This window comes from Arachis hypogaea, chromosome 14 (assembly GCF_003086295.3).
Source record: "Arachis hypogaea cultivar Tifrunner chromosome 14, arahy.Tifrunner.gnm2.J5K5, whole genome shotgun sequence".
In the NCBI taxonomy this organism is placed as follows: domain Eukaryota; kingdom Viridiplantae; phylum Streptophyta; class Magnoliopsida; order Fabales; family Fabaceae; genus Arachis; species Arachis hypogaea.
This window is the reverse complement of record NC_092049.1, coordinates 136,155,517-136,215,918: the sequence shown is the minus strand read 5'-3', so window position 1 is coordinate 136,215,918 and position 60,402 is coordinate 136,155,517. Positions and strand designations below refer to the sequence as shown.

At 33.6% G+C, this 60,402-nt stretch overlaps 3 protein-coding genes and 1 pseudogene across 4 annotated transcripts; 2 read left to right on the top strand and 2 right to left on the bottom strand.

Annotated features, from left to right (window-relative positions):
* Positions 1 to 6,816: 6,816 nt before the first annotated feature.
* LOC112744428 (homeobox-leucine zipper protein HAT2) lies at positions 6,817 to 10,319 on the top strand. Of its 2 annotated transcripts, none has more exons than XM_025794048.3 (4): positions 6,817 to 7,465; positions 7,971 to 8,302; positions 8,387 to 8,466; positions 9,678 to 10,319. In XM_025794048.3, exons 1-4 carry the CDS (start codon positions 7,297 to 7,299, stop codon positions 10,018 to 10,020), a joined length of 924 nt encoding a protein of 307 aa, XP_025649833.1. In that variant the 5' UTR covers positions 6,817 to 7,296; the 3' UTR covers positions 10,021 to 10,319. The 2 variants fall into 2 exon arrangements, with proteins under 2 accessions (XP_025649833.1, XP_025649832.1); XM_025794047.2 differs by having other exon boundaries at positions 6,850 to 7,465; positions 7,968 to 8,302.
* Positions 10,320 to 13,162: 2,843 nt separating this feature from the next.
* LOC112743304 (uncharacterized mitochondrial protein AtMg00810-like) lies at positions 13,163 to 14,377 on the bottom strand. Its single transcript, XM_025792521.1, has 2 exons — positions 13,574 to 14,377; positions 13,163 to 13,471 (listed from the first exon to the last, which is right to left on the bottom strand). The coding sequence occupies exons 1-2, from the start codon at positions 14,375 to 14,377 to the stop codon at positions 13,163 to 13,165; spliced, it is 1,113 nt and encodes a 370-aa protein (XP_025648306.1).
* An 11,778-nt stretch (positions 14,378 to 26,155) lies between these two features.
* LOC112744427 (uncharacterized) lies at positions 26,156 to 29,242 on the top strand. Its single transcript, XM_025794046.2, has 2 exons — positions 26,156 to 26,373; positions 26,671 to 29,242. Exons 1-2 carry the CDS (start codon positions 26,271 to 26,273, stop codon positions 29,073 to 29,075), a joined length of 2,508 nt encoding a protein of 835 aa, XP_025649831.1. The 5' UTR covers positions 26,156 to 26,270; the 3' UTR covers positions 29,076 to 29,242.
* A 1,328-nt stretch (positions 29,243 to 30,570) lies between these two features.
* LOC112744426 (putative UDP-rhamnose:rhamnosyltransferase 1) lies at positions 30,571 to 32,357 on the bottom strand (annotated as a pseudogene).
* Positions 32,358 to 60,402: the final 28,045 nt, after the last annotated feature.

Here is a 60,402-nt window from a genome sequence, read left to right as displayed (position 1 = left end):
TTGAGTCTTCCTAAAATTTGATCAGAGTCTCGTATTGATAATGTGTTATAGAATAAATAAATAAGGAAGAAAAAATAGATATAAAATAAAGAAGCATAAATAAATAACTTTAATATTAATATTGACCAATATAATTATCTCAATATAATAGAGATGATTTATATATATCTACTAATATATGTAGCTAGCAACTTATTTATAAAAGAGAAAAAGAGAAGAACGGTATATGAAGAATGAGAGAAGTGGTTTTATTGTTTCGATTGTACGTAGTTTTGGTATCAATTTATGCCTATTTATATACGTACAATAGTATTACTTTTTTGTTTCATTAATTTCAATCTGTATTAAGAAAATGAATTCTCATTCTAAAAAGAGTGAACCGTCCATTAAATAAACATCCACATACTTATCTCAACAGCAGAGGATTTATATTTAGCATGGATTTAGAGTTAAGCGTTCAAAAGTGATTATTGAATTTTCACTTTAGTCTTGAATTAGTTTTTAAAAGTAGTGGTTAGGAATATAATTGTTTTGAAATTATATCAATTTTGTCGTTCTGAAATTGTAGATTATGATAAAAGAATTATAGAGTTAAAAAATTATAAAGAGGATAAAAATTTCTACCGGTTAAAGAACTAATATCTATAAAAAAAATTAAATAAAAAAAATAAAGTGGGTGAAAAAAATATCATGTTGTATATTTTAGTTGTCACTAATTAGTTATTAAATTATATAAAAGAGATTGAATAGATAAAGAAAAAAGAAAAATAAAAAAAGAAAAAATATCCTTTAAATACAATGAGAAAATAATATTACTATTTTAGTAATAAAATTAATAAATAATAAATTTTAATTATCTTAATTTAAATGTGAATAATTTTTTGTTTTCTAACCCATATAACTAACATGCTATCTTATGCTAATATTATATCATAAAATTATTCCTCCAAAAAATTATAACGTATGTCAATAAAATTGGACACAATTTAATATATATGCTAAAGTTTGTCAATTCTTTTCCAATTTTCCATAGATGTGCTATCAAACGCAAACAAATTCAAAGGATTTTTTTTTTTTTTTACCGCATTTGGATTTTGAATCCTTTTAAGTTTTAATATGTACGTAGTTTGTGTTTTTATGCTCAAAAATTAAAAGAATTGAAACCAAGCTGAACACAGCCATCAACCTCATATATACGCCTTTTTCTTTTTCCTTTTTGGGTGTACAAGCAAGCAGTAGATGAGACTCATAAGTCATAACTATGTGATTAATAATGTTTTTTTCTTAAAATGTATATATACATATACAGGGTTGTTCTTATCCATATCCATATCCAAATCCAAATATCCAGATATAAACCTGAAGTGGAATACTTTCTACTTAGTAACCATGGACCTCGTTCATGGGTACAATCTCTATAGACTTGCATCACTTTCACTCTTATATAAATTAGTTTAGTAGTCACTAATTTATTAAATAAATATCAAACATTTAAATTCTGTATTTTATATAAATAATAATTTATTGACTAATAATAAATTTTATCGTACCCAAAAATATCGTGTGGAATCACAAGATATATACATCACTTTCTCTCCTATAATTTTTCACCTTTATTTTATTGACTTAATGCAAAATAGGAAAAAATTGCTACGGATTATTCGGGTCCAATAATTATTTAATGGAGTTGAATTAGGAGTAGTTCACATCATGCATGATGAAGAGGCAATGATTGGGACTTTGCATATTAACTTTTTATTATATACAAGAGAGAGTTATTTTATTTTTCTCTTTTGCCATAAGGTCCTCTCACTCTCATGTCTCTTACCCACCAAATCTTTCACAGATCTTTTGAAAGTGTTTATTCACGTGCTTCTGGCCACGCCCATCTTTTCAATCTACATGCTTTTTTTTTTTTTTATTTATAATAATATTATAATTATCGAAATCCTGAGATTTCTTTTGCCTGTCCCTTTCCTTATCTCCAACTTCTGGCAATCTTTTTCTTGTTTTTCAACATTTTTTTAAATTAAATTTCAAGCAAATTCTAAAACGGGTTGAAACTTGAAAGTGCACAGTGCTATCCCTGTTATATATTAATAAAAAAAAAAAAAACAGGTATTTTTATATTCCTACGCGTACAGTTATGATGTCGTGTATGGAATTAGTCAAAATAAAATTTATTTTAAAATAAAAAATTTAGTTAATATCTATTGACATATTAAAATTACAATTAATAAAAATTGTTGTTTCTGTCGACTTGAATAATTATAGTCTAAAAAAATAATCATTAAAATAGAGCAAAACATTTAATTTTTTATATTATTAATATAATATAGTTTTATACATATATTTAATTATATATATTTTTATATTAATTGTATAAATAATAATTATTTAATAATTGAATGAATATATACAATATTTTATATTATCAATATATAATAATTATTTTTTTAAGAAAAAAAGACAAAATACATTTAACAAGCATGTTTGAGAGATTATATAAGTGACTACCGTAAGAATAAGCCATGTTAGAGGAATGAATCTTTTGCTTAAGATAAAGGAGAAAAAAGTTGCTAAAATCAACATATGCATCTTTTTAAAAGGTCAAAATAATCCTTTTTAATTTGTACTACTAAAAGATAAGATGCTATCTAATATACTTCATTCCCATCTCAAATCTCTAGTAACCAAACATGCATGTTCCAAGTATGCATTTAATACTTTCAGACAATTGTTATTTTGCATGTTATGCATTCTTAAATTGTAATAAAATCAGACCGTTATCACTGACTCTATTTATGAAATTAGATTTCTATTGACTTCAATCACAAAGTTAAAACAGTAGTAACGTTTACCTATCATCCACCTAAACCACATCGTAAGATTATTATTAGTAAAAATTTTTAAATATTTTTTAATAAATATATTAAAAATTTAATTTATTTGTATTTTTAATTAAAAATTTTAATTTATAATTTTATCATATGTATTTTAACTGCACAGGTTAATTAAATCATAATAAAAGTAGAAATAATTATTAAAATAATATTCAAAAAATTTATATTACTGACAAAAATAATTTCAAAATATATTAATAATAAATAAATTCTCAAAAAAATAAAAAATGCGATAAAATAAATCACATAAAAAATAGATATTCTAAAAAAATTTGAAAATCTGATTTTAATGTAATTTTTAACAAATATTATTAGAAAATATAATATTTTTATTATTAAAATTTAGTAATTTATGACAAATAAATTTTATTTTTTTTTGTGAATGACTAATTTTTTTTAAAATAAAAAATTAGAGATTAAATTTTATTATGAATTTTTGTGTACTTTTTAAATATTTATTCAAATATTACCACAAAAATTCGAATCAAATAAATAAATTGTTTGTTAGATATTTTTTATTTATAAAAAATATAATATTTATTAATTATTTTTATTATATTTTTAAATAATTTAAAAATTATTTTGTTGATAATATCTTTTAAGAATCTCTTAATTTAGTAACTAAATTTTTTTATTGTCGAATTATTAGTGTGTAAAAAATGTTAAACATTTACCGCTTAACCAATCAACCTCATTGAGAGTTGGTTTTGAAATTTTGACCCTCATCATTTAATTTCGAAGAATTTAGATTCATTGAGGATAATGATAACAGAAAACTTTAACATCTCGAAAATTTCAAAATATTAATAAGTCATGGTGGCACAAAACCAGCATTGAATTGTGGACAATTGACATCAATTAATCGTCGTTAGCTACTTGTAACTTGATAAACATGTTTTCATTTTCAATAACAGTAGAAAAAGAGTTAAGGTAATCAAATCATTTTATCTCGATCACTAATATGTATGCAAAATGCGAGACATTTATTAATTTTTGTGTGCATAAGGTATAAGACCAATAAACAGCGTTGAATAATTAAGTTACTCAATAAAAATGGTGAATTTTAAATAAAAATTATTAGAATCAATTATTTGAAGAATTGAAAGACGACAATGCAACCAAGGGAGAATAATTTTAATTTTAATAAACACATAATAAATATATTAAAATATCAATTTTATATCTTTTTTATAACTTTTAAATTAATAATTTTATTTTATATTCTTAGAACACATATTAGTTAAATCCAAAAAAAAAAAAAAAAGATTGTCATATAAAGGATTGATATTTTATGAGAAACATTTCAACTTTATGTGATGTGTATTTATCAAAATTAAATTACAACTATTTTTATAATTAATTATGAATATAATCATATTTTTCCAATTGATTGACTAATCAATTTTTATGTTTGAGTGAATTACTCGAGTTATTTAAAAGTACTACACAAAAAAATTTAAATAATAAAGTACAAACATCTAATTTTTCATAGAAAAATTTGTACAATAATAATAGCATATTTAACAAGTCATATTTATAAATATTTTTCTATATATAGAAAATGCCTTAAATCTAAAGAAGGTAAGCAAAGTTAAATATATGTATGTGTTTATCTATATAATTTGAGCTATTTTTATCACGAAAAGTCTTACCTTCTAATAAATATTTAAAGTTTTGAGCGAAAATTAGTGTGTGATTTATAAATATAATAACAAGTATATTTTATTGTTATGATGATCTAAGTTTATATTGTTGAACATGATAATTAATTTTTTTGACGAAGTAAATATAAATATAAATATATTGCATAAAACAAATAAAGCTAACTTGTAACTTATTAGACTATCTAAAAATAAAATGTAAAATTGTTTATATAAAACTAATATGAGAATAGTTGATGGTCCATGAGAGAGTGAAGCACACGCGCTGCCTAACACCATTGATATGGAGTTCTTAAGGGTCTGGTTGAATCCATACAAAAGAGAGCCCCACAGCTTCGCAAAATCAGGTATCTTACAACTTTTCCATAATAATAATATGCCACCCCATTGTCTATCTTTCAACTCAATTGTCTCCTTCCAATTCTATTGCATATAATTCTTAAATTTGGAGTGCTACAAGACTATGCTAAAGGAATAAGGATATATACAATTATTCTAGTCATCGTTTATATAAACTACAAAATTAACCATTATCAACAATAATAAGATATATTCAATAATTATAAAAATGAGACATATTGTTGTATTTTGATTCTTGATGGGAATACTGAAGATTAGGTATATATGATGTTGAGTAATTAAACCATGAAAGTATGCTGATTTCGCCTATTATTTTGTGGATTGAGCAATGAACAAAAATTTTTGAAAAAAAAAAAAAAAAACCTCAATTATTGTCTCCTGTAAATCCCTTCTCATACATTTTATAAATTTTATTATTTTCTTTTATATAATCAAACATTAATTTATAGAAATTGATATTAATAGTTGAAGTAATGGTATTCATGTAATATTATTTTTGAATGTAAGATATAAATCAAATGTATTTTTAATCTTAAAAATATAAAAATATATCTGTTTTATTTTTAGAGAAAAAGACAAATAAATTATTGACCTTTTGGGCACGGACATTTAAGTCGTCGACTTTCTGAAAATCTGGACATATCCCTAAATCTAATTTCTCTCATTTTAAAATTCTCCCACTTGTGTATCCGTATATCGGCCACGTCAGTACAATGGAAGTTATGTTTAATTTTTTCGTTGGGTCTGACAGATCTAAGTGAACAAAAGAATCGATGTGTCAAGATTTTAAAAATATCAAAAACTTAAATGTATTTTCAAATCCATAAACTAAAAAGTCAAAGACCTATTTATCCGTTCTTCTTATTTTTAATTAAAAGGTTAAGAATATTCTTTCGAGGGTGAATTTTCTATTTTATAAACAAATTATTGAAATAAAACAAGAAATATCCTACACTTATGTCATCCATGACATCCAAATTCCTACACTTCGTCTTTAGCAATCCAGTTACTTATAAAACCTAAGTTATGAGAAACTTATAAATATGAATTAGCTAGGATCACTTACAAAAAAAAAAAAATTAATGGTATTTGCTTTTTTTATTATCTTTTTTTATTTAAATTGTTATTCTGATGATGAGTTAATGTTTACTCGTACATGGTATTATTATTATTAAAAATAATAATACAAGAGAGACAATAACTCAAAATAATTTTATTTAATTTAATATATATAATTTTATGTATGTAATATATAATTACATATTTCTTATATCTCATAATTTTATTTGATTATTTTAGTGATAATTAAAAAATATAAAATAAGATAACTTTTATTATTCTGGCCAATTTTTATTATATTCAAATATGTTTGCATTGAAAAGGTGTTAATATGATAGTAATACTCAATTTATTTTTATCCCCAAAAAATAATCTTAAAATTTAAATAAATTACCAAATCATCTTTGATATAAATCCTTATTTAGCTATAAACAATAAAACAAGTATATATAAAAAACTATTAGTCATAAACACTGATAATTTATCTTTCAAAAAGAATTGATAATTTATAATTAAGTGTAAGAGGAAATATATATTTATCTAAATTTTAATAACAGACATGTCATATTTATTTCATGATTGAGAAATTAAAGTCATTTTCTAAATGATGATTTTATTATTATTGTGGGAGTAAACTAGAATCCAAAAAATGTTGTCCCTCGTCATAACCATGATAAGGTGATGATGATGATTCCAAGCATGTCGTGTCATATCTCGTGACACAAACGTGACTATATAAACATATATTTTTCCTTTTTCCTTAATTTTCTGGTCAAAATTCCACTACCGAAAATGCAGCTGCTTTATATGCAACAAGTCCAACAGAACTAGTTAGTAAAAGCCAATTAAGCTCCGTTACAATCTATCAATTTTCACATCATATAATATAACTATAACTATTTCTATTAACTTAACCATGGTTAAAATTGGACTAGAGTGGTAGTGAAAAGAAAGAATCCAAAAGCATATATAGAGCTCAAAAGCCTAGGATAACCATTTAAGTCATCATTGAACCAATTTGTCACTCTGACCAAAGTCATACATAACTCTTATACCCCTCTTAATTATTTTTTCATTTTCTTCTTCTCTTTTCTCATGTATATATACATATAGTACAACCCATCATCTATCCTTCAATTCACTGCAAAAAAAATTGGAAAAAAGAAAAAGAAAAAAATCACAACCACCACCCATTTTGTTCCATTTTGCTCTTTCCCCAAACAAAGAATCCAGTAACCAAAACTCTTTCAAGCAGAAAACCACACATTGGTTAATTAATTTTCTTTGTTTCTTTTTTCTTTCTCATATAAAAAATGGGTGAGAAAGATATTGGTAATGAAGATGTGGGGTTGAGTTTGAGTTTGAGTTTGGGAAGAGGATGTTCTTCATCTCCGCCACCTTTGAAGCCACAAAGATCGGTTCCTATGAATAACATCAACGAGAAGAGTTCATGGAATGAGTTGTTTCAGTTATTACCACAAGGTACGAGGTTCTTGTGTTGTTTCTCATCTTTTCTAAATTTTTTTATTATTATTTTTTGGTTTCTAGATTCCTCCGGAACTCTCTTTTCTATTTTTAAAAAGAATTTAAAGCTCTTTTTTTTAGAAGAAATTTAACTTGATTTTTCTTCCTTTAAGTCCAATTTTTTTTAAAACACTATTATATATGTTTCTTCTTTTCATGAGTAAAGATACCACTTTTATTTGGTGAGTATGCAAATCATGCAGTCCAGAACTAAAGATATTCTATTTAATTTTCTCTGTGCTTTTATTTCTTAATTTTTTGCTTCACAAAATAACAAATAATCCATGCATTAGAAATAATATTATTTTATTTAGTTGAATTTATTTAATTATTTTTCTCTATAGATTTATTCATGTATTCAATTTCCACACAAAACAATATATAATATATAAATGCCATCTGTTATTCATTTTAATTACACCAATGCCACTGACTGAAAAACTAAACATGCAAAACGCAGTAGATAGGAGCACAGATATGAGGCCGTTATTTGGTGGAGGAATCAACATGAATTCGATGCCGTCAATGGCGGAGACTCCGCCGGATTGCAACCAGGACAACCATGATTCATCGCCAAACAACAGTAGTTTATCAAGTGGCAGTGGCTGCAAGCGAAGCGAGAGAGAAGAGGACAATGGCACGGCGGTTGCCGGCATCGAATTGGTGTCGTGCTCGCGGGGAAGTGATGACGAGGATGGCGGCGGCGGAGAGGCGGCGAGGAAGAAGCTGAGGCTGACGAAGGAGCAGTCAATGTTATTGGAAGAAACGTTCAAGCAGCATAACACGCTGAACCCGGTTAGTGTCCAGTGGCATATATTTGAGGGTAGTTTTGGGATTTCCTGAAATTAATTAATTACTTTTTTTTGTTTCAATTTTCAGAAACAAAAGCAGACATTGGCAAAGGAATTGAATCTGAGAGCCAGACAGGTGGAGGTGTGGTTCCAGAATAGGAGAGCAAGGTAAGGTTATCACTTAATGCTTTTTGGGGGCATTCTTGGTATTTCATATATGATGAATTGATGATCATAATTTCTATTTTAAAAATGCAACTTGACTTTTAAAATTCAGTTTTTGGTCCACTTTTTAAAATTTTATTATTATTTAATTAATTTAAATATTATTTTTACGTATGAGTTGTTTAAAAAATAAAAAAAATTGTTTGCTTTTTATTTTCTCTCTTCTCTGTAAGCCATCTAGTTGGATTGTTTTCATTTCATACACTAAGTTGAAATAAAAAATACAAAATATAATTAGTGTTCAAATAAGGTGTGGTGTTATATTATTTTTATTGACATAATATTATCTATAATTAAATATTTTTATTTTTAACTAATAAATGGTACCGTTTGAATTGGCAAATGTGTTTTAATATGCTGAAATCAAATTGATGTGTATATATATATGGTATAATGATAAATATGATGAGTAATGTCAACCAATCTATACTATATAGTATACACGATGATTTTTAATGAAATTTTTTTGTGAACTAAATACTTTTAGATTTACATACCAATATAGTGATATAGAATTCGATCACATAAAAAAGATTACACTAATAACACATTTAAGTCCTAATAACATATATATTATTTCATTATTAGTACTAAGAACATGACAATATATCATCTGAAAATAAAAGAAAAAAGCACTGATAACGCATTTAAATTAAGTCCTAACATATATTTCATTATGTGTACTAAAGGAACTGTTATCTTTTTTTTTCCCCACTAATTCCGCGTGTGAAGTTTTAATGAGATACACATAGACTCGGAGAAATGTTTTGTTCTTCCTCTTTAATTTGTAATTACACTTTTAACTGTCGATTGTAATCAAAGCAACTTTGAGTATATATAACTTAAAAATTAATAATGGGTTTTGACTTTTGACTCGCATCTTTGGTGAGAGTGATCAATGACGCAATTATTATTGACATAAAGCTAAACTTATAGTTGATTATGTGACATTTAAAAAAAAAAAACAGCATTGTCAAATATGGAACACATGTAATGAAAATATGATTAATGAGGCGAATTGTACAATGATTGACATGTTAGTATTGTGGATTTGTGTTTTTTTTTTATATTCAATTTATTTGGGTATAATTTGTATCTATATTAGAAAAAAGAGTAACAAACAAACTCAAATTATTTTGATCCAATAAATACAGGACCAAGTTGAAGCAAACCGAAGTGGATTGTGAATACTTGAAGAGATATTGTGAGAATCTAAGTGAAGAGAATAGGAGGTTGCAAAAAGAAGTGCAAGAGCTTAGGACATTGAAGCTATCTCCACAGCTCTACATGCATATGAACCCTCCAACAACTCTTACAATGTGTCCTTCTTGCGAGCGTGTCGCCGTCTCATCCGCCTCGTCCTCTAACTCTGCCGCCGCCTCCACCACTCACGTGCCGGCACTACAAAGTAATTGCAACAACTCGTTGGGTACACACATCCAGCGGCCGGTGCGCGTCAACACTTGGCCATTTGACAGCCCAATTTCGCGGCCGTAGTGATCAATCTTCATCACTTCTCTTAAGATTCAGCATTGTGTCAAGGAAAATTTTAGTTGCTAGACAGAAATGCATCAAATGTGAAGTAAGAGAAAGATAGCACACTTAATTATTGTGGTTATTAGGATCAAGAATGGTTCTATTTTGGCATTGACATAAGTTTTAGTTAACTTTTCAGGATCACACTAGTGGTTTCATATGCTGATGAATAGTGATTTTTAGCTTTTATTAGTTTGAACCTGTTTTGTTGAAAAAAATATTGAGGAAAACAATTACAATATACGGTGCTTTTCTCATCATAGTATTTTGTTGTTCCTAGCACTTGCTAAAGAAAAAAAAAGGTGGGGATTATGTGAATATTGGAGAGGGTGGAATGGTTGGTAAAGTATTTTAACATGATAATCAATAATTTTAATATCTCAATTAGAAATCATTATTTTCTAGTTTTGCTTAGCTAGCACTGCAATTATATTGTAGTTTAAGATTTTTATTCTTTTAAATTTTTGTGTTATGTTTCCCTTTCTTATTGTATGGAGGCAGGGTGAGACATACTGTGATATTTTTATTGGCTACTTTTGGTGATTGATTCTGTTATTAGAGTTGGAATTATGATTAAACAAGAATTGATGATGAAGGGTATGTGGTTACCCACTAATAACAATGGTTACATGACATGTGAATCTGAAAATTCCAAGTTTCCGTTGGAAGCTAAACAAAGCAGAGTAGAAAGGTACCATGTGCTAAGGTTGCAGATTTTGGATCAATTGTTACTTTTTATAATTGATTGATTTCTTAACGGTGAAAATTCAGGTGCAGTTGACTTCACGTGAAGTTGATAGTTGAGAGCCGTTAGAAGAAAATTTAGTCAAATTAGTCAAATAATCTAACGGCTCTCAGTTATCAACTTCACGTGAAGTCGACTGCACCCGAGTTTTCACCTTTCTTAACACTAAGGATAAAAGAGTGCAGAATCTAATGGAGAACTAGTAATAATAAGCTAAAAAAAGAAAAATAAAAGAGAGTACCATTTCTAACCTTAAGTTAATAAATTAATGGATCTCTCATTTTATACTCTTCACTCTTTTTTGTTTTCTTTGATGTGGTACTAATTTCATACACTCTTCACACTTACAAGTTACAACATTATCATAATACACAGAAAATTTTAGATTGTATCCATAACAAGCATATTGATGAATGATTTCCAAGTTGACACCTCAAAATTTTAGATTGTATCCCCCATAACAAGTAACAAAAATGTTTCAATTTCGACATTAAAAAAAAAAGGGTTTCAATTTATTGCCATACTTCTCTTAGATCTCAATAATGAATCGAAAACCATACATATTATTGCTGAAGCATCCACATATTTCAACTATTTCTATGATCACTAAGAGAGGGACAAGTCTTTTGATGAGACTGTGACAGTGGTTGCTTTTCTGTAAATACTTGGACTTGGCCAGTTGGACATGATCAATTGTTGCCAGTACATTATTTTTGTTTGGTAAGACATCATTATTTTCCTCTCCACATGTTTGTATCTGTTGTTGTTAGATGATGCATCAAACCCTTTTACTTAGTCATTATCGGTAGTGACTATGTCTCCAGTGGTTGGTAACTTTCATGTGGTTTTTGTCTTCTTAGTGTATAGCCACTTTGTGGTACTAAAATTCATAGAATAAATAGACAAAAATATATATGAAAAAATTTGCAGTGGAGAAAAGTATACATAAAATATCATAAATATTAAATTATATTCAAAAGATTATTTTTGATAGACAAAAGTGTCATGCCATTAACATGTTTATAAGATTTGAGGTGTATTTTTGTCTGTCGAAATGAAGCTTTCGACTGTACTTTTATCCACCACAAATATTTTTATGTGTATTTTTGTTTATTTATTCAAATTCATATGTATACTATAACACTCATTATTTTGAGACAACATCTATTCTCAAAAATTAATTTGGGTTGAAATTTAGAATTTGAGTGAAATTTATGTAATTTCCTTCATTTATCCAATTTATACTCTGTATATTTTTATTTTCAATCATGTTATAGGTTCATGTATAGAAAATTAGTTGTTAAATTAGTTATTTATATAAAATATATGTTAAGTATAAAATACAGATTAAAAATAAGTTAAACAATATATATATTTATAGACAATAATATAGTAGCTGATTTTTAAAGTACATATAGTATTTTTGTATTTTTTGCATATATTATTAATAAAGAACAGATAATTATCATGGTTATTTATGACAATAGAACATGATAGTTTACGGGAAATTACTAATCTAATTAATTATTAATAACATATTTTGTTTGGTTAATTAATTAACAAATAAAAATTCCATACATAGTTATTATTGCATTATTTGAGAGCTACATGTCATGCCAACTGTGATCTATAGGATACCCTGCTGGATCATCAATTCAATTTGTCTTAGTTCTCTTTTGCTTTGGTGATATTCGATATGCAAAGTTCCTATACCAAAATTATTGTACCTTTGGGGAGATTAATGATATGAGATGTGCTTCTATGTTCCTAGATATGTCTCCATCCTAAAATTCACAGCATTACTTCTATGATAAGTGCAGCCATAATGTTATGCCTCTTATGGTCTGGGCTTACAATGGCCCAAGTTCTATAAACTTCTTAAAGTTTCAAAGAATAATGCAAAGTACCAAAACCTATAGTATAATAAAGCCCAAACCCAAATAAAGGAAAGCAGAGCTAATGTTGGTCCAAAAAATACTTTGAGGCTTTGAGGCTTTGAGCCTTGAGGTGAAGGACATAAAAACCTTTATAAAGTGTGCTTCTAATCCATGATGTTACATTAAGAAAAATCATACTATTTCAGCTTTTTCCATAAAATAGAAATTAACTAAAAATAACACAAACTTTTTTAAAAAAAAGCGAAGGTAATTACTAAAGAATGCAGCAAGAAGCTATGTAGCAAGTGTTGGTTTCTTGACAGAGAAAATTGAAAGTAGAAATAAAGGGTAATGGAAAGATATTTGTTATTACTTTTTCCCACACCAAAATCAAATACACGCATCACATATATATACATACTAACTCTACACTAGAAATGCTAACTAACTAAATTATGTTATCCCTTGAATATTTACATATTTATCCTGACTCCAACTCACTCTTCTCACTCTTATCCCTTATACCCCTCCTCAAACTGAGGTATGGACATAAGAATACCCTCAGTTTGTGTCTGAATCTGTCAAATAAGTGCTGGGATAATGGCTTAGTCAGGCAATCGGCAACTTGATCAGGGGATGGAATATGTGCCACAAAAAGAGATTTCTGATTGACTAGATCTCTAAGAAAATGAAGATCCAACTCTAGGTGCTTGCATCTACTATGCAGTATGGGATTAGCAGCTAGAAGATAAGCACTTTGATTATCACAGTAGATGGTAGGCGGTGTAGGCTGTGGTATATGTAATTCACTCAAGAGTTGCTGGACTGAGATGATTTCAGTTTGGGCTGCACACATAGCTCAGTATTCGGCTTCTGTACTACTTCTACTGACCTTTGTCTGCTTGCTACTCTTCCATGATATCAGGTTATTGTCCAAGTAAACACAAAATCCAGTGATGGACTTTCGATCCTCCAAGTCACCTCCCCAATCAGAATCTGCAAATGCAAGAATCCTGAAATTAGTGGATTTGGTAAAAACAATTCCATGTTCTACTGTACCTTGCACATAACGAAGTATCCTCTTCACACTTTTCCAATGTTTAAGGGTTGGTTCATGAGCAAACTGAGATACCCGGTTCACTGCAAAAGTAATATCTGGTCTGGTCATTGTTAAGTACTGTAAGGCTCCAACTATAGATCTGTACTTTGTTGGATTTTCAAATGGTTCTGAATCAGAGGAGTAGAGTTTCAAATCTGTCGACATTGGCGTTGGCAAAGGCTTTGAATTATTCATTCCAGCCTTGAGTAATAGTTCCTTGGCATACTTCATTTGAGATATCAAAAGATCTCCATGGGGAAGATAGGTAGCTTCAAGACCTAAAAAATAGTTGAATCTGCCAAGATCTTTTAAAGAAAATTTTTCATGTAATTGAGATATTAAAGTTTCAATTTCCTGTGAATTGTTCCCTGTGACTATAATGTCATCCACATACACTAACAAATAAGTCACATTAGAAGAATTGTGTCTAACAAATAATGACACATCTGATTTAGTACTTTTAAACCCAAACTTGTAGAGAGTATCTGCTAAGGTCTTGAACCAAGCTCTAGGTGCTTGTTTCAAGCCATATATAGCTTTATTTAGCTTACAAACTAATGAACTATTATGATGAACATACCCTTGAGGCTGAACCATGTAGACATTCTCTTCTAGTGTGCCATTTAAGAAGGCATTGTCAAAATCAAATTGCCTTAATGGCCACCCCAGAGAAACTGCAATGGTTAACACAACTCTTACTGTGGTTGGTCGAATTACTGGTGAGTAGATCTATTCATAGTCCACACCTTCCTTTTGATGAAAACCCTTGCCTACCAGCCTAGCTTTATACCTAAGAATCTCTCCATTTTGATTTTTCTTGATTGCAAAAACCCATTTGCTTCCTATTACTGTTGCATTAGCTGGTGGTTCTGTAAGAGTCCAGGTATTACACCTCTCTAAAGCCTGAATTTCTGCGTCCATTGCTCTCTTCCAATGACGGCAGTTAAGGGCCTGTTTAACTGTAAGTGGTATACTGTAAACAAGATCAACCACTTGTGTGTTGAAGGTTTTTGGCTTGTGTATTCCAGATTTGGCCCTTGTCATCATGGAATGGGTGTTTGTAGGTGTAATGGAGGGTAAACCTCTCTTTAAGCCACTAACAGGGATAGGTGAATGGGGTTGAGGCAGAGGTAGGGGGTCTGATATTTGTGAAATTGGAGGTCTGATGTGAATAGGAGAATCATTAGAGGTGGTGTTTGGTGGTTCTGGCAGAACAAAGGATGCTGGGAGAGAGGGATTTTCTGTAGAAGAGGGTGAGGATGACGGTATGTGTATTTCAAACTTAGTGGATTCAGGAATATAATCTTGTGTATCTACAGTAGACTTGATTGCAGAATTAGAAAACATAGAATGATAGGGGAATAAAGTTTCAATAAACCTAACATGCCTTGCAAGGTAAACCTTACCATTCTTTGTCATGCACTTATAACCTTTATGATTAGGATCATAGCCAAGAAAAAGACAAATCTCAAATTTATAGTCAAATTTAACATTCTTATATGGTCTTAAGAAAGGAAAGCATGCACATCCAAATACTTTAAAGAAAGTGAAATCTGGTGTATGGTGAAATAGAGTTTCATAAGGACTTTTATTTTGCAACACACTAGTGGGTAATCGATTAATGATGTAAATAGATGTAATAAACGCATCTTCCCAAAATTCCATAGGAAGAGATGCTGTAGCTAATAGGGAAAGCCCCATTTCTGTAATATGTCTATGCTTCCTTTCGACACTACCTTGTTGGTGATGTGTGTAAGGGCATGACATTCTATGTTGAATACCCTCAGTAACAAGAAAGCTAGTAAAGGGTTTAGAAAGAAACTCACCTCCCTTGTCAGTTTGTAGGGATTTAATGTTGTGACCAGTTTGTTTTTCCATCAGTTTCTTGTAATTTTGAAAGGCTAATAAAGTTTGAGATTTATTCTGTAAAAGAAAAATAACAGTAAATTTTGAAAAACCATCTACAAAGCAAGCATAATATTTATAACCATTTCGGGAAGTCACAGGAGATGGTCCCCATAGATCAGCAAAAATACACTGCAATGGTGCACTATACACAGTTTCAGTTTGATCAAAATGCAATCTATGCATCTTTGCCAGAGGACAAATTTCACACTTATATTGTAAAGAAGATGCAGAATTTGTAATAGGAATGGAGCATTTATTCATGATGGTAAGCACAGTTTTCATGGCACAATGGCCAAGTCTTTTGTGCCATAGAACAATATTACTATTCACATTACATTGAGTATTGAAAGCAGTGAAATTAGAATTGTTGATGACATTAGAATTACAAAGAGCTGAATTGAAGTTGTCTAAACCAGGAACAACATCATGATGAAAATTAGAATTACAGCTTAAAGCAGTGTCCTGAGTATTAGGCTTAGGAACTCTGAGAGTGTCAAAGGAGTAAACTCCATTTCTAACTATGCCCTGTAAGAGAAAGTCCCTGGTAGCCTGATCACGGATAACACAAAAATCAGGCCAAAATTCAAAGAAAACCCCATTTTCAGCTGCAAACTTGGACACACTTAGCAAATTCTGGGTAATTTGAGGGACATGAAGCAAATTCTTTAAACAGAAAGAGATATTAGCATATTTATCATAAAGGATAGAGGAGCCAAAATTCTTGATGGCAATACCTGTACCATTACCTACAAAGACTTGATTTGCGTCTGTGTTGCTCACAGAAGAAGAAAGAAGATTTGAAGGGTCTGGTGTGAGATGGTGGCTGGCACCAGAATCTACAAGCCAGGATGCATCACTCAATGATGAGGATGGGGCAGTAAGAAAGGCTGTTGGTTGGTGAAAATTCGCGGGGGGAGGTGGTGGGTGTGCATTGATGTATGGAATTTGAGGTGTCGTAGAGGGATTTCCAGAATTGGGATTGAACGAATGGTCGAATCTGTGGTAGCAGTTCCACACCACATGCCCTAATCTTCCACATAGTTGACACTGCACTCTTGAATTATTGTTATTGAAGCCAAAACGTCCACCACCACGGCCATTTCTGCCTCCACGGCCGCGTCGATTGGCGGTGGCACGGTTGTAATCAAAGCCTGATGGAGAATTTTGAACATAATGAGCAGTTGGCATACCAATGTCAGGTTTTTTGAAGCGCTCGAGCATCTCTTCATGCGAAAGGAGAAATGCTTCAGCCTCAACAACTCGGAAAGATCCTCTCTTTGCTGTGACGGAAGAGATGTATACGGCATAATCTTCAGAAAGCCTATCAATGATAGCTTGAAGGTGATCATCCTCTGGTACTTCATATCTCACAGCAAACAAGGAATCCACAATTTTGCGAATTTTGGCAAGGTACTCAGTTGCTGGACCAGTCTTCTTGCAGGATCGTAGTTGACTCTTGAGGCTTTGTACACGCGCAGAGGAGGCAGCTTGGAAGTATTCATCTATTTGATTCCAAACATCAGAAAATTTGAATAGATGAATGATTTTATTCTTGAAGGGGTTTGTCATCGAAGCTACCAGCCAGGTTGTGAGGGTTCTATCACGCTTTCGCCAATTCTTGAACTCTTCTGATTCAGTGAGTGTTTTCTTGGTGGCATCTGATGTGAATTGTTCTGGAGCCTTTGATGGATCAAGGTGGGTTTCGAGACCCAAACTTTCAATGGTAAGAAGTGCAAGATATCTCCAAGTTGAGTAATTGTCTTCATTGAGTTTTTCAGCAATGGGTGAGAAGGTCTTTTTTGTTGAATCTGATAGCGTGATTTCCATTGTGGATCTAATGATGAAATGGTGGCTCTTGATACCATAAAGAATGCAGCAAGAAGCTATGTAGCAAGTGTTGGTTTCTTGACAGAGAAAATTGAAAGTAGAAATAAAGGGTAATGGAAAGATATTTGTTATTACTTTTTCCCACACCAAAATCAAATACACGCATCACATATATATACATACTAACTCTACACTAGAAATGCTAACTAACTAAATTATGTTATTCCTTGAATATTTACATATTTATCCTGACTCCAACTCACTCTTCTCACTCTTATCCCTTATAATTACATCAATAAAAGTTAAATCTAAGATAACAGCTGAATAGAAAAATTTAAAAATTTACATGAAATTGGAATAATAAATCAAATCCTTAAACCATGAAATTTAGCATAATTTAAATATTGAAATCTTATAATTTAGTAGAATTTTGAGTTGTTAGGAAGGTTTTAGAAAATAAGTTAAATAAGCTACGTAATAATTTATGATTATGTTCGGTGTACGTCAAAATCAGTTATTAAAATCAGTTATTAGTATAAAATATATATTAAAATAAATTAAATAAATATATAATGACTGATTTTAGTTATTAATTTTGATATAAAAATAGTATTTTTAAATAATTTATGTGGACTTTATAATGTCCTTCTAGAATGCGTCTTTTGTAGAATTTTTTTCAGAAATAAAATAAAAAAAATTCATATTTCTCTAAATATTATTTTTGAATTTTAGTTTCTCAAATACAATTTTTTTTTTGTTTAGAGAGTTTGAAAATTATAGAGTTTGCCTTATCCGACGAACTCTTTTCAAATATTTTAAATCCCACGTTTTTTAATTCATTTTAATCCATTATCATCATCTTCAAATAGTATATAGATCTACAAACAGTATATAGGAGTACACAAAAATATTGGAGACAATGATAATGGTTGCCATTGTTAAATATGGCTTATTTTTTTAATTTATAATTAAAAAAGAGTAAGCTAGGAAGACAATGGACTATTGAGTTACAAAATGAACATCCCTTGTACTATCTAAAATAACCATCCGAGTACTAGGGATAATAAACATCTTCCGAAAAAATTAAACTAATTTTTGGATTCACCAAAATTATACTTGTTGTCCGTGTATTTTTGTGTATTTCTATGGACTGTTTGTAGATCTATATACTATTTGGAGATGATGATAATGAATTAAAAATGAATTAAAAAACTTAGGATTTAAAATATTTGAAAAGACTTCGCCAGATAAGGCAAACTCTATAATTTTTATAGAGTTTGCTGGGTGCGGCAAACTTGCTCTAAAAAAAAATTGTATTTAAAGAATTAAAATTCAAAAATGGCGTTTGAAGAAATATAAATTTTTTTATTTTATTTTTGAAAAAAATCGGTCTTTTGTATTTCGGTTCCGTTACGTTACCAACAGCATATCTGCTAACTTCTGCCAACTCTTATTTATAATTGTGTTTCATGGAAGTGTGTTCGTGGATGTGTCTAATAAAAATATCTTTTTTATAGCTATATTTAATAGAAGTGTCTTTATAGATATATTTTCTGAATGTGTCTCTTTATATATGTATTTAAAATATATTAATTATTAGACACATTCACGAACACACTTCCATGAAATACAATTATAAATAAGAGTTGGCAGAAGTTGGCAAATAATATATAGAAAATTATATGGTACAGATCTAAATCTGTACAGATTTAAAGATTTGCTTACTTAAACCACACTTTTTAAAGCCACACTTTTCACTTAAAACCGTAGCTCTTCACAAAGAAAAGCGTCACCTAATGGAAAAAAGTAAATTAGAAGATTTAAGAGAAGAAATAATTAAGTTATCAAAATTAATAGATCAAAAATTAATGATTTTAACTAATGTTAACTGTAATGACACCGAATTCTTAAAATCAATACAAAATGATTTTTCTCAAAATCTTTATTTTACTATAAGCTTTATTGAAGGACTTCAAAAACCTGAAAAAACTTATTTTTCACACGGAATTTCCAAGAAATGTTATCATGGAAATGATTCCCCACATCTTTATCATACTTTTAACCCACAATTAAATTCTATAGTAGATATGCTTGAAGAAATACTAGTATCCATAAAATTTCAAAGAAATAAGGAAAAAGAAAATCCAAAAGAAGAAAAATTTCAAAATATAATCAACATAACAGATTTAAAAGTAAAACCACCACTAAAATTATGAATATTGAAGAAAAATTAGAAGAAGTTACAATGCTTTTTAAACAATTAAAAATGGCTCAAGAAAATAATATTATGGAACAGGGATTTCAGATAGAAGAAGAAATAGTAAATTCTGAAAATATAGAAAATGAAGAACACATCCTAGATTATTCAAGTGACGAAGAACCAGCAATTCCAATACAAGTAAAAAATGAAGCTGGAACATCTAGGGATAATCAATCTCAATTTAAATGGGAAACATGATTCAAAATATACAAAAATACCATCAAAATACGTTCCTAAAATCCAGGAAATGGAAGGAGAAAGAATGCTCGATTTAGACTGTAAAACGAATGAAAAAGAAATTTTCGAAAACTGGTTGAATTCCTTCTTATTAGAAGCCTTTACTAATCCAAAACTTAATGAATTATCTGGAAGAGACATTTGGAATTACATAGGGTTTCATACTAAAGGAGCTATAAGAGATTATATGACATCAATAGAAAACCAAATAATAGAAGAATTAGCAATAAAAATAACAGCTTATGATAAGATATTATATATAATGATGATTCTATATAAAGAATTTTTTGGAAAAAATATTATAGATCATAAACAAGAAGTCTATAATAAAGAATATCAAGAAGCAAAAAATCATTTAGCTAACATTCACATATATGATCTATGTAATGTGGAGTCTTATATATGTGAATATAGAATACATTATTACAAATTAAAAGAAGAAGATAAAAATCATTATCTTAATATGTATATAACAAAACTTCCATATCCTGCTAACGAATTTATTATGGGAAGATTTATAAGAGAAATAAATAGAGGAACAATTGAAAATAATTTTGGTGGAGCAACCTCTGCAATAAGAGAGGAAATAAAAGAACGTTGTATGCAAGAAGCAACTCAAAAAAGATTTGCAAATATAATTAGAATTTGCTGTCAGGATAATGAAGAGATACCTCAAAAATATGGTCTTAATAAAAATTTTCAAAGAAAAAGAAAATATCAATTTAGAAAAAGAAAATACTATCCAAACTGGAGAAAAAAAAGGTATTTTAGAAAAAGAAATAACAATAAATATAAGAGACAAAAAAGTGATTATTGCCCAAATAAAAAAGAAAATTGTAAGTGTTGGTATTGCCAAGAAGAAGGACACTATGCAAATGAATGTCCGAAAAAGAAGGATAAAAAGGATCTTACTAAACAAATAGAAATCGCTAAGTCTTGTTTCATGGAACCTTTAGAAGAATCTGATGATAACTTAGACTATATTTTTGAATATGTCTCGGAAACAGACTCAGAGACTGAGTAATAATGCTACATTTATTACTATAAAAATAACAGAAAAATTTATAAATGCTTTCATAGATTCTGGAGCAACACAATGCTTTGCTAGTTCAAATACAAAACTTGATTGGAAAAAATTAAAGAAACCATTAAGAGTTAGAATAGCTGACAAATCAATACATAAAATTGACCAAAAAGCAGAGATGGTTGAAATTTTTATTCAAAATTATAGGTTCATTGTTCCATCTATATACATGTTAGATTCTGGAATGGATTTTATCATAGGAAATAACTTTTTAAAGTTATATCATCCATTCATTCAAGAACTAACATATATAGTTTTAAAAGCTCCACACGATTCTTCAATAAATCAAAAATCAAAACGTATAAAAATACCGACTACTACTATAGATAAGATCTTAAAATTTAAAATATTTTCTATATTGGAGACATGTTATTTAAATTTATACTTTCAAATAAATATCCCAAAAAATAATCTTGAAATAAAGATAGAAGAACTTTTGAACGAAATTTGTGCTGAAAATCCTTTAGATATTAAAAATACAAACAACGAATTAGTAAGCATTAAATTAAAAGATCCGACAAAAGAGATAAATGTTCCAAATAAAATCCCTTATTCCGCAAGAGATAGAGAAGAGTTTTCATTAGAATGTAGAGATCTTTTGGAAAAAGGAATTATAAGATTAAGTAAAAGTCCTCATGCGGCTCCAGCCTTTTATGTCGAAAACAATAATGAAATTAAAAGGGGAAAACGAAGAATGGTTATTAACTATAAGAAGATGAATGAAGCAACTATTGGTGATGCTCATAAACTTCCAAGAAAAGATTCAATTTTAGAAAAAATCAAAGGAGCAACTTGGTTTTCATCTCTTGATGCAAAATCAGGATATTGGCAACTTCGTTTAGACGAAGAAACAAAGAAATTAACTGCTTTTACTTGTCCAACAAAAGAATCAACAAGTGTGTTGCTCTATGAATGGAATGTATTGCCATTCGGATTAAAACAAGCTCTAGGTATTTATCAAAGATTTATGGAAGAAAATCTAAAAGAGTTAAATGAATTTGTTTTAGTATACATTGATGATATACTAATTTTTACAAAACAGGATAGAGAAGATCATCTTCAAAAATTATTAATAGTTTTAGAAAGATGTAAAGAAAAAGGATTAGTTCTTAGCAAAAAGAAAGCAAGAATAGCAAAACAAGAAATAGAGTTTCTTGGATTAATTCTATCCACTCAAGGAAAACTAAAACTTCAGCCAAATGTCCTAGAAAAGGTAAATTTATTTCCTAATAAAATAGAAGATAGAAAACAATTACAAAGATTTTTAGGGTGTATAAATTATATTTCTGATCAAGGATTCTTAAAGAATATAACAGAATACACTAAAAGCTTATTTCCAAAAATAAGTACTAAAAAAGAATGGAAATGGGATGAAAAAGATAGTATGCAAATTCAAAAGATTAAAAAATTATGTGAAAAACTTCCAGAACTTTATATTCCAGAAGAAAATGACTACTTAATAGTAGAAACAGATGCTTCAGACATAACCTGGTCAGGATGTCTAAAAGCTAAGAAAGCTATAAAAAGTTTGGAGCAAGGAAAAGAATCACTAGATTCTAAAAATTCCCCAAAGGAATTACTTTGCAGGTATATTTCAGGGACTTTTACTCCAACAGAACAGAGATATACCACTCATGAAAAGGAAACTCTAGCAGCAATTAAATTCTAAGAAATGGAAAATTGATTTACTACCTAGAGAATTTACATTAAGGACAGATTCAAGCTACCTAACAGGTTTCATACGATATAATTTAAAAGTTGATTATAATCATGGACGATTGGTAAGATGGCAATTATTTTTGTTACAATATCCAATAAAAATTGAATATATTAAGGGTGACAAAAATGTTATTGCAGATACATTAACAAGAGAATGGAGTTCGTCTACAATGCATTAGATCAAGAAATTCAGAAATACGAACAAGAACTCGAAAAACGCAAGCATTGTCAGCAAATAAGGACACAGATCCAATCCCTCAAGAAGGCCGTCGAAGCAATGAAATCAACACAACAACCAAAACCATCAGAGCTCAGCCAGCTAAGCGTGGTGGACAAATCAGGATTTGTTGATGCAGTGAAGAGATTTAAAAATATGATTGACAACGTAAATCCAAGGGATATATCCCTAAAATTTACGAACAGTCAACCTATTTTTAATGAAGAAGAAGAATGCTTGGTTCCAGCACACCAAGTAATATTCATGTCCGTCTTCTCAGGAAATTTTCAACCAATTGATCAAGTTCAAAATTTAACAATCTACAGTCATGAAAGAAGGCTAGCCAGCACACTAGCAAGGGTCTTCGAAAGAACTCAAAAGATAACAAGGGAATCTCACACAAGAATTAATTATAAAAGCAGAAATACTTTGCTTGTGTCTAGTAAAAGGAATGAAATTGAAGAAAGAGAGATGAGACTCTTAGTGGAATTTGAATCAGCATTCTACAACTTGTCTGGACTCTTAGAAAAGCTCCCTGAAGGGATAAAGAGGAATCTCTGCTATCTGATAAAAGAGAGAGAAGACCACAAGTGCCAGCTATGCGTCTCAGAGTTATCTGAAGAAAGCAATAATAAAACGGAATCAACCCACATGATAAAGGAGGAAGACAGCACATCTGAAGCATCTCTCAACATTATTGCATAGTGACGTAAGCGCTTAGGTCATAGAGCACCAACAATGTAGCTGGTGCAAAATAATAAACAATGACGTAAGCAATGACGTCATAAGAAGGGTAAGGATGGGAATTGTCCATCAGACCCAACCATTATAAATAGGTTGCTTAGGCAATTGTACAAGGCATCAGAAAATAGAAAGCAGGAGGCAAAAAGTACTCAAATGCTAGGAGAGCAAGGAGGAAGCTGCCGAGGCGATTCTATGATCTGAAGAAGAATTCCCATTAGGGAAAAATAGTTCTAAACTCCCCTCTGGAGTTAGTATTTACAATCTCCCCTCTGGAGATAAAAACACCTTATGTAAAATATATTAAATAAAGGAAGTTTTTCTCCAGAAAGGTATGTATTCATTCTAGTCTTTCAATTATGAATTATTTAGAAAGTTTAGAATTAACAGAAGAATCTGATTATTATAGATTAACTGCTTTATTAGATAATGAAAAACAGGCTGTTTTAAAAACAGAATTAAATCTCAAATCAAACGAAAATTTTAATAAACAAAACCTTTTAAAAGAAGTTTTTAATAGAAAAAATATAATATACTATGGAAAAATTCAACTTGAAGCCCCTATAAAGATAAAATCCGCCAATGGAGAACTTGAAATAGCTTTGATAAATGATGAAGAATTAAGTAAACAGATTGAGAAAATTAAGGATCAACAAAAAAGATCTAAAATTGGATGGATTCATATTAGTACTATACAAGTCTTAGTCAAATCTACATATATGAAAGGAATTAATTCACCAATAAGCTTAGCAATTTGTGACAAAAGAATTACTGATGACCCAATAGATCAAATAATTTGAATTGTTCATGGAAACTTGGCAAATGTAAATGTTAAATTTAATGCCCATCTGGGATATGCTATACCTTTATCAACTGAAAATCTTGGAAGATCTATAAGTCTGGCTTATAAATTTCACAGAAAGAATCTAATGGAACAAGATGATGAACCATTTTCAATTACATATGCAATAAATTATGCTTTAACAAATAGCCATCATAGTATAATATTTAAAAACAGAGAAAGAATTTATGTCGATGAATTATTTCAGAAAATTGTAAAAACAGAAATACCAAAATATAAAGCTATTGAAAACCCAGTTCTATTAATAAAAGAACCGTCAGGAAAATTAGTTTCATCGAATTTTCAAATTAGAGAATCTAAAATTAATAGCCCTTTAAGTCTATCTAAGTTGAAGATTAAAGAAGAAAATTCTGAAATAAAAGAATTAACAAAAAAGGTCGAAAAATTAAATGAAACCCTAAACACTAAATTATGACCTATCAAGACAAGAAACAAGAGCTTTTTGAAAGAGAAAATCGTTTAAATTATTTACAGTTTTCTGAAATAAATCAAAGAGCATTTGAAGCTCTAAAAATAATCTATGACAAGTTAAAAAGAGAAGTTGAATAGCTAGAAAAATTAATAGAATATCTAGAAAATAGTGATGAATCAATGATAGAGTTTGCAGAAATTTTAAAATAAATAATGAAGCATAAAAAGATTGAAAAACCAGAAAATAAAATAAAAAGAAAAAGGGCAGAAAAATTAAAAAGTAAAATAAAAGAGTATAAAAGGGAATTAAATAACCTTCAGATCGAAATTGATAACCTTATAATAAAAAGGATAGAAATAAGAATAAATATAAACAAGTTGGAATTAAACTTAAAAAATTTATAAATGCCTGAAAAACCATATTATGACTTAAAAGAATTAAAGCTGTTGAAAGAAAAAATGGAAAATGAAGTTGAAAAATTAAGAAGGTATTTAGAAACAACAGAAAGTGTAGAAATAAAAGAAGTTTTTGAGGATTTAAGAAATTATATTAAAGAAAAAGACAAACAGATAAAAGATTTTATATACAATAATCCATGCAAAAAAGAATATTATAAACTAAAACAAGATTGAAAACTATAAAAATGAAATTACAAGGACTAGTAGACCAAACTATAAAAATGAAATTACAAGGACTAGTAAAAGATTGCAAAATTGGTATCAGAGCCAAGTTAACGATTAAGAGTAACACTTTCTCCTTAAGCAACACTTTTAGTGATACACTTTTAAACCAAATAAAAACAAAAATCTGTAAATCTGTACCAAAGTACATCTGTACACTAGATGGACCCATAATATATTGGTACCCTATACTTTTCCTTTGTATTTTGAGTACCTTTGTAGTTTGTACCAATAAATAAATAAAAATATAAATAAAAAGCAACCTTGATAATGGCACCCCAAGACCCAAATCTACGGCACTATGTTAATATTGTTTTCGTTTTTTTTTTTTGTTTTTTTTTTTAAAGATATGTTTAATGTTGTTTAATATTTAACAAAAACAAAAATAATCTGAATCTTTTTCTTTTCAAAATTCCAACCTTGTCCCTTTGTGTTTCTCTCTGGTTTCACCCTTTGTTTCTTTTCTTCAAAGTCTTCCTTGCTTCACTCACTCATTCCCAATTTCTTTCACACAAACACCACCGAGCTTCCATTCCTTCATCAATGGCGGATTCCACCGCCACCCCTTACACAACCACTAAGCCTCATTCCCCATTCACCTCAAGGATCCACCATCCAAAGCCTTCTACCACCATCACCAGAAAAGGTAAGTCTTGCTCTGGTTTCATCCTCAAATGTATCTTCTTGTCACTGTTTCTCGTTGCTCTCCCACTCTTCCCTTCACAAGCCCCTGACTTTGTGAGCCAAACCATACTCACAAAGTTTTGGGAGCTTCTCCACCTTCTCTTTGTTGGAATTGCTGTTGCTTATGGTTTGTTCAGTAGAAGACACAATGTAGATTTAGAATTTGAGCCGTCACAAATTGATACAACTCAATCTGTTAGTAATAGTTTTGATAGTGTACCTAGTTCTTATTATGTGCCTAAGATGTTCCCTGATTCAGAAATTTCTGGTGGTGATGAGACTGAAAATCCTGATCCATGTGTTGTTGGGTATGATGATGACAAGAGAGTTGTCATGAATTCTTGGGATGCTAATCAGTATTTTGAAAATGGTGGTGCTGTTGGTGTTTTAGATGAACAGTACAATAAGCCCCAATTGCAAGATTCTAGTGCTGATGGTGGTTTTGGTTATTCTGTTGGATATGATGGGAACAATGTGGTTCAATCTTGGAATTCTGAGTACTATCATAGCGGGTCGGTGGTCATGGTTGCTCAACCATACAAAAGCATAGGTGAGTTTGGCGGTCAGGTTGATGGTTATAGGCCTCTTGGGCTACCGGTTCGAAGTTTGAGATCGGTTCCTAAAGAGGTTGATGGTAATGGTACTAGATATGCCAATGAAAGTGATTCTAGTAGGGTTTCATCAAAGGGTTCGGATAAGGGTAGAGATAGGGAGTTTGGGGATCTGGGAGCTTCCAATTTGGATAATAGATTCAATGCTGGTAGTGGTGGAGCCTCTGCTTCTCCGATCCCTTGGAATTTGAGGCCTAGAAAGGTGGAAAGGGAAAAGAGGCATGGCAATGTAAGCCATCCTTCGCATTTTAGGCCCCTTTCAGTTGATGAAACTAAGTTTGAAGCGTTTGGTTCGAGGTCCTTACAGTCTTCAATGTCATTTTCTTCCCTTCCCGGTGTGTATTCTTCCTTTGATTCAATTCCACCGGACAATATGAACTTTCAGGAGGAAGAAATGAACAAAAGAGAGACTTCTTTATATGTGCCTGCTTCAGAGAAAATGAATTTTCAAGAGGAAGATACAATGCCAAAGACTTCTTATGTGCCGCCTGCTGTAGAAAATATGAGTTTCCCAGAGGAAGATAAGAGACAAAGGAAGACTTCGTTTGTGCCAGCCTCTCAAATTGCAAATTTCCATGAAGAGGATACAGGGCAAAGGAAGAAATACTATGTGCCTGCTTCTGAAAATTCGAATTTCAAAGAGGTAAATTCGGGAAAGAAGATCTCCCAAGCATCTTCTTCGAGAAACAGAAGGGTGAAAACTAAAGGAAAATATGCTGCCGTATCTTATCCTTTGAATTTCAGGCCAATTCCAGTTGACGAAACTCCGAATGAATCACATGGTTCACAGCCTTTCCAGTCCATGGAACCATTCACTTCCCACACAAGTATGCATTCTTCCTTGGGTTTGAGTTCATCAGATAACATGAACGTCCAACGGGAAGATATGGAACAACAGAAAACGTCTCCTGTTCATGTATCAGAGAATATGAATTTCAAAGAGGAAGAAATGGCGCAAATGAAGATTCCATATGTGCATGACTCTGAAGATGTGAATTTCCAAGAGGAAGATATGGAACAGCAAAAGACTTCTTGTGTGTCTGCTTCAGAAAATACAAATTTCCAAGAGGTAGAATCAGGAAAGGTTACCGAGGCGTCGTCTTCAAGAACTGCGAGGATGGGAGCTAAAGGAAAACGTCCAGCTGTTTCTCATTTAATGCCAACATCTGAAACACAATTTGAATCACTCAGTTCGAGGTCTTTCCAGTCTATGGGATCTTTCTCATCTAGAGCTTCCTTAGATTCTGTTTCTTCGGAAAACATGAACTTGCAGAGGGAAGATTTAGCAGAAAAGAGAAGTCCTCATGGTTCTTATTCAAATTCATCATCACCTCAAGCTAGAAGTGACGGTGAAACTTCACTGCGACCATCTCATGCTCATGCTCGTGGGTATAGTATTGGTTCTTTGCTAGAAGATGACATGAAGAGTGATATGAATGATGACTTGAGGAATCTAATGGGGAATCCAGGCGATCGGCCGGAGAACAAAAAATTAGGGATGCATGCTTTGCAGTTAGACTCGGGAGAGCCTACAAGCCTTGCAAAATCTTCATCGAGGGGAAAATCGGTTAGAACTAGAAGAGCAGGTGGATTGACTTCATGGGCAATGAGAGTGGGAGAAACACCTAGCAAGCAAACCGATGAAAAGGTCGAAAAGAAGCCGAGTATTGTTGAGTCAGTACCAATGAGAAAAGATAAAGTGAAAGTTGATGAAGTTGATCTTTCATTGAAAGAAATCAGTAAGAAAAGTTTAGAGTCTTATCCTCCTAAGCCAGAGTTTGTATTTTCTAGTCATCTTAAGAGAGATAAACCGGAACCATCCAAGAAAGTGTCCAATGAAGATTTGGATATTGATCTTGATCTTGAGGATATTCAGATGAGCTCAGATGATGAAAGGATGTCTGAATGCATTAACGACTCGGGACTGGATTCTGAAGTGGACAAGAAAGCAAGCGAATTTATAGCTAAGTTCAAAGAGCAGATTAGACTTCAGAAATCAGGGTCAGTTGAAAGATCAAAAGGACAAAAGATCATGGGAAACTATATCAGGTGATTTGTAAAACTATTGTACTCCAATTGTTTCATTGAGCTTTTTTCATTTTGGATTTTTCTTTTCTTGATTTTGTGTAATCAACGAAGTTCCAATTCTGTTATTTTGTGGAAGCAGGTATTCCACTTAATTTATTCACATACAACTAATATATTTCTTTCTTATTTTGATTTTGGTGCCATGGTTTCTTTCTCAAGTTAAAATTCATCATTTGCATTGTGTTTCTGCAACATAATTAAGTAGTGCATATTGCTTCTGGAAACCTTAAAATAGTGTATAAACAAATCTTTATGTGATTGTTGAAATCTTGTCTTGTGCTGTCACCTAACATAGTTAAACATTTTAGGGGATTTGATCCTTTATAAATTTGTGTGAGGCTGTTAATTTCTTGTATTTTATTTATGATTTATAGAAAAAAAAATCCATTTAAATTAAATTTGCATTGCTTTCAATAATAATAATAATAATAATAATAATAAAAAAAGGTGCCAGTTGACATAATATCCTTCACCATACACATAATAGAATTTTAAAATATTTGATTGCTTAAAAATGCAAGACTTAATGGGCAAGAGACTAAGACTAACCATGTGGCTTAAGCAAGGTTTATGTTTAATTAGGATCTTACAATAAAGGAGAAAGGAAAAGGGAAAGTGTGGCATAGGATGTGAGTAGAAGACCCTCTTTGCCACTTATTCCAAATGAACACTTGGAAGATAGCATATTTTGTATTTGATTGGAAGGGAAAAGCAGAGATTCCATCTCTCCGGGGAAATCAAAATAAATATTATTTTAAACATAAAGGAGATTATTTCAGATGATAAAGAATTCAGAATTTAAAGGGTAGCACATGTTGTATTTACTTATGATTTCTAAAATTAATAATTATGCTATCATAATATATAATATAAGGCACAATATTTCAAAGGATAATGTTATCCTTTAAACATGTCTTCATGTGGTAACCTTTATGATTAAGCATTTTGTGTTAAAGGTTTATGCAATGTTATTAGCTTGAAGAGCAATGCTGTGTTGTGTGGCTCTTCTCATGTTAAGCTGACGTTTCAACTTTCAATTGGTACTATAAAGTTAATTTATCTGAAACATTATTTGCTGAAAGTGCTAGAGACATAATTAGATTTGTTGTCTTCTGCTAAGTGCTAAACCATGTTCAATAATTGAACCTCGGATTGGATGATTTGTAGAAAACTGTTATAAATAGTAGAAGTTAGGACCTATTATTATATTCAAATATAAAAATATATACTGTATTTTCCTGAAGTATATAGAATTTAAACAACCGCTGGTACTTCAATTTTTCTCATTTTATAATATATTATTGTACTATATTATTTCACATATAAATAAAAGGGAACTTTGAAGCAACGTTTAAGTTGTTATGTGATCTCAAGATCAGAGATTCAAGCTGGGAAATAGCCACTGATGTAATTATTTTACATCTTTTGGGTGCGGTCTTTTTTCCAAATCCTGCATTAACTTGTGTCCCAAATTGCTTTATATATATAATGAGCAGATTACAAATACTATTGTTAAACATCACCAACAAATTTAAATGAACTTACATATAGATCTCTCAATAGTACATCAAAGAGCAAAATCAAAACCAAATTATAAATGGATGATATTACAATCTCACAATATAAACTTTAGAGTAGAAACTCACATGCAATTGTTTTTATGTAAAGTTAATATGAAAAGCTGTTAAAAAGTAATTTAGTCAAACATATCAAATTAACTAACTATTTCCAATTGTTAACTTCATATTAAGACGTTTGCATGTGAATCTCTATCTCACTTTATTCCACTAATTTCAGATACTAAAGCTTAGCAAGCAGAGGAACCTTCTCTTGACATAATTATTGTAGGAACCAAAAGCTTAAGACATAAATATGATCAAGCTGGTCTATGAATTTCCATATAATGAACAAACTCATCTATGTACCTTTGATGCAACTCTTTGTCCCCAATTATCTTGCTCATTTTTTCAGCATGATTCCTATAAATAATCTTTCCTTTATCATCTTCCAACATCATCACTGATCTCAATGCCTTAGCCAATGAATCTCTAGTGAATTTCCCATCATGTTCATTTCTAGGCACTCTTACTCCCACCATTTTTTCTTCCATAACTCTAGCAACTAACCCTTGTTCATTTTGGAATGGCAACAAATAAGTGGACATCCAAATTGAAGAGACTCAATCACACAGCTCCAACCAGAATGACTCAAGAATCCTCCAACAGACTTATGTGCTAAAATTTTTAACTGTGGTGCCCATGTGTTCCATATGATTCCTCGTTTATATTTCGATTCGATTGAACTACCGGTATTAGGACCATTTTTCCTCTTCAAAATCCAGAAAAAGGAAAAACCAGATAATTCTAGTCCCATAGTTATCTCAGTGAATTCTTCATCAGTTATTGTTACCTCACTTCCAAATGCTACATATATTACTGACCCTTTCTCATGTTCATCTAACCACTTACGAATTGTGTTCCAATTTTCATCCTCAGTACTATTTTCATTATCATCTACTGAGGGTGGCAACAATCCAACTGGAAAAACTGGTTTCTTTAACAAATTTCTAATGGAATTTATAGACTCACCTTCAATCTCCATGCAACTTCTTATAGCAGTAAAGGCCGAGCCACGGTTAGTTTCTTGGATTCGAAATGCATCTGAAACGCTGAAATCTTTCTCTTTAGCTAGGAGACGTTGGAATGTAACCCTGTAGGGTTCATTAGTGGTGTCACTAGTCTCATTTTGAATGATATTTAAACAGAAAGATGCACCTGATGCACTGAAAATACAGAAACTGATGCATAAGATGCCAAGCTTAGAAGAAATTGGGGGTAACCAAAAGGGTGCAAAGTCATATATGAGCCAATCTGGTGTAGATCTCTCAAGAAACTTAGTCAACGGTTCTTCAAGACCGTCAAAAGCTTTCTTGAGATATGGTTCTATGTGTTGTGGAATGTCCATAGTTGATTCTGCATTTTGAGGGAGATTTTCTACTTGGGGCAATGGAAGTTCTATGAATTCTACAAAAGGTTGTAAATTTGAAGGTAGTTTAGGGAGGCGTTTGATGTTTCTAGGTGTGGAAATGAATGAAATTTTGTGACCCTTTTGAGCTATGACTTTTGCAAGCTCATAGAATGGAAGGATGTGACCGAAAGCAAGCCATGGAAACACAGCAATGTGAAGCTTCTTAGGTTGATCGGCCATGGTAGGAATAGTGATTTGTTAATATGCGTATCTTTGACTAAAACTATATATATATAAAGTCACCGAACAAAAAATAAAAACTATATATATAGAGAGAGAAAAATATTAGGGATATCAGAATTTTTTAGTTTTGACAATTCATTAGCCATCAACTCAATTTTTTTTTATTGTAGCTTTTTTAATTTAATAATTCAACAATATATTTTTTAAACATTAATGATTAACTAATTAACTGATGATTAAAAATAATAAATTCTAATATTTTTTTAGTATTTCTCTAATACATAATTAACATTAATTACATAACATTTTAAAAGGGTATTAATGATATTATTAGTTTTGAATATATAACATAATTAATTGACATTAATGATTACTTATTAACAAATCTCATAATATATTTTACCCAAAATGAAAATTCTTGTAATTATTGACAAATCATTAAATCTCATCGTTAATTTTTACTAGTTTCTTTAAATCATAGTAAAGACAGACATATGAAAATAGTAGCGGTGAAGATGGATCGGATCAGATTGAATATTGTCAAAATTTCGATCCAGTCCGTACTAAAATAATCGGATTGGATCAGATCCAATATCCGTAATTTTTGAGCTTAGATCCGATCTGCATATTTGCATCGGATCGGATCGAAAATTGGATATATCCGCAAAAACAAAAAAAATATTTTTAAAAGTTTATTTTTATTAAAAAATATCAATAAAATTTATTTTTTCTATTCTTTTAAATATATTTACTTTTAAATAATATAATATATATGATAATTATTAGTTGAAATAAAACATAATATTTCTTTATTTTTGCGGATACGCGGATATGGAGATTGGATATGTAAATATCTAGACAAAATTCGCAATCCAATTCTATTAGTATGCAGATCAGATATGATCCGATTCGATAGCCTTACAGATCGAATTCATGTTCGCAATTTTTAGATTGGATTCGGATAAATATGGCAGATATAGGATCAGATTTGATTCATGAACATCCTAAAAAATAGATGCTAGAATTCGTCACATTAGCATACTTGGCACTAAAATAGTATTCATAATACAACTAGTACATGAATCTGTGTAAGATATAAAAAATGTCTATTTATTTATGTTTTTATTAATATTTTTTAAATTTATTCTTTATTAAATTATTTAATTTACATAAAAATATTAAGAATTTTAACTCATCTTTTTTTAATTATTTCTCTAATTTATAATAAACAAATAAAGTTTTATATTTTCTATCTTTTTAAGAATTTTGTGTTTTTAATATATATTTAAATTTTTACTCATTTAAGTATTAGAAAGACGAATTAAGCCTCCTAATCATTTTCATATTTTATTATTCTATATTATATTTTTGTCTAAACATTTTTCAATAATTACTAAAAATTACAAATTTAGGTTACATATTCATATATGATAAGTAAAAATTAGCATATTACAATACAATGATATAATTACAAATGGCTAAAATAGAGATTTTTTAAATAAATAAAAAATATTTTATTTATCACAATATATAATTTGCAGAATTTTTACGAAAATACATGTTATATCTTATTTTGTTTACACACGTATTTCATTTACATTGTAAAACGAGATAAGATAAGAAATGAAGTGGTCGTATCACATTTGTACACGTGGTGTGTAACGGCCTTATCTGTAAATCTCGTAAAATTAGTGAATAATTAATTAATAAATTAATTTTTAATAAAAAAATTAAAAATGCAAACTTTATAGTTTAATTGGATAGAGTTAATTAAAATAAGAATTTTGACACTAATTTTAAAAAATTTAACCCAAGATTGAGTCGAACGGATCGAATTGATTGAACGAGACTCGAACTAGACCCAAAGCCCAACACATAAAAGCAAGAGATTCAGTTTCCTTTCCTTAAACATTTCATTTTCGCGTTGGGGGGCTGAAGGAAAGGGAGAAGAACGAGGGTGAGGTTCCAGACCCTTGGTTCCACTTCAATCTTACATAATTTTTCATTCCGAGCTCCGATCGTCGCATTGTTTGTGATCACGCGACCGCAGCGTCGAGTTCTGCAAAGTCCAGTCAATAATTAGGTAAGAAATCCATTTATGTGTTCCAATTTCTTCCTTCTTAATTTCGAAAATTATGAGCAATTATATTGAAAATTGTTTAATTACGGTGATTAGGCTTGGATTAGCTTGAGGAGAATATTCAATCTTGCTTCTTTGGTGCTTGTGTAAGGTGAGAATTTTAGAACCCTAACTAATTCATTGATTAAGTATTTTGGATATTGAATTTTGGGTATGTATTGTGATAAATGTGTTAGGTGTTTGTATATATGAGATATGAGGCAATTGGATATGTTGAAAGTTTAATTGGAAGCTTGGAGTGAGATCTAGTTGTTGAATTTTGGTGATTGAGGATTGCAATTTTGCCTTGTGGGTTGCTGATAAGAGAATTATCGTTGGTCTAGAATTTCATCAATAGAAAATCATGTCATAGTATAGTCCTAAACCAACAAATAGTTTCCTTGGTCAAATTTTGATTTGGTTTGTGACAAAGTCAACCCCAATATAAAGTAACTGAGAGTATTGGTCTCAAGTCGTCCTCAAGAGAATGGACAAACATGTGCATCAATATTGGTTAGAATTTCAGGGTTGGGAGTCATAAACAAGAATTTAAACTACTAAAGTTAACATGCAAGAAATCTTAAAGGGTAAGAAACTAAATCAAAGCAATTAAAGCAAGATGTAAGTAAATGTAATCTAGTAAGAGAACATGTAAAGCTATTTCTATTCTAAGACTAAGTAAACATCTAAACTAACTATAACAAGAATCAAGCAATTGGAATTTTTGGGTTTCAAATATGAATAATAAAAGGGACTCTTGGCGAGGCATGGGAATTGGGGTCACCATCCTTATCTAATAACCATATCTTTACAATTATGAGGAATCAAGCTCATTAAGTATACTTCTATGCCTAAAGTACGTACAAAGTCGACTTCAACACTTGAAGTACGTCAAATGGCTTGATCAATCTCAACTCATAAGTCCCAATCCAACTACTAATTGGCTTAGTAGTAGATTGGTGTTAATGGGTATCAATTTAATCACTAGGGTTCTCAAATCACTAAATCAATTAGACCCAATGACTCAAGTTCACCCAATCCTCTTAGCCTAGGCCAAGAGTATAGAAAACTACTCTATAATCAAAGGAAACATTTCATCAAACACATGGTATGCATTAATAAAAGACATATTCAAATTACAAATTAATTGGAAATCACAAATACCCCACTAACAATTATCAATAGAAAACAACTTAAATAACACTATCAATCATAGAAAACATCAATGCACTAATAGAAATCCAAGATCCACAAAGTTCATAAAATGAGAAGAAAAAGGGAAATAACAAGAGAACACCAATTCAACACAAGATCTAAACAAAATTATAACTAGAGAACTCAGATTAGGTAATTGAAACTAAAATTAACAAGACCCAATTCAGAATTTCAACAAAGGAAGATAAAAAATAAACTAAATCTAGAGAGAAGTAAGAGTTTCTCTCTCTAGAAAACAAGAACAAAAAACTAGCTAAAATTATGTGTATTGTGTGAATGAATGAGTCCCCCCTTTCTCCATCAATTCCTGGGTCTTTTCCATGCAGAATCAAGTTGGATTTGGGCCTGGAGCCTCCCAGAAATCGCCAGCCACGATTTCATTAATGATGTCACGTGCTGGGCGTCACGCGTGTGCGTCATCTGAGTTCTAGAGTCACGTGTATGCGTCGAACATGCGTACACGTCGGTCACTGCTGCGCCAATCCACGCGTGCACGTCGCCTTTAGTTCTCCAAAACTTCATTCTTCATGTCCCTTCCACTTGTGCATGCTTCCTTTCCATCTTCTAGACCATTCTTGCCCTATAGATCCTGAATCCACTTAACAAAAATATCACAGCATCAAATGGTAATGGAAGAGGATTAAAATATAGCATTTTTAAGGTTAAAAAAGCATGTTTTAAACCATGAAGAAAAATTAGGAAGGAAACACAAAATCATGCAATTTATATGAATAAGTGCGGAAAATATTGATAAAACCCCCTAAATTCTACACAAGATAAACCACAAAATTGGGGTTTATCAGTTGCCTTTGGGTTATACGAGGAAATCGGCCAAAGTATAGTTTAGGTTTCTTGTATTTAATGTGTGATGTCTTATGAAAACTTAGGTTAGAGGACCATAGGATAGGTTGGAATGATTAAGTATGTTGTATGCTGAGTATTTGTGATAATGATTGATGATATGATTTGAGTATATGTTGGAGATCATTGTTATGGTAGAAATAGGATGCTAAATGGTGATTGGCTAATGATTTACTAGTTGATGATATTGAATTATGCAAGTTAGATAGATATTATTGATAATCTTGTTGATTAAAATGAGGAATTTAGGTGTGAAATGGTGTGATATTGAAATATGATTGAAAGTGGTATGAGGTGTGGATTTTAGTGTTGTATTAGTATGCTATGATATGTTTCTGAGCTGAATATACGTAAGAGGTTGTATTTGAGTTTGGTTTTAAAGAAAATTGAGGTTTGAAATTTTTTTGTAAAAATGAATTTTTAGTCGAACTTCGATGAGCCATAACTTGACTTCCGGACCCCCAAATTGTTTCAAATTTATTTCATAAAAAAAAGTGGGTCCGTGAAATTTACACCGTTCGAAGAACGGATGAAAAATAATTTAAAACAAAATAGTTATGCGCGTCGAAAATTTGGAGTTCAAAACTAAAATTCTGCAGACTTTCAGACTTAGTCAAATTTTTTACAAAACCTCCTTGCATGCGTACGCATACCCTTTCTACGTGAAGGGTCGTTTCTGTTTGATATGTATGCATACGCGAACATGTGTATGCGTACGCATACTGCCCAAAACGGGACCTATGCGTACGCGAGCATAGGGCATACGCGAACGTGCGATTCTGTCCAGTGTACATGCGTACGCGGATAGGTGTATACGTACGCATCTTGGGCCAAAAGAGACCTATGCGTACGCATACCATGACATGTGTACGCACAGCCCTGTTTTTCAGCAAATGAATATTTTGTGTTTTAAACACAATTCTGAACCTTTAAACCTCTATTTTCATTCCTTTGGTCCTAAATCTTGTTAGTAAGCCTAGTAATGAGATGAAGTTAGGAATAGGTGATAACTTGGAGATGTAAAAAGTTTGAGAAGTGATGATTTAGGTATGAGGAGGTAGGGTGCATATGTATATGTGTATATATATATATATATACTACTTTAATTATGAAACTAGCTAAAGAAAGGAATAAATGTTACATCTGAGTACTCTTTTTTGAAAGTGCGACCCCAGGTGATGGTGAAAGGTAGAGGATCTCCTTTCTTGTTCCTCCTGGTATTGTAAAATCGCCCCCAACAAGATGGTGGGAGGTTAGGATCCCCTCCTTTGTTCCTCCTGGGCATATGAGAACGTACCTCCTGGGTAGACGCAAGGGTTGTGATTTCGCTCCACTTGCTCCAGGTTGGTTAGTATAGAGGCTCCCCAGGTAGACGCAAGGGTTGTGGTTTCGTCACACTTGCTCCCGGTTATGATGAGTTATGTATAAAAGTGCAATTATATGATGTATAAGTGATGATATGACCATAATGAATGATTACGAAATGTATACGAATGAATATGAAATGATTATCTGAGATATGAGTTTCCCTAAGTAAAGTACCGTGGCTTGCCACCACGTGTTCCAAGTTGAGACTCGATACTCTGTTGACCCTACGTCGTAAGGGTGACCGAAAACTTATAAATTTCCGGGAAGGTTAACCCTCATTGAGTAAAGTTATATATATATATATATATATATATATATATATATATATATATATATATATATATATGAATTATGGATAAGAAAAGAAAAGCTATGCATAGACTCATGGGGATGCGCGACGGGGGACAGTCTGGGGTTTAGCAGCCGGACTTGTCGGGTTGGCTTGATAATCGACAGATGAGACTCATCAGCCATAGGATAGGCATGCATCATATGCATATTGTTTGAATTGCTTTCTTGTGCATTAATTGGGATTATCTAAGTGATTATAATATGCTATGTGTTATATTTGCTATCTGTATTACTTGTATTCTACCTGTGTTTGCCATTGTTTGCTTGTTTGTCTCTGTAATTTCACCGAAGATGGAGGAACGGAGGAAAGGCGGAGAAATTTAGGGTTCTAGTTAAGTCTTAGTTAGATTTAAGAAATTTGTTAAGTTTAGAAAGCTTTAGAGAACCACCCTGATTCATGGTTTCTGTTTTAGCTCTTTAAGTTTTATAATCTGAGTGTCGACATTCTAGGATTGCCTCTGGCATTTGCAGGACCTTATATCTTATGTACGTGGCACATTTACCATACTGAGAACCCCCGGTTCTCATTCCATACGGATATTTGTAGTTTCCAGATGCAGGTCAGGCGGCACCTCGCTGAGACATGCTAGAAGCTTCTGATAGCGGAGATCCTTGTCTTTGTAGATATTTTTATCTCCACTGCTTATATATTTGATGTATTAACTTCTTTTTAGAGGCTATTTTGGAGAAATAGATTTTGTAAATCTGTATTTTGGGCTTATTTTGGGCTCTCTTATATATATATATATATATATGTATATATACTTATGTGCTCAGGCCGATTTATCTTCGCAAGTCGAGTCTTGAGCTTTGATATTTGTACCTTGGAACTCTTTTCAGTTATATCTATGTTAGCTTCTCTTATCTTTTTCATTTACCATTTACGTGTCGTAAGTGTTGCGCTTTTCGTTTTAGCGTTTTTGATTTTTAACTTTTCTTTAAAGGCTCCTAGAATAAATCTTCTTCAACTATATTATATGCATAAGTTTTTATTTTGAGAAGTCGTAGCGCCTCGCCACCTCTGTTTTACATCTTAGGTGTAAAGTTCTGTGTGGTAGAATGTTACATTATCTCGTTTATAGTATAAATAAAATATGTGTATTCTTATTTCGTTTATACGGTAAACGAAATAAGAGATAAAATAAATTTTTATAAAAATATTATAAATTATATATTTTAGTAAATAAAATATTTTTTATTTATTAAAAAAAAACCTACTAAAATAGAGGTATTATAAATTAAATAAGATAAACACCTAGAGCTAAAATAAAGGTATTATAAATTAAATAGGATAAACACCTATATTATTTTTTTAAATAGATAAATATAAAAAAATTAATTTGAAATCACCGTTACATTTTTCTTCCAACCCTATTTATTATTCAAAATCTCAATTCTCATGATTCAATTTTCATTATATCTCACCAACGCAAGTTGGCACGGATGGATGAGGGTCTGTGTCCCTTAACCATCTCTCCCGGGTTCGATACTTACTGGAGGATGGGAATGGAGCTTGCTTGCTTGGGAGGGTCGCCCACTTTGCCTCTGCAGTACCCGAGGGATTAGTCATTGGGCTTCCGGCCTGATGGATACCCTAGTGCAAACCAAAAAATTTTCATTATATCTCGATTAGATTATATATATATATATATATATAGCTTTTGTTTTAAATGCGATGTAAATAGAAAAAACCTAATTCAAAGGGATATATATATATATAGAGAAGGGAACCAATTTAAAAATATAAATTAAAATGCGTCATATTACTAAGTTTTAAATTTGTTTCTTTCTATTTAAACATTTATATCGATAATTTTATTTTTACTATGTATTGACTATATCCTTTAATTGATTATTTTTATTATAATTAAAATCTCTAATTGATTACATTCTTATTTTTCTAATTTTATTTCATGACTAATTCTTCCTTTAAATAAATGTACCAGAAAAAAAATTGGAGGCTTCTATTTCATGACTAATTGGAGGCTTCTATTTTGTTTGAAAAGAAACTTGGAGACTTCTATCTGATGATATTTTGTATAATGAAAGAAAATTGTCTAAAAATTCAGGTTCTCCTTTGATTCTAATAAAAATTTATTTTTTAATGATTCATATTGTGTTTCTTATTATAACTATTTTATTTGTTCTTATATTGTTTTTTCTTTTTATTTGCAGATTTATCTTTGACTGATGAAGAGCTGAAAACAAGATGCTTATATGAAATTGAGATGATATTGCAAGATAATAGGAAGAGTTTAAAGGAATATCCTCATATGCCTTTTCCAAAATGTTTTGTGAGGCTGAAATTTTAAAATGGTTTAATTTATAAGGAGCTAAACTATGACAAGAACAATTTGAAAAATGAATTTCAAACATTATTCTCATCCTTAACACAAGAACAACAAGGTGTTTTTGAGAAAATTGTGGAAGCAGTTTCTAAAGAAGATGGTGGAGTATTCTTTGTATATGGCCATGGAGGAACAGGTAAGACTTATCTCTGGACAGTTTTGACTTCTTTTTTAAGGTCACAAGGAATGATTGTTCTTACTGTTGCATTGAGTGGAATTGCTGCTTTGCTACTACCTGGAGGTAGAACAGCTCATTCTAGGTTTGCTATACCATTAACGGTGCATGAGGATTCTGTATGTAATATTAAACAAAATAGTGAACTAGCTGAGTTGTTAAAGCAAACAAAGCTTATCATATGGGATGAAGCATCTATGGTTCACAGATATAGTGTTGAGGCAGTTGATAAAAGTTTAAGAGACATTATGTCATCTACAAATAATAATAATGCTAATTTGCCTTTTGGTGGGAAGGTAGTGGTTTTTGGTGGAGATTTTAGACAAATTCTTCCTGTCATTCCTGGAGGTGGCAGGACAGAAATTGTTAATGCAAGCATATGTTCCTCTTACATATGGGACTATTGTAGTGTTTTGAGACTTACAAAAAATATGAGATTAGAGGAATCTTCACATGCTGATAATGATAAATTGGCTTTGTTTTCACAATGGATCTTAAATGTTGGAGATGGCAATATAGGTGGGCCTAATGATGGCATCTCTGAGATTATGATTCCTACTGAGTTGCTCATATCAAATTTTGAAGATCCTCTTAGTTCTATTGTGGATTGTATATATCCAAATCTTCTTGAAAATCACTTGGATTCTAATTGGTTGCAATCACGAGCAATTCTTTGTTCTACGCTTGATGTCGTTGAGAAGGTAAATCAATATATTATCATGAAAATTTCAGGAGATGAAAAAATTTACTTGAGTTCAGATAGTGTTGACAAATCTTATGGAAGCGGACAGTATGCTACTGAAACACTTACTCCAGAGTTTTTAAATAGCCTCCAATGTTCAGGATTACCTCATCATGCTTTGAAGTTGAAGGTTGGAATTCCTATAATGCTTTTAAGAAATCTAGACCAATGTGCAGGTTTATGTAATGGCACCAGGCTAATTATAACAAGGTTATCTAATCATGTTATAGAAGCAGAAGTATTAGTTGGAAGCTATCTTGGCAAAAAGGTCTTAATCCCACGCATGTGCATGTCTCCTTCTCAATCACCATGGCCTTTCAAATTGAATAGGAGACAATTTTCTATTGTTGTCTCATATGCCATGACCATCAATAAAAGTCAAGGACAATCTCTTAGCAATGTTGGAGTGTATCTTCCTAAACCCGTGTTTAGTCATGGACAACTTTATGTTGTTATATCTCGTGTTCGAAGTAAGAAGGGGTTAAAAATTCTTATTCACAACAAAGAAGGACATGTTTTAAGTAGCACAACAAATATTGTATTCAAAGAAATTTTCTCAAATTTAAAATAGTATATTATTTTTTATTATTACTATTTTTATTCTACATTACAATTAAACATTTTAGATATTTTTATTATATTTTATCATAGTTAATTTTAGTCTAAATATACCCGTGATTTTTCACGGGTAAAAATACTAGTGTATATATATATAACTTTTGTTTTAAATGCGATGTAAATAGAAAAAACCTAATTCAAAGGGATATATATATATAGAGAAGGGAACCAATTTAAAAATATAAATTAAAATGCGTCATATTACTAAGTTTTAAATTTGTTTCTTTCTATTTAAACATTTATATCGATAATTTTATTTTTACTATGTATTGACTATATCCTTTAATTGATTATTTTTATTATAATTAAAATCTCTAATTGATTACATTCTTATTTTTCTAATTTTATTTCATGACTAATTCTTCCTTTAAATAAATGTACGAGAAAAAAATGGTTTAAATACTTGCACAAAAATGCGCCTCATCATCAAAATTTTCACTTAATTATACATATTCAAATATTTCCAACTATATTTAGAGTATATTTTCTGATTGATTCTTTTTATAAATAAAATTGCTAATTTATTAGATTCTAATTTTTAAATGATATCAGACAATTGATTTTTCTTTTAAATTGATTATTATGAAAGAATCGATTAAAAAATTTGTATAAGAATATTATATATCCTCAAATTTCGCCAAACTCTACCTCATCAAATGTATATACTTATTATTGATTTTTATTGTATATTATTTACATCTTTAGTTTTTTTCTTTTAAAAATTAAAAGGCAAATGGATTACGTTGCAATTTTTCAACCATATGCTATAATATTGATTCTTCCTTAAAATAGATCTATAGAAATAATTAATTTAAATATTTGCACTAAAACGTATTACATGATATTAAATTTTTTTCTTAATTTACTTATTAAATTCTCTATAGCCAATATTAATACCCCATCATCATATCTTAGTTATTTCTATAATTGATTATTTTTTATAAATAAAATCTTTAATTCATTATATTTTTAATTTATCTCGTATGATTAATTTTTTTAATAGAATAATATATTATTAAATCTCATTATGAATAATCGACTCTTTTTCAATTAATGTTATTATATCTAAATTACATCACATAATTATTCTTTTTTTATAAATGTTAACAAATCTAATTGTTTAATATATAATTTTTTCTAAAAATAAAATCTATATTAGAATTATTACAATTATTAACTCACAAAAATATAAAAAAATTATGATAATTACTAAAATATCATGATTTAATCATTCATGAAAATAGACATTTAATTATTAAATATGTGTTAATATAAGAAATATTTAAATTAGGATGATTAGAAGAATTATTGATAATTAGTAGTATTTTAATCATTAATTAAATATTAATTTGCATATAATTAAATAGAAGATATTTTTTTAAAACTAATTAGTGTAAGGTCCCATATCGATTGAAGAGGGAAACGAAGCATGTCTTATAAGGGTGTGGATACTTCTCCCTAACATGACGCATTTTGACGAGTGAGTGTGGGGGGTTTCGGCTATCATCTCTATCGTCAAAGGCAAAACCGTGAGGTCTTGTGTGCCAAAACGGACAATATCATGCTAGCGGGTGGTCTGGGCTGTTACAGATGGTATCAGAGTCGGAGCCCAGATCGATGTGCCAGCAAGAACGCTGGACTCCCTTAGGGAGGTGGATTGTAAAGTCCCATATCGGTTGGAGCTGTTACCATTAGAAAGAAAGAGGCATGTATATATATTGGCACCAAAATATACTATATCAACATATTTAGGGCTAAAATACTATTCATTATAAAATAATATAATAATGGTGATAATCTAGTGGGAATCACTTCTCTAATATAATTATAAATAGGGATAAGTATGATTTTGGTCCCCAACGTAGGGGCTGAAAATTTATTTCATCCTTTGCCTTTTTTTCGCTCCAAAATGGTCCCCAAAGTTTCAATTTGTTTTAAAATCGTCCTTTTTACCAATTTTATTTTTTTATTACCAAATTACCCTTCATTAAAAAAATTATAAAATAAAATAAATATAAAATAAATTAAAAAATAAAAAAAAGAAAGAAAGGGATACGAAGGGGGTGGGGAGAAAAAGAAACTGGGGGGGGGGAGGCGAGAACAAGGAGGGGGAAGGAGGGGGACCACCGTACCACCGCCCCGCCGCCCCGCCGCTCTGCCGCACCACCGCACCGCACCCCCGTCGCACCACCGCACAGCACCGCGCTACCACCACCTTCTTCTTCTTCTTCTTCTTCTTCTTCTTCTTCTTCTTCTTCTTCTTCTTCTTCTTCCACTGCACCATCGCCCCTGCCGCACCACCGCACCGCACCCTCGCCGCACCACCGCACTGCACCACCACCTTCTTCTTCTTCTTCTTCTTCTTCTTCTTCTTCTTCTGCCGCCGCACCACCACACCACCAATTCCTCTTCTTCTTCTGTGAACTTGATTTGCTTGTGAAATTTCTGAATTTTTTTAAAATTTGTTGTGAAATATTGTTGTTGCTTAAATTTGTTGTGGAATATTGTTATGGATTTCTGATGATGATGATGATGATGACGACGATGATGATAATGTGGTGGTGGTGGGTTCTGGTGGTGGTGGTGGTTCTGTTATGGTGGTTTAGGTGCTGTTCTGATGATGATGATGATGATGATGATGATGACGATGATGATGATGATGATAATGTGGTGGTGGTGGTGGGTTCTGGTGGTGGTGGTGGGAGAAAAGACAGCGCCGCCGAGACGGGGGAGGGGGGAGAAAGAGAAGCGGGAGGGGCGTGTTGTTTCGGGAAGAGGGGGAAGAGGAAAGGGGGAAGGGGGAAGGGGGAAGGTCGCCGCCGCAGCAGCTCCACACCGCCACAGCCGCTCCACGCCGCTGCTCCTCCTCTGCCTGCATTTGCGCTTCTGCTTCTGTTTCTGGTTGAGGAAGAAGAGGGGAGGGAGGGAGGGGTATTTTTGTCCGAAGAACCATTTTACAATAAGCTGAAACCTTGGGGACCATTTTAGAGCGAAAAAAAGGCGAGGGACGAAATAAATTTTCAGCCCCTACGTTGGGAACCAAAATCATACTTATCCCTTATAAATATCTTAACATGCACCTTAAAGAATCATATTTTATTCCTAAATCTATATATATTTTTAAAAATGGTATTCGCACTCAACTCTATCTTAAAATAAAACAAATATATTAATTATTATAGTATACAAAGATATTGTTTTGAGAATTATCTAAATTGGATCGTATTTGGATCTAAATATAAGGTCCAAGTACTAAATGGAGTAGTTTTTTATTTAGCCTGTGTCGAGCAACCGTCGTCCGAGTTGTTTGTGAGAAGGTGGAGGTGGTATCTGCAAAATACTCTGATACCTAAGTCTGCAAGGGTTTTAGCAGGTTTAAGTGTATTGAAACTTAAGTATACCTGAGTGGTGTCAGTGTATTTATAGGTGATAAGCCAATAACCATTGTTAGAGTAGTTCCACTATTGGTGGTGGATAACCGTCCCTTTATTTTAGGGTTGTTGAGATTTTTCTTCTAGAAGTAGGCGAAAGATATTAGAAATAAGTTATAACTCCTTCATGAGTGAAGGGGTTGTCATACAGTGCTTCGGTCCGACCTATAAAAAAGTCGATTATAAACAGCTACATTTTGAGCTTTCTTTATTTTTAGGCCTGGTTTATATTTAGGGCCAGTATGAACACATATAAAATTTGATTAAACTTTATTGTGCCTTAAATTCAAATATTTTTAAACATAAAGTGACTCTAGCAAAAGCAACAAAAAAAGTGCTTCAACGACAAATAAAAAAGAATATTAAATTTGATATTAGGAACAATTATTATATAATTAAAAGAATAAAAGTATGAGAAGATTAATAATAAAAAAAGGAGAAAATTTTGATTTATATCTCAAAAAGACTAGCTTCGATAAAAAATAGCAAATAATACATTACTATTGTATAAAATAGTTATAAAAAAGACTAAACAAAAGTTTTTTATTCTAGAATAATATACATTCATGAACTATAAAAACACACTCTATATATAATATCTATAAAAATATATAAAAAATCAATATAATTATCAAAAAGATATAATGTACAATCTTAAAATTATTGACAATTTCACCATAATGAATAATTAATTATTAATAAAATTTCATCATTATGTATAATACTTTTGTTCATACCCTGACCCAATAAATAGGGCCCAGGACCCAAGCAAAGACGCCCAACCCAAAGGGTTGACCCTCTCCCTAGTACCAGCCTTCATCCCAGAAGTCGGTACTGAACACGACCTGTTCCAGGGAAGTCGGATACGAGGGTCAGCTGGCAGATAACACTCATTCGAATGAGTAACTGCCCCTAGAAACCCTCTAACCACTTCATAGAGCCATATCTTAACCTCCCTAAGATATGGGAACGGTTATCCACCTAAAAAGGTGGCACTACTTCAGCGGTGGTTATTGGTTCACCACTATAAATACACTGACACCATTCAGGTATAAAAAGGCCCAATACTCTCTAACCTGCTCCCACTCTTGCTAACTTAGGCATCGGAGTGTCTTTGCAGGTACCACCCCCATTCTTTCTCACGCACAAGTCGGACGGAGGAACACCGAATACCAGGTCCACTCGATAGTCACCTCCTTCACACGTTCGGGCCAACCAACGCCATCCGAATCGTTAATCTCCGGTTACCCACTGTAACATTGGCGCCGTTGCCGGGGACCCGAGAGATCAACCAGTGATGGCGGATAGATCCCCTGAAGAGGGTCATGTGGAGACAGATTCTGAACAAGAGAATTTGAACATTGGAAATAATGAGGCAGATCAGACCCTCCACCAGGAAGCCAATGATCAACATAGGGAAGGCACCTCTGGAATCAAAAATCCGAAGGTGAACTCCTCGGAGGGGCGCGAATCAGAAAAAGAAGGACCCTCCCACACTAGTGAGCTTATGGGATTAATCCACAGCCGCCTCGAGCAGCTAGAACAGGAGCGGGAACGACAAAAGGAAGCCGAAAAGAACCTAAAAGAGGAGATGGAGCGACGAAAAGAGTTAGAAAGAAAACTCTTAAAATTAGAATCCTCCCTCAAGGGTCGGAATTCCCACGGCGATAGAGAAGATTCTCCCTTAGGAGAGAAAGATCCTTTTAGCGAGGACATAATGAGGGCAAAAGTTCCAAGAAACTTTAGAAGCCCCGATATGGACCTCTACGACGGAACCACTGATCCAAAGCATCACCTGAGCAACTTTAAAAGTCGGATGTATCTGACTAACGCTTCTGACGCTACGCGATGCAAAGCTTTTCCGACAACCCTGTCAAAAGCAGCGATGAAGTGGTTCAACAGCCTCCCTCCGAGGTCAATTACCAGTTTTGAAGACCTCTCAAGAAAGTTCTTAATGAGGTTCTCCATCCAGAAAGACAAAGTAAAGCATGCACCAAGTCTCCTGGGAATAAAACAGGAGGTCGAGGAGTCCTTACGGGCCTATATGGAAAGATTCAACAAAGCGTGTTTGGAGATTCAAGACCTGCCCACCGAAGCAGTCATCATGGGGCTAGTCAATGGTCTTAGAGAAGGCCCCTTCTCACAGTCCATATCAAAAAGACACCCCGCCTCTTTAAATGATGTACAGGAAAGAGCTGAAAAGTACATCAATATGGAAGAAAACGCTAGGCTAAGAGACCCGAGTTTGCGACCCGGGCACCCTCCCTCAACAAAAGAAAAGGAGAGGGAAGCTAAGAAGAAGGAAGAACTCGGCCTCGATAGGCCAAGAAAATATCACTCTTATACCCCACTGAAAGTTCCTGTAGTGGATGTGTACAGAGAAATTTGCAATACCGAGAGGCTGCCTCCTCCCAGGCCCATTAAAAATAAAAGAGGAGGGAGCCGCGGTGATTACTGTGAGTACCATAAAATATATGGGCACTCCACAAACGACTGTTACGACCTTAAAAATGTGATAGAAAAACTGGCCAGAGAAGGTCGGCTTGACAAATATCTCGTAGAAAGGTCGGACAGTCATGGAAAAAGAAAGCGAGACGATATGGATAAAAGAGACCCACCACCACAAACTCCGGAAAGACATATCCATATGATCTCAGGAGGGTTTGCGGGAGGGGGACTCACAAAATCCTCTCGTAAAAGACATCTCAAGAGAATTTACCAGGTCGAAGAGGGATCCTCCGACCTCCCAACCATTTCATTCACAAAGGAAGATGGGCGAGGAATAATCCCTGGGCACGACGACCCAGTGGTAATCACCATGATCCTGGCAAATGCCCACCTACACAGAACACTAGTAGACCAAGGAAGCTCGGCGGACATCCTCTTCAAGCCCGCTTTCGACAAACTAGGATTAGATGAGAAGGAGTTAAGAGCCTACCCCGACACCTTGTACGGGTTAGGCGACACGCCAATAAAGCCACTAGGATTTTTGCCCCTCCACACCACCTTTGGAAAAGGGGAGAAGACAAAGACTCTGAGTATAGACTTTATAGTCATCGACGTGGGGTCGGCCAATAATGCTTTAATCGGCAGAGCTACCCTTAATCGACTCGGAGCAGTGGTATCGATGCCCCACCTTTGCATGAAATTTTCGACCTCAGCAGGGATAGCAACGGTGAGGGGAGATCAGAAGCTAGCAAGGAAATGCTACAATGAAAGCCTAAACCTAAGAGGAAAAGGCAAAGAAGTTCACACAATAGAGCTCGGGGGAGCAAGGATTAAAGAAGAGCTGCGACCCCAGCCTGGGGGAAAAACCGAGGAGATTCAGGTCGGCGGAGAGGAAGGAAAAAACACTCACATAGGGGCCAACCTAAGGGAAACCCTAAGACAAGGGTTGACCAAGCTTCTAAGAGATAACTCCGATCTCTTCGCCTGGAAGGCCTCCGACATGCCTGGGATAGACCCCGAGCTCATGTCCCACAGGCTTTCGGTCTACTCGGGATCTCGACCTGTACAACAACGAAGACGCAAGCTCGGCCCAGAGCGAGCTCTAATAGTAGAGGAGCAAGTACAAGCGCTCCTAGAAGCCGGTTTTATCAGAGAAGTCAAGTATCCAACATGGCTAGCCAATGTAGTGCTAGTCAAAAAACAAAATGGTAAATGGAGAATGTGCGTCGACTACACCGACTTAAATAAGGCATGTCCCAAGGACCCTTATCCACTACCAAGCATTGACGCCCTAGTAGACTCTAGCTCGGGGTATCAATACTTGTCGTTCATGGACGCCTACTCAGGATATAACCAAATCCCGATGTATGAACCAGACCAGGAAAAAGCATCATTCATCACGCCCAGAGCTAACTTTTGCTACGTGGTCATGCCATTTGGATTGAAAAATGCAGGGGCCACATATCAGAGGCTGATGAATAAGGTGTTCGCCCCTCACTTAGGGAGCTTAATGGAAGCATACGTCGACGATATGCTGGTAAAGACCAAGAAGGAAGTCGACCTCCTAGCTGACCTCTCACAAGTCTTTGACACCATAAGGTTGCACGGGATGAGACTAAATCCTGCAAAGTGCGCCTTCGCAGTGGAGGCAGGAAAATTTCTAGGATTCATGCTAACACAAAGAGGGATCGAAGCCAATCCCGACAAGTGTAGAGCTATCCTAGAAATGAAAAGCCCGACTTGTTTGAGAGAGGTCCAACAGCTGAATGGCCGACTAGCAGCTCTCTCCAGATTTTTGGCAGGATCAGCACTAAGATCCCTTCCACTGTTCTCCCTATTGAGAAAGGGACACCAGTTTGAGTGGACTCCCGAATGCGAGGAGGCGTTCCAGGAGTTCAAAAAGTTTTTGAGCCAACCTCCTATTTTGACCCGACCTATAGCCGGAAAAGACCTCGTCCTATACCTATCCGTGGCAGACAAGGCTGTCTCAGCAGCCTTGATAAGAGAAGACGAGGTCGGTCAACACCCAATCTATTTCATCAGTAAAGTTCTACAGGGCCCTGAGCTAAGGTATCACAAATTAGAAAAGTTTGCCTACTCCTTAGTAATAGCCTCTCGAAGGCTACGGCCTTACTTCCAAGCTCACACAATAAGAGTCCGCACGAACCAACCCATGAAGCAAATCCTCCAAAAGACGGATGTTGCAGGAAGAATGGTTCAATGGGCAATAGAGCTCTCCGAGTTCGACTTGAAGTACGAAACTCGGACGGCGATTAAAGCCCAGTGCCTCGCCGACTTCATTGCAGAATATGCAGGGGATCAAGAGGATAAACCAACTACTTGGGAACTCTACGTGGATGGATCCTCCAATAAAACAGGAAGCGGTGCAGGCATAATATTGGTAAATGAAAGGGGAACCCAAATAGAGGTCTCCCTCAAGTTTGAGTTCCCAGCTTCAAATAATCAGGCAGAATATGAAGCCTTGATCGCAGGATTAAAGCTGGCAGAAGAAGTCGGTGCTACCAAGGTAATGGTATACAGCGACTCTCAAGTGGTGACCTCCCAAATAAGTGGAGAATATCAGGCAAAAGACCCAAATATGAAGAAATACTTGGAAAAAACTCTGGAGTACCTCGGGCGTTTTGCAGAAACCGAGGTCACGCACATAACTCGGGACCTAAATAGCAAAGCAGACGCCCTATCCAGGCTAGCAAGTACCAAGCCAGGGGGAAATAACAGAAGCCTGATCCAAGAAACTCTCCAGGAACCTTCAGTGGTAAAAATGGAAGACAAACAAGAAGTCTTTGAAGTGGTCGGATTAAACCTCGGATGGATGAACCCCTTGGTCGAATACCTGAAATTCGACATCCTCCCCAAGGAGGAAAAAGAGGCCAAGAAAATCCGAAGGGAAGCACAACACTATACCTTGGTGAAAAATATTCTCTATAGAAGAGGGATATCAACACCATTGTTAAAGTGTGTGCCGACCTCAAGAGCCACTGAGGTATTAGAGGAGGTACACAGTGGAATCTGCGGGAACCATCTCGGAGCGAGGTCATTAGCCAGAAAGGTGATCCGAGCAGGATTCTACTGGCCAACCTTGCAGAAAGATGCCACAGACTTTGTGAAAAAATGCCAACCGTGTCAAATGCATGCCAATTTCCACGTGCCCCCCCCAGAGGAGCTCATCAGTGTCACCTCCCCATGGCCCTTTGCAAAATGGGGAATGGATTTGTTAGGCCCTTTTCCCCAGGCGCCAGGACAAGTCAAATACCTAATAGTGGGAATAGATTATTTCACAAAGTGGATAGAAGCAGAACCACTGGCCACCATCACTGCACAAAGAAGTCGGAGGTTCCTCTACAAAAATATAATCACAAGGTATGGGATACCTTATTCCATTACCACAGATAACGGAACCCAGTTCACCGACTCCACCTTTAGAAGCCTAGTAGCCAGTATGAACATCAAACACCAGTTCACCTCAGTGGAACACCCACAAGCCAATGGGCAAGCCGAAGCAGCCAACAAGTCATACTGGCAGGGCTGAAGAAAAGATTACAAGATGCGAAAGGAGCCTGGGCTGAAGAACTCCAACAAGTACTATGGGCTTACAGAACAACCCCCCAATCCGCCACTGGAGAAACACCCTTCCGACTAGTCTATGGCGTAGAAGCCATGATCCCAATAGAGGTCAATGAGCAAAGCCCAAGAGTGATTTTCCACGACGAGATCAGGAATATACAGGGGCACAAAGAGGAGCTCGACTTGCTCCCCGAAATCCGAGAAGAAGCCCAGATAAGAGAAGCAGCGTTGAAGCAAAGGATGACCGTGAGATACAACAAAAAAGTCATTCGAAGGAGTTTCACCCCAGATGACTTGGTCCTAATCAGAAACGATATTGGAGTCAACAAATCAGGAGAAGGAAAGCTCGCTGCCAATTGGAAAGGACCATACAAGATCAACGAGGTCTTAGGAAAGGGTTATTATAGGGTAACCGACTTCGACGGCAACGAGTTACCCAGGTCATGGCATGCTTGTAATATGAAAAGGTACTACAGCTAAAAGCGAACCCTACTCCCTGATGTACTCTTTTCCCGATTTCATGATTTTTTCCCAAAATCAAAGGGTTTTTTCTGAAAAGGGTTTTTAACGAGGCATCATAGTAGGGGCTAAGGGAAAACAAATAATCAAAAGCCCTTAGTAGCAATAAGGTACCTCCTCAATTAATAAAGATCTCTTTCATTCTAAATATCTTTTTTAAATTCCCTTTTTATTCCCTTTCTACGAAACGCACCGATTTAAGCTCGACAAAACGTGAAAATCCCATGAACCGACCTATATGGTCGTCAGGATAAAACGACGAGGTACAAGTCGGCGTAAAGAGGCTATAGAAGTCGATCATGATAAACTCGGGAGTAGTCCGACTCATAAGTCGGAATGCGAAACCGAGTAAAATTAAAATGAATCGCAAGAGTAGCCTAAGTCACGAAAAACTCAATAAAACAAAATTGAGTACTAGGAATAACAAAAAGAGATAGGAAAAAACTAAGAAAAAATTGTAAGGCTGCCTCGAGGATCAAGGAAATTCAGAAAAACAGGCAAGCCCCAAAGAAGAGGTTTTTTCCAGAAAGGATCAAAGAGTCAAAAGAACCACAAACAGAAAAGCATGCGCGCATAAGGTAACTCAAAACCCTTATCCAAAAAGGGCATTTATTTAAAACGCTAAATTAAACCCTTATTAAAAAAGGGCATCATAAATTGTTTTGTTTACGGCCTTAAAAGGCCAAAAATTGTTCAAACACCTACAAATAAATATAAAGAGTTTAAAAAGGGGGGGTCCACAGGCCGGACCCCCAATAGCCAAATCACTTCTTTGCAAGAGGAGTAGGAGGATCGCCACCACCAGGATTAGGGGTTGGAGAGAAAGTCGGAGGAGCAGCAGAAGAACTCGGAGCGTCCTTAGAGCGAGGAGGGGACTCTATGATCCTCTGCCCCCGAGTCTTCAAATCAGACTCAGACTCCACTACGGGGACAGGAGGATCCACGATGGCACCATCAATGACAACCTTATCAGGGTCCAAAGGAGAAAGGTCCAAGTCAGGAGCAATGACTCTGACCTGCTCCTTGAAAACCCTCCAGGCCTCATCAGCACCATCCGCAATAGAGTCCTCCAACTCGGTATAGGCCTTCCGAGCATTCAGCAAGTCATTCTTCACAGACACAAGATCAGCAAATAAACTGTTGTAGCTGGCTTGCGCTGCTTTCCTCAAATCCACCTCCATGTTGCATTGGGCTTGCAACTTCTGCTCCTTCTCCCGGAGGCTGTCCCTCTCCTCCTTCAGCTTGGCGACTTTCCCCTCCAACTCCCTCTCATGCTCCTGATATATGCGAAGCCTACCCTCCAGCTCCTCGACCCTCGAGGTCGTCCCTAAAGAGCTGATAGGAGTCTTCTCAAATATATCCAAGAGTTTGCCACAAACCCCCGCCGTCTTGAGACTCTCCTCAACCACAGTGGTGAGGTAGTGCCGAACAGAAACATCATCCATACTCATACGAGCATGAGGATAGATGTTCTTTCGAATGAACGCAAGAGCGTCCGCCTCACCAGAAGCGCTAGACTCTAAGGTCTTGCGCTTCTTCGGCTCTGGTTGAGGAGTAGGTCGGACAGAAGGGGGTGGCAGAGAGGAAGCAGAGGAAGAAATCACAATAGGTTGGGAGGGAGTCCCAACATTCCGAGGAGGAGGAGAAGGAGAGACAACCACCCTAGCACCACCAGATCTGGCACGAGACTTCGCCTTGGCTTCCTGAACCCTCTGGAAAGACTCTTGAGCATTTTTCTTTGCCATCTCTGCGAAAACAAATTGGTAGCTAAAAGTCAGACAAGTCAGTAAAAGAAATTGCAAGTCGGAAATAAGTGAGGAACACAAAAAGCTACCTAGTTGTGACTGGACAAAGGCCGGCGACCCCTGGAGAATTTTTTTAGTATCCAAGTATGGGGCCCTCCCCCACACTTCTCGGAGGAACCCCACAATGGCCGCCTCCACCTCATCCAGTTCGTCCAGACCATATTTCTCGCAGGGGGAGGCCTCCAGCCAATATAAAGGAAATCGGGGAGAAGAATCATCATCCAGGAAAAAGGGGTGGTGACCCTCTACTGCTTGAACTTTGAAAAAATAGTTTCTGAAATCGTGAAAGGATTCGTCAAAAAGGGTAAAAAGCCTCCGACCTTGAATGGCCCGGAAGGACACCCACTGTTGCTTATTATTTAACCCACTGAAGGGCTTGGTCATATGGAAGAGATAGAAGAAAATCCTCAGAGAAGTCGGGAACTCCAAGGCCCGGCTGATAAATTGGTAAATTTTCAAAAAACCCCAAGAGTTGGGGTGAAGCTGGGTGGGAGCAACCTGGCAATGACGCAACACAGACATTTCAAACTCTGAAAAGGGGAGAAAAACGCCCAAACGAGTGACCATACTCTCATACATAAAAAAGAAATGAGGGGCCGCCTCGTCGGCCCTCCCGAAGCAAACCCGGTCTTCTGGACCCGGGACTACCAACTCGTACTTCGGCTCATCTTCTTCAGAAGCACAAATTCTATAGTGAGTACGAAGGTGGGTGATAAATTCAGTATCAACTGAAGGCTCCTCCCCTAGGACCGTAACATCAACCCACTGGGAGAGAGCATCTACGGAAGCCATTTTCTTTTCTTAAAAAAGGGGTGACAAGAAACCTACAAAAGAAAAAGAAAATCAACACACGGTCTCTAAGGGAAGGGGTACGGAACTAAAGCCTACAAACCAATCTACCTACAAGATAAAAGCACGCAAATAGAAAGCATGTTACAGAAGGGGAAAAAGCTAACCTTTAAGTCTGAAATCAAGACTGGAGGAAGTAAAAACCTTCGAAACACAAGAAATACAACACGAACGAATGCAGGGAAAATTTGAAAGATTGCAGAAACGAAACAACGAAAGAGAGGGAAAAGTATTTATAAGAACGTTAGGGGCATAATGGTAAAATTGGGGCAATCCTTAATAAAGGTGCACCGTTACCAAGGCCATTAAATCCCTACGCACACCCAACGGACACGACGCTTGATTAGACGTAACCGTCAGAACCGAAAGGTCAAGAAAAATCACGTCGGTTCTTAAACCATCACGTCGGTCCTCTCACAAATCGGCCAAGACCCCGAATTGAATACTCGAACCCAACTCTTAAAAAGAAATTGGGCTCGAGTAGGGGAACTGTTCATACCCTGGCCCAATAAATAGGGCCCAGGACCCAAGCAAAGACGCCCAACCCAAAGGGTTGACCCTCTCCCTAGTACCAGCCTTCATCCCAGAAGTCGGTACTGAACACGACCTGTTCCAGGGAAGTCGGATACGAGGGTCAGCTGGCAGATAACACTCATTCGAATGAGTAACTGCCCCTAGAAACCCTCTAACCACTTCATAGAGCCATATCTTAACCTCCCTAAGATATGGGAACGGTTATCCACCTAAAAAGGTGGCACTACTTCAGCGGTGGTTATTGGTTCACCACTATAAATACACTGACACCATTCAGGTATAAAAAGGCCCAATACTCTCTAACCTGCTCCCACTCTTGCTAACTTAGGCATCGGAGTGTCTTTGCAGGTACCACCCCCCATTCTTTCTCACGCACAAGTCGGACGGAGGAACACCAAATACCAGGTCCACTCGATAGTCACCTCCTTCACACGTTCGGGCCAACCAACGCCATCCGGCCCGTTAATCTCCGGTTACCCACCGTAACAACTTTATATAAATGATGGTGAGAAGAGAGACATAAAAATTGACGTTAGAATGCATCACATCGACATATTTAGCACAAGAATACTATACATTTTAAAATAATATAAAAAAGAATTAATATAATTATTGAAAAGATATAATGTAAAATTTTGAATTATCGACAAATTTTACCACAATTAATCAACTATTAACGAATCTTAATATGCATTTATAATACTTTCCATAAATCACGCTGAGAAAAGAGATATACGAAAATTGAAGCTAGACTGTTGAAAAATGTCATGTTAACATGCTTGGCACCAAAATACTTTGCGTATTAGAATAATATAATTAATGATAAGAAAGAATCAACATAATTATTAAAAGAATATAATGTAAAATTTAAAAATTTTGACAAATTTTATCATAATAATTAATTATTAACAAATCTCAATATTAATATATAATATTTTTCTTAAATAATGTTTAAAGAAAGACCCATGAAACTTGATTTTATAATGCTCCATATTAATTAGGTTGATATACTAGTTAGTTTATTAGTCCACTTAAATAAGTGTTGAGAGTTTGAATATTGTTTTATATATGCAGCAACCCATTGATTAATTACAAACTCTTAAATAGAGTTCTAATTCGCGATGAATTAATTCTTGATTTATTAGACTAAAAAATATCATGAATATTATATATATATATATATATATATATATATATATATATATATATATATGCCGCCAAAATGTTATACGTTTTAGAATAATATGATAATAATGATGTGCCTAAATCATAAATTTGTGCACTTTACCTTTTAAAAAATTTTAACTTCCAAATTAATTAAGAATACTACTAATCATAACTTAATTTAAAACTTCCCAACTACAGTATATTAATGAAAACTTTTGAAAACTTAAAATGCCATTGACAATGCAAAAATCTCACTTATTTGTATAACTATTTTAGATGTACCATAAATAATTCTTAATTATAATAAGAAAAATCAGCAATTTTTAATAAAAAAGAAAATAAGAGAATAAATTAAAAGCTCAAAACTTATTTCAAAAGACGAGGAGAAAAGACATTTTCGGTCCGCGATTTATAAAGATGCAATTGATTTGTATTTTTATTTAAAGAATTGTGAAAGAAAAAGATTAAAATAATACAAAGTTTTTTTTTTGTATAATTCTAAAAACAAAACTATTAAAAAAAATAAAAAATAAAAATACAAACAAAACAAATACGCCACAAGTAATCATATGCCAAATATAAAACTATGCAATTATTTAATAAAATAAGAATTTATTTATTTACTAGAAATTTAAAAAAATTTTCTTTAAATAAACAGATGACAAACATATTAAGAATATAAATTTTATATATTTTGTTAATTATTAATCTTAACACATACTATCAACTAGTTAAACCCACATAAAATAAAATAACGAGGACCAGACCATCATGGGGTTTTTATTTATATAAATTAAATAAATATTTTATTTATTAAAATAAATAATTTTAAAAATTATTACAAAAATATGTCGTTTATTTTTATGTCGTTTATAATATAAACGAGATAATTTTTAATGTGTTTCGTATACTTAACAATTGGACCAAATTCTTAAAAATAGAACATTTTAAATAATAGAAAAGATAGACCGTTTTATATAACAGGAAGATGGACGGTTTTAAAAATAGAACACTATTAACATGTTTAGTTCTCTCAATCGTTGAAATGAGTAAAAGCACATGAGTAGCATTGTTAAACTGCCCACTATTAATACGATTATCTTTCTTCTAACTACCACTATTAACACTATTACTCCTTCCACTATTTCTATCCACAGTTTTTTATTATGGTTTACATTAAATCAATTCAAATAATATTTTAACTTTTTAATTAAGATATAATTTGTTGATTAAATTTTAGTTTAACGATGTTACTTACGTGCTTTCACTCATTTCAATGGTTGGGAGAAGTAAACGTATTAATAATGTTCTATTTTTAAAACCGTCTATCTTCCTGTTATATAAAATCGTCCATCTTTTCTGTTATTTGAAATGTTCTATGTTTAAGAGTTTGGTCTAATTTAAATTATTAATATTTTTTATTATTTTCAAAAAATATATTTTTATATTTATAAATATATATATCTCGTAAACGAGATGATTTTTAATGTATTTCGTTTACACTATAAATAAGATATATGAAAATTAAAAAAATTTACATATCTCGAAATACATTAAAAATTATCTTGTTTATACCATAAAGGAGATAATAATAGATAACGTATTTTCGTAATAATTTTCAAAATTATTTATTTCAACAAATAAAATATTTATTTAATTTATATAAATAAAAAATCTGACCACATCATGGCGGATGTTTTATTTTTATAGATAAAATAAATACTAGATTTACCAAAATAAATATTTTTATGAGTATTTACCATTTTGAATAACCCTATCATATCTCGTTTACACTGTGAACAAGATTATTTTGCACGTATCTCGTTTACAGTGTAAACGAGATATATATATAAGACTTTACTCAGCATCTATAAAAGGATGTGTAACCCTTTGTATTCTTCATACACATTTCATATCCTTTCTCTATCTCGTTTCTCTAAAAAACAAAGCTGAATGACCAGTAACAATCCATTCATAGTTGTGGAGCTTTATCCGAATTGTCATTTGAGAAACGGCGACAACGGGGTGACATTCGAGTGTCAGGATCCGATATTGTTTCGCACTCAGCGTGTGGAGACGTTGTCGAATTTGAAGATTTAGATATTGAGCAAGCTTGGGGGACACAAACGAGGGAAATTGGAAGGGTGGCGTATAGGTTGCTGGTACCATGGAAAATGGAGTCTTCCGTTTTCGGCTATTTTGACTTCACGGGGACGAGCATGTGCGACTGATGTTCGACATTCACGGGAGGATCATGTGTGAACAGGTAATAATGGAGCTGGCCGCCGAGGTGGGTCACGGTGGTAGTGGAAGTTCTGCACAGGACACGTATGTGCAGGATGACCGACCTCTCGCACCACCGCCCATTCATGTCGCGATTCCAGAGAATGAGGCAGAGGAGAGTGAAGAGGAGTCGGACGAGGACTACGTGGCAGACAGTGGAGACAGTGAGTCTTCCAATGGCGGGAATGAGGATGAGTTTGTGCCGGAGACACTTGCAGGGGCTGTGCCCCGCCATGTGCTGCCTCCACCTCACCCGATTCCGGCACTATCGGCTGTGTCAAGTCACTTTCACAGTCTATATCTGGACGCCATGCATGAGAGGATCCCTATTTCTGACACCTGTGGAGTGGATTACAACCTAGACAACGGTGTGGAGTTTCAGATTGAACACAGGTTCAGAAGCCGAGAGGCGGTGCTTCAAGGTGTGAAGAATTACAGTATTCGCAGGAGTGCTAAGTACCGAGTGATTGAGTCTGACCGGTGAAAGTACCATGTGCAGTGTCGTCAAGCCGACAGTGGGTGTCAATGGAGCCTCCGTGTGGCCCTTCGTCAGAATCTCGAATATTGGTAAGTTCAAGTTTAATTGTGAATTTGAGTATTTTCGTATGATACGTTATTTTGGTTAGACATGTTGTGTAAGAATATATTTTGTTGTTGTGATTAGGGAGGTTCGGAGATTTGGTGGACCACACAGCTGGCTGGCACCCACCATGTCTCAAGACCATCGTAAGTTAGATAGTAGTCTCATCTGCAGAGTGATATTGCCCATGATTCAGTCCAACCCGTCTGTTAGTGTCCCGGTCTTGCAAGGCGCGGTCCATGCAAGCTATCACTTCAAATCCTCATACAGAAAGGTGTGGATGGCGAAGCAAAAGGCCATTGCACGGATCTACGGTGATTGGGAGGAGTCATACAACAAGGTGTCGAAACTACTTCAGGCACTACAGAGCTGTTTTCCGGCACCATATGTGACCTACGCGTCAAACCGTACTATGAAGGTCACCTCATGTTGCACGACTGCTGCATGTTCGACAAAGTATTTTGGACTTTTCCGTCATGTGTCGAGGCCTTCAAGCATTGCATGTCATTTGTCTCTGTAGATGGCACGCATCTGTATGGCAAGTACGGTGGAGTATTGCTTATCGCGGTGGCGCAAGACAGGAACAGCAACATACTGCCAATTGCTTTTGCCATTGTTGAGTCTGAGAGCACGGAGTCATGGTCATTCTTTCTTGCTAATTTGAGGCGCCACATCAACCCATAAGATGGCTTGCTGGTAATCTCAGACAGATCTCAGGCCATCAAGGCCGCCCTCGGAGTTGATGATAGTGGGTGGCATCCCCCAGGGCCTTCCATGCTTACTGTATCAGACATATGGTGGCAAATTTCATGAGCCGATTCAAGTCAGCCGAGGGCAAGCGACACCTCATAAACGCTGCTTACAGTCCAAGTCAGGCAGGGTTTGAGTGGTACTTGGATGCATTGATGGGCGTCTCCATGCGAACTGAAGAATGAAAGTATTAGACGAAAAGTTTTGAATTAACCATATAATAATAATACTAAAGCATACGATTTCTACGTAATTATCCAAAATAAACAACGTGCGTATTTTACAACTAACCTCATCGAAATGTAACCGGTCAAGGAAAACCCTCCAACGCAGG

Excerpts from the sequence above, each read along its gene's own strand:
- LOC112744428 (XM_025794047.2), top strand. The coding sequence starts at position 7,297 with ATGGGTGAGAAAGATATTGGTAATGAAGATGTGGGGTTGAGTTTGAGT. Across the intron at positions 7,466-7,967 it reads GTTTCAGTTATTACCACAAG|TAGATAGGAGCACAGATATG; the intron begins GTACGAGGTTCT and ends TGCAAAACGCAG. Across the intron at positions 8,303-8,386 it reads AGCATAACACGCTGAACCCG|AAACAAAAGCAGACATTGGC; the intron begins GTTAGTGTCCAG and ends TTCAATTTTCAG.
- LOC112743304 (XM_025792521.1), bottom strand. The coding sequence starts at position 14,377 with ATGGTTCAGCCTCAAGGGTATGTTCATCATAATAGTTCATTAGTTTGT. Across the intron at positions 13,472-13,573 it reads AGAGTAGCAAGCAGACAAAG|CCTACACCGCCTACCATCTA; the intron begins GTCAGTAGAAGT and ends CATATACCACAG.
- LOC112744427 (XM_025794046.2), top strand. The coding sequence starts at position 26,271 with ATGGCGGATTCCACCGCCACCCCTTACACAACCACTAAGCCTCATTCC. Across the intron at positions 26,374-26,670 it reads TACCACCATCACCAGAAAAG|AAATTTCTGGTGGTGATGAG; the intron begins GTAAGTCTTGCT and ends TCCCTGATTCAG.